This window comes from Chelon labrosus (genome assembly GCF_963514085.1).
Source record: "Chelon labrosus genome assembly, chromosome: 8".
Classification (NCBI taxonomy): domain Eukaryota; kingdom Metazoa; phylum Chordata; class Actinopteri; order Mugiliformes; family Mugilidae; genus Chelon; species Chelon labrosus.
Window position 1 is genome coordinate 6250910 of NC_140358.1, and position 72089 is coordinate 6322998.

Here is a 72089-nt window from a genome sequence, read left to right on the forward strand (position 1 = left end):
CGATGTCTATCAACAACTAATATAGTAACTAATAACCACGAGCCAAGCAAACAAATCTACCATGATTCGTCCCGTTAATGCCGGCTGAAACACGTAACAAACAAACAAATCTACCATGATTCGCTCCGTTGCTGTGAGCCGAAACACGTAACAAACAGACAAATCGCGTAACAAACAAATCGACCATGGCCTACATGCGGTCATCCTTACCTTAGCTAGTTCCCCAGCTAGCATGCTTCCTGCGTACCCATAACCAATCGATGGCTCTCTCTGCTGCCCGGGACATATTGCTAACCGCAGTCCTCTGGCTCCTTCCCCGTATGCCCAGCTCACTCAGAAGAGCAATCACCGACTTTGCCACAAATCCACGGCAACCCACTTCTACCGGGCGGACATAAGCCTTCCATCCATTCTGCTCTGCATCTGCTGCTAACTCTGCATACTTATTTCTTTTTCGCTCATTAGCCTCCTCAACTCTATCTTCCCATGGGACAGTCAGCTCTATGAAATAGTCTACTTTCTCTGGCTCAGACCACAGCAGCAGATCTGGCCGAAGACGGGTGCTAACTATCTCAGCTGGAATAACCAGTTGTCCATTTAAATCCGCTCTCATCTGCCAGGCTCCTCCTACTCTTAGCTGTCCCGTGTTATGCCTGATGCCTGCTAGTCTAGCCTTTTCTCCCTCCCGTACAAACTTAATACATCTATTCTCTCTGTTAACGGCCATGGAATTTACATTCACCCGTTCCTCAATTGCAGCTGCTAAACATTTCAGTACCTGGTTGTGACGCCAGGTACAACGTCCTTGGGAAAGACTTACAACCTGTCAGAATATGGCTAAGCGTGCACACACAAGTGCACAGTGGGCAGGCAGCATCCTCACCGGTTTAGGTTCTGGGGAGTTGGCAGCACATCGTATGTAGCCCCTAACATAAATCTAATCCTGCTAGCCTCCATGCTCCAAAGCTCTCTCCACTTCAACTTCCTTTTCTCCACACTCTCCCAGTTCACCCACTGACCCTGCTTAGCCTGCGACACTGCCTTCGAGCATCTAACTGCTTCTTCTTGCTTCTGAACTTCTTCCACTACCATCTTTCTCCTTTCTACTGCTGATGCCTTGCTCCACAGAGGTTTCCCTGCACACAGCCCTAGGCCTCCACGCCCTTGCTATACATGACCTATGATATCCCTATGTTTAAGAGCTGCCTGTGCTTGCTGCACTGCCTCTTTTGCCTTCCACTTCCTCCCTGTCTTTATAGTAGGCGCTACACTCCTAACCACTGGATCCTTCGACTGAGTAAGAGTCATTTCCAGTCTAACTTTAGCACACTTAAACTCCTCTGTTAAGCTGGTAACTGGGAGCTCCAGAATGCCTTTCCCATACAAGGCTGTGTCACTTAAGCAGCGTGGGACACCAAGCTACTTTCTGATAAATGAATTAATCATTCTTTCCAACTTTTCTACCTTTGAAAGGGCAACCTCACACACCGTCAGCGGCCACATTAGCCGAGGCAGTAAACCAAATTGCCAGCACCACAATTTTAACTTCCCTGGTAGCCCTGACCGCTCTATGCTTGAAATGCCTTGAATCATTTCCTGCCTCAACCCTTCAAACTGCACCTTATCACTAAGACTTGCATCATACCATCTTCCCAAACTCTTCACTGGCTTCTCCAGCACTGTGGGAACTACCTCATCATTTATAACAAACTTCTTATCTACTACCTTTCCTTTAACAATAGAAATACTCCTAGATTTAATAGGCTTCACTTTCATCCTAGCCCACTGCAGGTTGCTATTTAGCTTATCCAGCAATCTTCTGGTACAAGGAGCAGTTGACGTTGCTGTCGTCATGTCGTCCATGTAGGCCCTAATTGGGGGGAGGCAAAGCCCTCCCTGTAGCCTTTCTCCACCTACCACCCACTTGGAAGCCCTAATAATGACCTCCATTGCCATTGTAAAGGCTAGTGGAGAGATTGTACACCCTGCCATAATGCCTACCTCCAGCTGCTGCCATGCTGTAGAGTACTCTGCTGTGGTAAAGCAGAGTTGAATGTCTAAAAAGTGGGCTTTGACTAAGTTTTTTATACTACCTGGAACTCTAAAGACATTAATGATGGACAGATATTCAAATCAAATGATTTCTTTGTTAAAAATCCATCATGTCTCAAGCTATTACTATACCAGGACACCTTTAGGCTCTGCAAGGACGAGACACAAGGTATTAGCTGTCTATGCATCAGTCGCTAACTTGCCTCTTCATGTACGGTCAGATACAGACCACATGGTTCTTGTGTTATTATGCAGAGAGAAAGATTTCAAAGAATTTGGGCATGCAAAGGTTTTCTCTGAATTACTGACAGACTTGAAGGAATTGGAGAAGAATGGGATAGTAGTATCAGATGAAACAGTTATCAAAGGGACCTTGTATTGCATTGTGGGAGATAATTTGGGCTCACATTGTATTGGAGGCTTCTCTGAAAATTTTAGTCGCTCAGAATACTTCTGTACTGCCTAATAACACGATCTCAATTTCAGGGTGGTGATCCAAATCTGTGTGGACCCGCACGTACACCTGAGAACTACACTTCTGCTGTTGATCTCCTCCAAACTGAAGGTACTCCAGATGTGGAAGGAATAAAATTCATGTCTGTATTCAATTCTTTGGAGCACTTTAATGTCTGTCAGCCAGGGTTACCACCTTGTCCAGGACATCTTTGAGGGCATTTTGTCTTACGATGTTGCACTGTATCTCAAATATTTCATAAAGAAAAAGGCATGGTTCAATTACTCTACTTTGAATCGGCGCATTGAACAATTCAAATACTGTGACTCTGATGCCTCCACAAAGCCATGTGAGGTCAGCCCTCAAGCAGCTAAACTGTCAGGACAGGCTGTACAGAACTGGAATTTTCAAAGGCTGCTACCTCTCATAATTGGCGACAGACTAAAAGACACCACAGATGATGTCTGGCAGTTGACAATGCAGCTGAAAGACGCTGTGGAGATGGTATGTGCACAGAAAATCTCTGTGCCTCAGGTTGTTTATCTTGATGTTCTTATTCAAGAGCATTTAGAGTCAAGAAAAGCTCTCTTCCCTGAAAGTAACCTGAAACCAAAACACCATTATTTGCGTCATTACACAGCTCTCATTCTGAAATTTGGCCCTTTAATCAGGCTATGGACAACGCGCTTCGAAAGTAAGCACAGTTACTTCAAGAGATGTGCTAGAAACTTTAAACACCTCTGCCATACGCTCTCTGAAAGACATCAGATGTTGCAGGCTTATCTTTCAGCAGGAACAATGGGTCGAGCCATTATGCAAGTTAAAGATAATTCTCCATTTTTCTCGGTACTGTACAGCAAAGCCATTCAAGACGCAGTCAGACAATTTGATTTCACTGACACCAACACACAGGTCACAGTTGAAATGGTGTATAAGGGAACATCATATAAGAAAGGACAGTTCCTTATCTCAGGGAGCATTGACTCCATGGAGTTTGGAGAACTAATGCTTATTTTGATCAAAAATGACACTGTTTAGTTTTGTCGGTGTGTGTAGCAGAATTCCATCCTGAGTACCATGTGTACTCGATTAGGAAAGATAATGAAATGATGAAATGTCTGAATATTAGTGACTTAATTGATTTCTGTCCTTTGCCATCCTACAGTAAAGAAGGATACCAAATGGTTCCATTAAAACACTGTGTGCTGTCACACTAAAGGATGTCTATGTCTGCTAACATTCTGGAGCTAATTGAGCTTTGTTTGTTCTTTATACTCAGAAATGGATCATGCACATAACAGCATAATACGCAGTGCCATTACCAGAGTGCTGCCACAACTCCCAGCTTCAATTCTGGATATTTTAGAGGAAACCCTACAATCATTGGGGGTAGAGACAAATGAGGATTTTACCTTCATCCAGGAAAGTGATCTGTCAGTACTCAGAGCAGCTGAGGCAAGGAAATTGGTTGCTGCCTGGAAACAAACCAGTAAGTACATTTCGACAAAATGTACCTTTTATTATAGCCAAGTACAAAACATTATTCAGTACATTTTGTAAATTAAATTATTTTTGTTTAACAGCACAGAACACTGAAATCCAGAGATGATAAAAGTTCAAGGATTCAAGGATTCAAGGATTCTTTATTGTCATTTCAACACATGTTGGTACATGGGATGGAACGAAATTAGTTTCTCTGGTCCTGATTCAAGCCATAGCAGAAATAGAAAATAGAAAAGTATAAATATAAATAAAATTAACTAACTAAGAATCTGTACTAAATAAATAAATAAATAAATAAATAAAATATCAATATTGGCTACGGAGGTCCTCCAGCGTTCAACAGTCTCACAGCCTCCGGGAAGAAGCTGTTCCTCAGTCTGGTGGTCCTGCTCTTAATGCTCCGTAGCCTCCTGCCTGAAGGGAGAGGGACGAACAGTGTGTGTCCAGGGTGGGTGGTGTCTTTCCTGATGCAGGTGGCCCTTTTCCTGCATCTGGAGGTGTAAATGTCCGTAGAGGTGGGTAGACTGCGTCCCACAGTCTTCTGTGCAGCTTTCACCACCCTCTGCAGAGCCTTCTTCTCTGCCACAGAGCAGCTGCCGTGCCACACAGTGATGCAGGAGGACAGGACGCTCTCCACCACACACCTGTAGAAGGATGTCCGGACTGAGCTCCCCAGTCCAGCGCGCCTCAGCCTCCTGAGAAAATAAAGGCGTCCGCAAACTTCACAATCAGACAGCTCAGGTGTATCGCTGAGCAGTCGTATGTGAGCAGGGTGAACAGGAGGGGGCTCAGCACACAGCCCTGGGGGGAGCCGGTGCTGAGGGTAATGGAGGTGGAGGAGACGTCGTGGATCCTCACAGACTGCGGCCTGTCGGTTAAGAAGTCCTGGACCCAGTTGCAAAGGGTGGAGCTCAGTCCGAGTGTTGTCAGTTTATGTACCAGGGTCTGTGGTATGATGGTGTTGAAGGCTGATGTGAAATCCACAAAGAGCATGCGAACATAAGAGTCCTTGTTCTCTAAGTGGGTGAGGGCTGTGTGGACCACAGAAGATATGGCGTCCTCTGTGGATCGGTTCTTCCTGTATACATACTGGTGTGGGTCCACAGTGACGTCGATGCAGTCCTTGATGTGGGCCATGACCAGTCTCTCGAAGCACTTCATGACTATCGGGGTGAGGGCTACCGGTCGATAGTCATTCAGGCTTGTCACTGTGGACGTTTTTGGAATGGGGATTATTGTGGCGGTCTTCAGGCAGGTGGGGACCGCTGCCTGTTGGAGGGAGGTGTTGAAGATGTCTGTCAGCATCTCTGTGAGCTGGTGTGCACAGCCCCTCAGCACCCGCCCGGAGATGTTGTCAGGACCAGCAGCTTTGCGTGGGTTAATCCTCTGGAGGGTCCTCCTCACTTCTGCTGGGGTCACGCTGAGGGGCTCTTCTCCTGGTGGAGGGGTGAGTCTGGTGCTGGGGGGGGGTGTCTGGGTCCTCAAAGCAGGCGTAGAATCTGTTGAGAGCGTCGGGTAGAGAGGGGTCCCTGGGGCATTGTGCATCTCTGGTGTTATAGTCTGTGATGCACTTTATGCCCCTCCACATACTCCGTGGATCGGTGGACGTGAAGTGTCCCTCGATCCTCTGGGCGTATGCAGCCTTGGCCCTCTTCACTCCTGCAGTCAGCTGTCTTCTCAATGAAGGTCCTTAATGAACAGTTCAACTTCAGTCCTGATGAGGTGAAAAGTCTTATGAAGAGCACTTACTACACCCAACAGAAATAAATAAATAAAGGGACAGATATACAAACCCTCTTGGCAGAGTGGCCTTTCCTGTTCCAAGAGATTGGAATGGCAGTGCACGTTGAGGAGCTAAGGTAAATGTGATATGGAGCGCACTGTCATGTTTGTTTATTTGTTTTTTGTTTTTTTTTTACTTTATTTTTCAGTTTTCAGGTTCTACTTTATACTCACTAAACCAAAAACACACCCAGCAAACAAAGACCAAAAAAATACAAAACAAAACAAACCAAGAAAAAAAAGACATGATAGGGCACATACTTATACCTGGGAAAAAAAAAATGAAGCTAAATATGATATGGAATTCATTGTCCACTTTTGGATGGTAATGGCTGGTGTGCTATTGATTATTTTCTGCTTCTGTCTTCTTTGCAGGAAACTCCTGCTACGCTGCAAAGCTGTACATGCTGAGTGTTGACCAGACGGTTGTGAATTACCAAATCCCCACCTTTATGTCTGCCATTTGTTTGATGCTCGGAAGCTACTACTGCCTCAACATTCACTATCCTGTGGAACTGAGCTCCACGCTTGAATTCCTTCAGAGGTAAGAGGAAAAAGTACACGCACACACATCTTTACAACACACCACTGTATTCAGATGAGTGGTTGGTTAGAATGTCTTGTGTTCATAAAGGTGTTTCTTCAATATCAACACAAAAGTGGGCACAAAAGTGGAAAAAAGGAAAAACAAGAAGCAACTTTCAGTGAACCCTCGAGTCCTCACGCTCATTGCTGATCTTTCCAATCACGAGTGGAGAGAGGCATGTTAAAGATTGACTTGATCAACTGAACTTCTAAAGGGGAAATATTATGCTTTCTATTATGGTACATTATGTATGTGTACATATTTTCACCATTTTGGATGTTCATATTAAACATTACTGTAAGTTTTAAGTGAATGGGTTAAATTTTGAAGGCTAAGTTTCCAAAGTTCTTTTTGTGTTTGTAGCCCGAGCGGATGTCAACCCATTTTTATATATGTTCACACACACTGTACACAGCGCTGCCCCCATCTGCCTCAGTTGGCCTTGGCTCTGGCACTGCTCAGGACTTCTTTCCTAGTATCTGCATGTGATTTAGTTTGTCTCTGAGGAAGTGCTTAGGGGGTTTAGAGGCAAGCAAAGTATTTTGCCTTTACTGTCTTTTGTTTATTTGGGGGGTTGTTTGTTGTACTTTGGCTAATAATTACTTGAGAAATAAGGTCAAAGTAACAACATTTGTCATTATTAATACTGTCATTATTTTCATGTTTTTGCAGGCTGTTGTTTCTGACAGACAACTTGAGGGAGACCTGACTTTAATTTCATAATTATAAGAAATAGCAAACAGTGATTTACTGTAAGTTTACAGTTTTCCAATTTTGTTTGTTTAACTTTTTCTTAATGCCAAGAGAAGCTTTTATAGTGGAGTTGGTCATTGATTCTTTAGAATTACTCTGTTATACTGACATGGAATGTGCAGTGTTTCTTGATTATCTGTGCATTCAAGTGAATAAAACTGTCTGTGAAGAACATTTGAGCTTTTGTTCCAGTGCTATTGTGACACTTTAGTAGGCTGAATGCTGTTGACATCACTAAGATCCAGAATCTCCTTTAAGATAAGTAAACTGAACAGATATCCAATAGATCTTTTGAACGCAGTAAGAGTAAATGTTAAGAATACATCTAACAGTTCATAAAATTTAAGGTTTGGTTCATATCATGGTTTTTGGTTTGTTTTGGTCTTTGTTTTGTACAGGAGGGGAAGGAGGCATTATCAAATCTAATTGCTTTATTTGACCACAAATTAACTATTTGCCTTAAGGCAATCGGTTTCCACGCAAATTTCTAGTAATGTCAACTAATTCGGGCTAAGAGTACACCCTGTAATTACACTTACCTGTCTTGCCTTGTGTCGTTTGTCTGCATGCTCTTCCCCTCTTTGGTTTCACTAGTGTCTCATTAATCCCTCAGCCTGTGGGTTTATAAAGCCCTCTCTTTCCCCTTGTCCATTATCAAGTCGTCTGTTAAGTTTGTTTTTTTGCAGTTTGTTTTTTTACTTAATTCTGTGTACCAGTGTTTTTGCTTTCACTTTGGATTGGATTTCCCGCTTTGTTGGTCTTGTGTTTTTAAATTTAACCTGCTGATCTACACACTGCCTTTTGTTCCTTATTTACTAAGTCATCATGAAATCTACTTTGAGTTGCTCATCCTGCCTTTCTGGACTGTATATCTGACACTTGGGTCCTCTCTCCCTCACTAGACATTGTCACAGCACAGTCTCATCATCATTTGTCCAGGCCTGTCACACTTCAACATTAAACACTCACGATGCATTTTATTGATTTTCATGGTTTTCCTGCCAAAAAGCATTCTCAGAAATCAAATAAGTAATTATTATTTTGAACTTACATACCCTGATCAGTCATTGTGATCCCTCAAAGGTAAAGTGAATGGCGCTTATTAATATGTTATAATGGCACATTTAGTGGGTAGTATATACAGTATTTGGCAGCAAGTAAATATATTGGTCTCAAAGTGAAGGTCAGTAGCTATAAAAAGTGGTCCAAGGAAGGAAGTGATGAACTGGTGATAGGGTCATGGACAGCCATGGCTTATTGATGCACAGGAAGGCTTCCTGTGCATTTGCATGTGGTCCAACCCAACAGACGAACAACTGTAGCTCAAATTGCCGAAAAAGTTCATGCTGGTTCTGATAGAAACAGAAACAACTTTGTCAGAATAAATGTTTGTGTTGAAGTTAATAGCAAAATAAGTGAAATCAGCCATAACATTATGACTGCTGGAATGACTTTACTGATTATCTTGACGAGGACCATCAAAATACAAAAGTGGTCCAAGGAAGGAAACGCTGTTGAGTTCATTCATTGAGTTATTAATGTTCAGTTTTGTGGTTTCTGTGGTTATTCAAGAACAATCTGATAAACAATATAAAACAATCACAAAAACAACAGTAATAGTAATCAATAATAGTATGCAGCTTTAGTTTGAACAGCCAACTTCTGACAATTATAGCGCTATCTCTATCCTATTGCATTTCAGAGCTATTAAGAAAAAGAAAATCTGATATTCTGTCACAAGAAATGCTCATTTTTCATGGGGACAACCCTTTTACGATTTGTCTCTCATGCTGGAGTACAAACATTCCTCCTGTAACTCCCTCTTGTCCTTCCATCTTTTAGATTTTCTTGAAGCGAAATCCAGCGCGACGTAGTTTAATTCAACTTCTTCGCCATTCTGCAAAATAACAATATCAGAAATTTTAGTTACAACCAATTTTAAACTGTTTTACAGTATACTATGGAATCCAGTGTGCTATAAAATATCCAATGGTGATTTCGACTGTAACCAAATAATTGAAGTGTGGTAAAAACCACACAGAACATAACAACCATGAACTACAAACTCCTCTTCCTGTAAGCAAGTCTCAAGGCAAGGTCATTTCCATTGTAACTAAGGATGGAGCTAAGAATAAGACACATTAATCTGATCTCAAGGGAAAACAAAGCTCAGTTGTAATTTAAATGAATTTGCAAAGTTTGCAAAATTTGAATAGCTCCTTCATATGACAAAGAGAGTACGGAGGTGGGTGGGGTTTGTGAATGCGTCAAGAAAAGGTTGGACTTTCACTGGCCACCGTTCTACTTTCTTGCCTCATCCATAAGGATTTTTGTTGTTGTTCTGTAACAATATCGGCTGATTTTAACCAACCAGCAATTGTGGGCTGGATAACAGATATAGCCGATATATCCGAGGCAAGACTGATTGTGAATGCTACATTCACATTCATGGTTTGAGTGTAATGTAGAAAAACGGTATCTCTTATTAAAGGAAGTTTTGGCAGGCGAGATCTTACATCATCTTCTAGGCAGAGAGCATGTTCCGTAACTGGAGAAACATTTGAGTCTGTGCTAGCTGCAGACATGTGAACGTTGAATGTAAATCCAGCCTTTTTCCCCTCAAGTTCAGTAAAATTGGTAACAACGGATGAGTTGCAGACATTTCCCTACTGCAACAATCTTGTACCAGCACGCAACTTAAATATGTTTGGTCAAAACTGCTGAGTACAAATGAAAACCGAAAGGCTTCCAGTATGAAGAAATCTTATCTACAGATTTTGCAAATTCATACATTATGCAGACATCATTTACGGACAAACATTGGGTCGCTGACGCCCATTTTCACCAAACATGGTGTCGCAGCAGGAAACCACATCCTGTATAGACCGAAGTGAACGCAGCGCCCAAATCACCAGCTTTTACTGTAATTGCGATAACAAAGAACCCTTAACCTCAACATTTTAACCTGACCTACAATACTTTTTTTTGACCCAACCATGAAGTTTTTGCGCCGACACAAAACCGGTCGCTGGCCTCAGCCGTGTAAGAACAGAAAACACTAATTTGTATTGTTCAGGAAGGAATTAACCAACAACCTTTTTTGTAGTTTGATTTTAAGAATATTACGGATGAATATCATGTGTGATTGGTTGTAGTTTTACATCCCTCCCAGGTCAGACGTCATGTACTTAGTCTCTCCCTGCCCATATCTCACTAGAACCTCATCGTTTTATTTAGGAGATTTTCCTTTTCTCATTCAAACCGCCCACTTTGTCGATCAAAAAATCAACATTAATTTATTCACCGAAGAATTTCCATCTTTTATAATTTAAGTGTAGTTACGCATTTGATTGTATTTAACTTATATTTACCACATCACTTGGCTGACCCTCATCCTGTTCAGCATGATTGGAAGCTGTTATTTCACCTGTTAAAAAGAAAAAAAAAAGCAAACAATAAAAAAAATATTTGAGGACATCAGCAGTTTCAGAAATGTTCAAACCAGAGCCATAGAGAGAGAGAGTTGCGACACTCTTTGACGTCGCCGCTATGGCTGTCACGTGGTTCATGTAAACCCAATTAGTTCCTAAACATACGCTGGCTGTCATGTTCTTCTATGGGACAGACAGCAGCGATTGCATTATTGAACGGTAAATATAAAATACACACCCAAGTACTTTTTCAGCTGTTATTACATCATTGCATTTTTGTTAATGTCAGTTTTGCATTTGGAGAGGCAGGGTGACAACAAAAAACTTATACTACTTAGATAAGTTTTAGGCTACATTTTTGGAGGGAAAAGCTTAGTGTTCATGTTCGCATGGGTAGTAGCACTGGCTTTAGAGGCTCTAACTTAACTTTTCCATATCATTCATCGGATGGTAGACGTCTCATGATATTCATTTGAGCACAACTGGGCTGTATTAGGCTATTGATTCCCGTGATTTTGCTTATAAATTCCGATTCAGCTATTAGCCTACCTTCGTGATAACGCAAAGAGGTCTGCCATGGCGGTCCGTTCAGAATTCGCCTAGAAGCTAGCTCACTTCTTCTGATGAGTGGCCACCCCCAGGACCACAACGTGAAACATGATCATGTTAAGACTAAGAATGTATATTTTAAGAGTAAGCCATGCACATATTATCAAAACTACAACAGAATAAAAATGAATTTACGCTTTTAACTCGACACGCAGCCTTCACCAGTCAAACTCGCCAGTCCTAATTGAAATTCCCACCATTCCTAATTATAACCCTCGCTCAAATGAACACGGAGCACTACAAAAAAAATAAGTACAGCCAACACGTCACATAATGAAAAGTTAGTATATCCCAAAATTCAATTAAATAAAAGTTGCTATAAAGGTGGTAGCGATTCATTACCGAACTACCTTCACAGCAGGGGAAGTCGCGCTGGCTAATAAGCTAGCAGGCAATGCTAGAAAATTGGTTGAAACAACCAAGATAAAATATAAATAATTACTAGGGCCGGGACTTTAACGCGTTAATTAAGATTAATTAATTACACAAAAATAACGCGTTAATTTTTTTTAACGCATTTTAATCACACTTATTTTTGCACCGCGGAACGTTTCTCACTGGATGAGTTTCGGCGGACCGATTATACTGGAGCACCAACTAGCGTTCATTACCAGTGTCCTCAACAAGCAGCGGGTGCTGCCGTGAGCCCCTCTCCCGTCCCAAAGCACTCACAGGCGGTCAGTCTCACAGTAGCCCCGCGCAGCAGCGGTCAGAGCAGAGAGGGAGAACCACGCCACCGCGTCCAGACTGCAAACGAATGACGCATGCGCAAAGCTGCCGCTGATCGCGCCCTGGTTTACAGAGCGGGATGTAAATGTTTCTTCACTGCCACACTAAAATAAATAATAAAATAATAATCCATTTAGATTGTTAATTTTGTCAAGTAAAAACCGTTTGTACAAAAAATTTTAAAAATATTCTAGTTATGGCAAAAAATGCTCATGTTCTTCTGTGCCTGTGACTTGTAGGCTAGAAACTAAACCAAACTTAAGAAAACAAAAAAAAAAAAAAAAAACTTAAGTTACTGTGCCAGAGTGTCTCTTTAGAGTCATTTTGCCAATACCAAGCCCGGATAAAGGAGGCGCGTTAATAATACAGCGTCCATCACAATTACAGCCAAAAGGTAAATTATGCAAATTAGCCGATGACGTCATTTAGCGACTTCTAGCGACTTTTAGGACAGCCAATAGCTACTTTCCTTTCCTGAGGAGTTGGCAACACTGTTCATTACTTCAGACAACAACAAACCACAGTGAACATGAAAGAAGAAGCTGATGAGACCGCTTTGGTTGGCCCCGTGGATGGGAAATTTAGTCATTATTCAATGGTATACTAAAAATCCATATGAAAAAAATTACTTCTCACTGTTCTCAGGTCAAATATTTATATGCGATTAAAATGCGATTAATTTCGATTAATTAATTACAAAGCCTCTAATTAATTAGATTAATTTTTTTAATCGAGTCCCGGCCCTAATAATTACGCTTTGCATATACAAATGAAGACCAGTATAAGCATCGCAAAGGGCCTCTGATACAATATAGACAGTTGACAATTCAAAAGAGGTCGATATTTCAGCAACTTACCTCTGGAACAACTCGATGCACAGCAATGTAAGTGAATGAGGTCCAACGCCCAAATGACAGTGTTAGGAACTAATCTGATTTTCAAATCCCGGAAGTAGGCGGTTAAAAGCGCCGCCATTTTTTTACAACGAAGGTCTATGGGAGTGTCGCAACTCTCTCTCTCTATGGCTCTGGTTCAAACCAGTCCATCTGGCACCGACAATCTTTGCCGCAGTCGAAGTCACTCAGATTTTGTCCCAATTCTGATATTTGATATGAGTGCATATGTGTTGTAAATGTGATAAACCCACCTTTGCAATGTCCACAAACTGGCTTTTTCTTCCTTTTGAGAATCTGAACACTATTCACAAGCACACTGCAGCCCAGCAGTGCCCCGAGCACAATGATCAGCAGGCATCGTTGTTCTGGAAAGACAAAACATCCCACAGAGACGGTGGACATTTCTTTAGTTTTTAACTAATTTACATCAGTGATTTACATCTACAGAGCTGACTGTGAGATCCGTTCACAGATACAACACATGGACTTACTCTCCAACTGACAAATAGTTTTTTTTTTTAGCTGGATTAGTGGCACGTATCTTAACAATGAATGGATTATCATAAGCTTGAGAACAGACTTTAATGGCACCCTGATCAGCAAGTTAGTGTGACACATCGCCGTGTTGAGTACGGCAGATACCGGCTACAGAGAAGACAGAGTTTAGATACTGGCACTAAAGTAGTTAGAGGAGTAAAAGTTTTGTGGTAGTAGTAGTAGAATTAGTTGTTATCTGCATCTTGTCGGCATATATGTAGCTCAGTGGGACTAGGCAGTATTTCCCCACTATATGTTTCATTAATATATTCATGGCAATAACTTGAATTTGAATCTTTAAACTAACTCGATTGTAAGTACAGACGAATTAAAAAAATATACAGAAATACAAAAACGTGATAATATATAATCATAAATGAGGCTTACTTGATCAAATTATTTTAAAATACTTTATGCCCATTACATATTTTTAAAGCCGTTAAAATCTAGTGAAAAATTCTGTATTCTACAAGAATGTGTAGAAGATGTGTAAAATTTGTAAATTTAGTGGTGCTTTTATTTTTTTTAATGCATGAAGCACTTTCTGTTTGGACTGTACTGTGTTGTCAGCGATCATTGCTCTGCTGCTGCGACAACATTACAGCAGAAATGATCATATAAACTGTGCCAGAGGACATCGAAGCAGCAGAGAGATAGGGCCTTCAATTTAAGAAACAGAACAGTGACAGAACAAAGAGAGGAAGGGTGGCAGAGGAGGCCAGACTTCACCTGTGAAAGATCAAGTCGGCCATCATGTATCATGTAAACCTAACTGGTTTCTAAAAGCTGAAACTAAAGAATAACTTAAATCAATTTTATGAATTTAAATAATAATAAATAAATATCAGTATACATAATTTAAAAAAGACTTTAAAATACATACTTGTCTCCACTTTGGTTCCCTCACCAAGCAGGATCTCTCCACAGGTGACCACGGCACAGTAGTACGTCCCTGCATCCGAGGAGTCGCTGATAGTTTTGGACAGTTGGTAGACACATTTTCTTTGCCCTTGGTCATGACTGCTGTTACCGTGAGTGTAAATGAAGCCTGGATGTGATTCTGATCCAGTTCTGAACCAGTACACACTGTGGTCATCAGGACACTGATGTATCTTTTCTTTGCTTTTGCTGAATAGGGAACACTGCAGAGTCACCAAGTCTCCGGGCTGGACCGACTCTACATCTGGACTTTGTTTCACGTAGAGAGACTTCTGCGGATTTTTTGGATCTGCGTGATTTGCCAAAACAAAAGATCCATAACCTTTATAAATATAATGGCACCCATATAGCAAACACATTCAAATGAATATACTTTTGAGAAAATACGTAACGCCAACTCAGCTAAATAAATTCAACCCCAATAATCCCGACACGTGCTACAAATGTGGTAGAAAGGACAAATTTTATCACTGCCTATGGGACTGCCCACAAAACCAGGCTTTTTGGAGAGAAGTGATGGATATGATTTTACATGTCACAGGTAAAAAACTATTAATAGATGTCAAACAGTATCTTTGGCATTTTTCCTGTAAATCATAAGCTCAGCAAGGCAAATGAATCTATGATTACTTTCTGCATCTTACAAGCTAAATATACCATAGCCAAATCTTGGAAATCCACTATCAAACCAAGTGTTGGTGTCTGGCTTGCAGGACTGTCAGAATCTCTTGTACTGGAAAAACTCACTTTTACGTTAAAGGGTAAATATCTCGTCTTTGACAATGTGTGGAGATCTTTTATGGTGTTTTTAGAGGGGAGGAAAGCATTGGAGGCATGCTCCCCGTGTATGTCAACCATTAACAAAAATGGGTATTGCTATGTATTTAGTATACGTCTGTTTGTCTTTGCTTAGTTTTATTTGAAATGCTTTTCTCTTCAGGATAACTTCAGGATAAGTTAACTTTTGGACCACCAGTGACTCTTAAGGACGACTTATGTTTTAGACTGTGCCAGATATTGCATGCTACAGCCGTCATGTTTATGTTTATTTTATTGAAGAAGAGCCTTACTGTGACAGTTCTGTTTTGCACCTGTATTATTTGTTGTAGTGCGATTATTTTCTCTGAAAATTAATAAACACACTTGAAGAAACAAAGAAAAAAAAATAATATACTTTACCGTTCACAGCCAACAGAGTACCATTGATAAATCTCATGGTGTATGGTGATCCTGCTTGACAGAGGTATGTTCCTTCATCTTCTCTGCTGACATTTGTTATGGTAAGGGAATACGCATCACTCACTTTTGTGACTTTGAATCTCGAGTTGCTAAAAGGTTCCTTCATTGTCATTGTGTCAAAAGTTCCTACAGCAATGGTTTCAGCCACATATCCAAAACTCAGCTTATGCCAGAGAAACAACCCAGGTTCGCTCCCCATGGCGCATGTCAGAGTAAAATTATCTCCAAGTTCAGCCACAGTCAAAGAGAGCTGATTAGAAACCTCGATGGTTTTCATCAGAGCTAAAGAGAACAGACAAACATTAACAGTGTTACAACATGACAGGCCCTAACACTTCACCAAAATATTTACTGAATAAAAAATTCACATTCAGTTAAAACAAAATGTTTTGCAGTAGTTCTAATCAAAGAAGAAGCGAACTCACTCAATGTACTGAGAAGAATCAAGGTTGTCAGTCCTCCGATCATTGTCGTCTATCACCCTTCTCTTGCACAACTGATGTCTTCCCACTCAAATGGTAGATCTAGTCACAAGCTGATGAAAGTTTACAAAGTGACAATCAAAGTGATTGGTTGGAACATAGAACTTCCTGTGAGCATTCGCAAGCCAGTGACCCATTTTTAGAGAATCTGAGCTACATTTAGTTTTTCTTTGCATTAAAAATGATTTTTAAAATGTATGTTTTAGATTCTTGATGATGTTCAGTTTGAACGGTCAAGCAAAATGTTGTAGTTCCAACACAGTCCATAGAAAGATGGCTGTGCAAAAAATAAATACAGCAAAAGGAATGTTATACAGCAAGAACAGGTTCAGTCAAACTGATAATGGAGTTTGTTGTGCCTGATAGAAATACATTCAGGCATTTAGAGTACTCAGTTCCTTCAGAAAAAGCCTCTGATTTAAGCAGTAGATTTCAGTGACTAGTACTTTTTGCCTGACTGCATTTCTAACACTGATACAGTTTCATACTATTTGTCATATTTGGGTTTATGTATGAAACATTCAATGAGTTTAGAAGATTAAATATAAGAGGTTACAATTAGGCCCTTCTCGCCACAGTACATTATTAAATGTGATCTAAAATCTTAATACATTGTTCACCCCTGTTAGAAGTTAGAAGTCGTCTGGTGTGATTTTACCACTGATAAGATAATGATGATGATCTTTTTGCTTGCGGAAACTTAAGCAGGGCAGGCAGTTACATTTCCGTCACTTTTTTTTGAGCTGTGCAGAGAGATTAAACGCCCACGTCATCATTGACCAAGGTTTAACATCTTTTTGTCTTATTTTGTCTTATTAAAAAAACAGAGAAGTACATTGATTCTCATGGCGGAGACTGGCTGCTGTAACCACATGCTATGTGCAATGCAACGCGATACAAATCAAACATGAGAAACCAAATATAGTACATAGAATTACATCATATTTAAAAGTTAAAAATAAAGTGTCAAAAGTTATTTTGTAACTCATTACAAAAGCAAATAAACAAATAAACAATAATCATACCACATCAGTGAAAGTGTAGCCAAATAGACTCTGACCTCATCACATTATTTTTTTATAATGCTAGTTGCATCATTTTATAGAGAGGGATGGCTATGTTCACTTGGACAATATTTCCTTGATTTAATTCAAATCAAGCCCTGTGATAGACTGGAGACCTGTCCAGCTTGTACCCCGCCTCTCGTCCGATGACAGCTGGGATAGGCTCCAGCACCCCCCTGCGACCCTTCACAGGAACAAGCGATTACAGAAGATGAATGAATTAATTAATGAAAAATTAAAATCATTGTGTTAATTTTGTGTTTTTTTTAAAAAAAAAAATTCACTTTTTTTGCGTAATACTTGTTTTGTAACTTGTTTTTCTACCATCTTGTTTCTGGCACATCTAGAAACGTGGCATCAGCTCATGTTTACCTGTGCAAACATGCACAGAAAGAATGGATTCATCAGGCATTCTTCTTCTGACTGGCCTATTATAATAATTAGTGGAGTATTAGAGTCCAATTTAAACCTAGCCAATGTAAACCTGTAGGTCAGCTGAATAAATCTTTTCAACAACTAGCTTCAAAATTTTGTCTTCAGAGGATTAATCCATAGTACTGACATTTAATCAGTACTATGGACTATGACTATAGTCCCTCAAAATGAACCTTAAGCAGTAAGCATCTTGAACAATACTTGAACAATACTTGCTAAATAAGTTAGCACTGTCGATGTAGCATGTTAGCAGAATGACATGTGCATTCTGTAAAGGGTGAGAATAGATCGGAATCCGGAGTCTGCTGCCATGAGGAGGTTGTTGTAATCATGAAAATAAGGAAAAAACATTAAATGAGAGGTTGTGTCCAAACTTTTGACTGATAGTGTAAGTAGCACTATGCCTAATTATAGCCTCACTGAGATATTACCATGGCTGTGTTATGCTGCATTTGCACAGATACTACATCAGAGTAGGAAGCAGTTTTTGGCCCATCACAAACCTGTAGTTCGGTGTAGCAAGCACAGGACAGTGGCTTTCTGACTTAGCCATGATACTACACACGAGGAACATGTTCATTCATTGCTGCTCATACTGCTTCCCAACTGAAGTAACTCAGAACAGCAATGATGCCAATTTGCCAAGACTGAGATTGCAATATGGACTCCTCCAGATTAGCAGAGTAGCAGCTCTGTGATTCTTGAAAATGAGTGTAAGCAGTGATTGTCTGGACCCTAGTTGTGTCCGATTAATACACATGTCAGATAGAGGGTGGGTGGCTAAAATAATACCCTACTACATCAATGAGGAGAATGTTGCATAGTCACCAACTATTGTAATACTGCTCATGGAATAATGACCTACACTGAATAGGAGTCTCTGTCGCAGTGGGTACGTTTTTTTAGTTTTTATTTTTTTAATTTCTGGCCTTTTATCTTTATTATTTCAACACGAGCCAACATGAGAGTAAGTTTGATCTTGGGTGTTCTCTTGCAACATAATATCTCAGTGGGACTTTTGTGAAAGTCATCACTATACAGACATTTCCGTTGCCGGCTCAGCTCAAAAGCTGCATCACATACTGTCTTGGCCAGAGAAGAGAAATGTTTCTGTAAAGGATTCCTTTTGAAAGAATAGAAATTGACTCATAGCCGTGTGATAACATTTCTACCTAAAAGCACATCAGGTAGCAACCGTGTTCTTTGATGGTAAAAGCTCCTTGTAAGCAAATCCGTTGGTGGGCATTACCACTTCAGAGCAGATATGTCAACTTCTCATCTCAGCAACTAACTGAGAGACAAAACACTGGCCTTATGTTGCACAAAAAGTACTTTTGTACTGATGTACTGAGAAGTGAATTATTAGCAGTGGTGGAGTCTGGTTGTACAATAAGTCAGCCATAGCTAAGGGAGGCTGTCTGGGCTTGTTTGTGTGGGGGTGAAAGGTGCCAGAGGCTATTTTCTAAACTATTTCCATTAACCCAAAGTTCACTAGGCTGTAATCAGAAAAGATCTTTTAAATAACAATTATATTTCCAGTTGGAAGACAGAGATGAAATGACGTTGGGTATATCAGTAAAAAATCAGTGCGGCAGCTGGCTTTATTGGTGCATTAGACAAGCCTGAAAATTAAGTAGTTCACATGTACTTTTGTTGGAACCAACAATGTATTTTACTTTCAAAGCACTGTGGTGTTTGTACGTGTCTGTGAAAACAAATTGCAAAACCACAAGTGTCAACTGAGCTGCGAGATGTTCGCTGTGACTGGCCATTTCTGACGCTTCTGACAGACCGCTGAGCATGTTTACTCAGAATGTGCATGACTTTGGCATCAACAGGATATGTTGCTAGTTCACAAGAAGCCTCCGTGAGCTAAATTTAGCAGTGACTGTTAAACTGTTGTGGCTTACTGAATTTTGACTTGTTTAAAACAAATGAATGTACAAAAATATGATTTTATGGTTTTAACCACACCACCGCAATTATATGATGTGTTGCATTTAATGTTTGTGTGATCAGAGTTGTGAACTGCTCGTCAAATTTCTGCACCAGGTTACTTGAGGGAGGGGACAAGACCAACACTACTGCCTGCTAGGGTGAATGTTGGTTGGGTCCCCTGAGGTGGGTGTGGGGTATTAAAACCCAATCTTCAAACCATTCAACCACACATTTGGTTAAACCTAAGAATATTTGACTTTTATAGACACAGTCTTAAAGTTAAGTCAGTCGTATTTGTACAGTCCAGTATCACAATTTTGCCTCAAGAGTCTGCACAGTCTGTACCACATCCTCTAACCTCAATTCTGACAAACACTAAAGACCCTTTAAAGGTGCCATGTGTAAGAATTGAGGTAAAAATATCCAAGTGTCGTAATACCAGTTTCGGCCATGGGAGGCGGTATGCGGGCGACATAACCGCCAGCCAAACTACTGATTCTCATGGGACCTATAATGATCTTTTATGTATATCAAGTTTGAGTTTCATTAGCAATACCTCTTCTAGCAATTAAGTAAGTTATCATTAGTCACCAAAAACATTCGGTCTCATTACACCTTGCAATGTTTTCCGTTAAGTTTCGTGCGTCCATTTGGGGTTCATTATCATCGAAGACATTTCAAGCTTCTTAGTTAATGTTACATTTTAGCATCAGCTTGGTAGATAGCCTTACAGGTGAAAACCGGATCGGATCTGTGGGTAGAGCTAATTATCAAACGCTAACAGCTACGGTTAGCCATCGCTAACATTATCACGTTTACCGAACAGCCTTCGAAACATTTTTATGTTATAACTTCCCGAAAAACTAACAGCATCTTACTTACCAATCCAAAAGAAATGTTGCAAGTTCGGAGTCGAACCTCATTTCTTTCATGTCCATCAGTTGTCTCCAGCGATGGAAAGCAGTGCCAATATTCACTCGGGTTCTGTTCCTTTTTTTATCCGATTTTATTTGTGCTTCCGAGCGCATTTTTTTCCCTGCAGCGGGTGGTTGTGGTGGTGGTAAGGGTCTCTTGCCAAGGGCTTCAGCCATTCTTCCGCTCTCTTCCCTGAACTGAAATGTAGGCCTTTAGTGGGCTGTACTTTCCACACGATTGACATCAGGTTCAAGTACGCCCAGAGAATGTCTAATGGAAGAGAAGTGGCACTCTCTGGTTACTTCCGGTTTCTGGAGTGGCTGCAGTTACACGTCTCTGTCCATGCGGGGGCGCTCGCAGGCGAGTGCAGAATGAATTGGAGCCTATGGGGTTTCACCCCCAGAATCCACTTTTCTCAGGATATAATTTTTTATCAAGTAATTTGAAAGTTGGATTCAAAAGGGTGGGCTAAGATAATACACTCATCTGAAAATTGCATTTTTAATTTCATTTATCTGTTCTAAAAATCCGTTAAAAAAATGTGATGATGTCACATATTTTCATACTGCCAGAGGTGCTGCTTTACGGCAATTTCACCCGTGTACTTTTTACAACACATATAACGATATGAAAATAAAAGTGCCCGCAGGAAAACATAAATACAGCACACAAAAATTAACTTCGACAGAAAGTCCTCCTTAAGTAAATGTTTCTGATTCTGCTTTAGCTTCAGGTGCCATCAAACGAGGTCTCTGGTCATAATCAGTCGCAAGTCCGTCACTAACCAATCAGCATTCATTAGCAGAATGCTAGCGTGTTCCGGCCAACAACGGCCCAACCTGTAAGAAATTGAAAAGACATATTCGACTTTTGGACTATAATCTATATTGAACTTGCGGAATCAACAATAAAATCTACGTTGATTGAACGACAAGCAGGAGAAAGAGATACATTTAGCCGTCTAGCTCCATAGAGTCCCATTCAGTCTGCACTCGCCCGCGAGCGCCTCCAGTGGAATTCTAATGGAACTGCAATCAAGATCGATACAATGGGGCTAATAGGAAGTGCCAAGCTAGGCTCTTCGTAGACGGGCTCTGGTACGCCCACAAGCCGTGCGAGTTATTCGTGTATTGCAGTTTGGCTGGCGGTTATGTTGCCCGCATACCGCCTCCCATGGCCGAAACTGGTATTACGACACCTGTCGGGCTGTAGCTAGTAATTTAGCATGCTAATTCAGGTTGATATCTCTGCAGCACTATACCTTGTCATTTTTTTAATGGCGTCATCGCCCTTATTTCTTCTCATTCTTTTGATGCGTGTAGCTCATTTTTTGGATATTTTTACCTCAATTCTTACACACCTTTAATAAGGACAGGATACACAAATAGTGATCAAGACTTTTAGTAAACAGGTGCCTGCAAGCATAGTTTTAGGACAGATGTGTTGTGTTGCAAAGTGAAAGTGTCTGTCTTCAGACTATAATACATTCATTAATAAAGGTTTAAACAACATCATTTTATTGTCTCTTATTCTCCAAATGTTTGTGTTTTTAAATATTAAAACAGATTGTGAGTGGATTGAAACATCTGTCTGTCTCGAGACAAGGATTTCTCTCAGTTTAACCACTGCAAGTCTGACTGGAGATGAAAAGCTGTTAGACAGCTGAAAACAAACTTGAAAACAGAGGTCTATTAAGCTCTGTTCTCAGCTATCAACTTTTACACAGTTGCATATAGGTGAGGAGGATAGTGAAACTATAAACCCTTGGTCTCAACATGAGGGGGTCCTTGCCATTCTGAAATGTGTTGTGAAAAGTGAATCTGACTTTTGTAAGTTATTTGCACAAGTAAACACAAAACAAGCTGTATTGAAAATATACACCCTGTACTGAAATCCTGCATCTGCTAAAGGGTACGATAAACGTGTAGCGTAGATTTATGTAGTGTAGTATGAAAATGCTTAAAATCAGAACAAAAGAACAGAGAGCCAGAAACATAGAAAAGCAGAGAGGGGAGGAGGTCTGAATCCCTGCTCCATCGTAAAAGAAACAGGCCTGAGGTCTATACAGGTGCCAGCTTATCTCAAGGACAGACAGACAGGGGCCTACTCATGACTGTGTGTAGTGAAGACAGTGGGTGAAGGGCTGTGTGTTTTGACACAGATAGAAACTGGCCAATAAGCGTAGGTGAAACTAAAAAAGGGCTGAATGTGGGGGAAACCCAGCCCAAAGGGAGGAACTTTTTGTGGTATGAAAGATGTAACACAAAGAAGAATCTGTTGCGATCCAGAGGCAACTCAGGTTTATCGATGTATAACTTGTTATACTGACATAAACTCTATTCTTCTTGTCTGAACCTCACATACGAGTCCTCTCTTCAGAAGAAACGTCTCTGATCCTGTTATTTATACTGTATATGTTTTACCTAACAAATGTTACATGAGGAAACTTTTGTAGATGAAATACTGAAATTGGCTAACTATTGGCCCAGTTGTCCACAGTGACCCACACAGTGTTCTCCACACAGAAGTTAATGTGGTTGGTGATGCAGGTGGTCAGACTGTCTATGTCCTCCACATCATGTGCTCCACACAGCACCTCTCAGTCAGTGGATTCAAAGCAGTCCCTCAGGCTTCTCGCTGGCCTCCTCTGTCCATCTCCTCACGGTCCTTGTAGCTGGGGGTTGTTGTTTCACTACAGGTTGGACAGGCATGAGGTGGACCAGGTCATGATCAGAGCGACCAAGTGGGGTAGGGGGGGTTGAGCTGTAGTGTTTACCTTTATCAGCATTGTGTGAACTTGAATTGGACCTACCTGTTTTGTTTCTGAAGTGTTTGTATGTTATAACAGTCCAAAAAAGAAAAAAGAAAAAAAAAAAAGGGAAGTGTAGTTTGAAGCCTTCTGACTCTTATCACATACTCACACAGCACCACCACAGCTTGAAGTAGTCCTGTGCTCAGAGTTATTCTGGTGCTAGAGGCCACGTCGTTCGGCTCATGTTTTGGGTTAAAACATGGAGCTGTCCATGTATTTTGAGAAACAGATAGTGTTTTAGCCTAGGCTGAAGATGACTTTTTGTTTTGAAGGTAATCAGAACAGAAGACCAGTTGTGTTGCTCAGGATCTGTTCGTGTTTGGTTTCATAGACTAAACTCAGCCACCTCATGTCAGACAAGTAGCATCCCCAGACATTCTTATTTTGAACACACATATATTAAAAAATGTACAAAAGAAATACAAAAAGAAGTGTTTAATTATTTAGATTTACTTTATTTGAATAACAACAGCAAGCATAAAACAACAAGCGTACAGTATGTATAAACTCATAATGATATCCTTGTAAAATATTGAAAGTACAGAGTAGTGACTTTGGCTCTTACTATAAAACTACTACTACCACTATGAAACAGGTGGCTACCATCACAGGTTGGTAGTTTATTTAGGTGAGCACCAGCACCGAAGTCTCCAGTCGTGATTAAGAGGACCGATGTTTTGTTTTTCATAGACTGAACTCAGTAATGTGTGAAGCAGCAACACTTAACATTTACAAACTTTTTTACTCATTCATTCATTCATCTGGGGGGCTGGTGCCTATCCCAGCTGTCATTGGGCAGGAGGTGGGGTGCACACTTGACAGGTCTCCAGTCTATCTCAGGGCTACCACAGAGAGACAGACAACCATTCACATTCACATTCACACCTACGGCCAGTTTAGAATCACTAGTTAACCTAATGAGAATGTCTTTGGACTGTCTGAGTAGCTTTTATTTATTTTCATATTTTTTTCAGACGATTAGACATCAAATAGAGAATTACTATTTCAAACTTCTATAGGGCAAATATGAAAAAGTACGGAAGAAATACGACACAAAGATTTTCTTTAAATGAAACATAAAAACAAGCTTAAAATAAAACTAAGCGTATATACAAACTCATAATGTTATCCTGAAAGTATGGAACTGTGTCTGACTTTTATGCTAACCATCCCTTTCTTGCTAAAAAATAAAGTAAAATAAAAAAATAATAACAACCCACAACATTTTTTTATTTTTCACACAAAGGGGCCAGCGCTACAAACCAGACCACAGAAACACAAACTTAATATCATATTCACATATCCAGGGACAGAAACATTTCCGTCACTCTTGATCTTTTTCTTCTTCATTTGTCTCGTAGCTTTCCCTCCACAGATATAGAACTTGTGACGAGGTGCTTTCCATTCCTAATGATGAACAAAACAGAAATACTGACTATTCAGAAGGATTTAGTAGATTATTTACCAACTTAAAGTTTATAAACTGTCTTGTATAAGTAAACTTTATTTACTAGAATATTAAAATATATAATTCCATAAACAAAACTGACCTTCATATTGGCCACATACTGCTCTTGGAGTCTGGCAACAGATGAAAACAAAATGTACAACCACAGATATGGCCAAACAGATTGTTGATATCACCAGCGCAGCAAATTCAGGACCTGTTGCGTGAGCTAGAAAACAAAGAAAAAGATACCAGAGCTTATTTTAAATTAGTCAGGATGTCATTATCACATTTTAAGTAATACTTAATTTATTAAACACAAAATCCTACCAGTTTCCAATTTAAATTAATAAAGTGATCATTGCTCTGCTGCTGCGACAACGTTACAGCAGAAATGATCATATAAACTGTGCCAGAAGACATCGAAGCAGCAGAGAGATGGGGCCTTCAATTTAAGAAACAGAACAGTGACAGAACAAAGAGAGGAAGGGTGGCAGAGGAGGCCAGACTTCACCGGTGAAAGATCAAGTCCGACATCATGTATCTTGTAAACCTAACTGGTTTTTAAAAACTGAAACTAAAGAATAACTTAAATCAATTTTATGAATTTAAATAATAATAAATAAATAATATATCAGTAAACATAATTTAAAAAAGACTTTAAAATACATACTTGTCTCCACTTTAGTTCCCTCACCAAGCAGGATCTCTCCACAGGTGACCACGGCACAGTAGTACGTCCCTGCATCCGAGGAGTCGCTGATAGTTTTGGACAGTTGGTAGACACATTTTCTTTGCCCATGGTCATGACTGCTGTTACCGTGAGTGTAAATGAAGCCTGAATGTGATTCTGATCCAGTTCTGAACCAGTACACACTGCGGTCGTCAGGACACTGATGTATCTTTTCTTTGCTTTTGCCGAATAGGGAACACTGCAGAGTCACCAAGTCTCCGGGCTGGACCGACTCTACATCTGAACTTTGTTTCACGTAGAGAGACTTCTGCGGATTTTTTGGATCTGCGTGATTTGCCAAAACAAAAGCTCTATAACCTTTATAAATATAATGGCACACATATAGCAAATACAAATGAATATACTTTTGAGAGCATAACACCAACTCAGCTAAATAAATTCAACCTCAATAATCCCGACACGTGCTGCAAATGTGGTAGAAAGGACACATTTTATCACTGCCTATGGGACTGCCCACAAAACCAGGCTTTTTGGAGAGAAGTGATGGATATGATTTTACATGTCACAGGTAAAAAAAAACTATTAATAGACGCCAAACTGTGTATCTTTGGCATTTTTCCTGTAAATCATAATCTCAGCAAGGCAAATTAATCTATGATTACTTTCTGCATCTTACAAGCTAAATATACCATAGCCAAATCTTGGAAATCCACTATCAAACCAAGTGTTGGTGTCTGGCTTGCAGGACTGTCAGACCCTCTTGTACTGGAAAAACTCACTTTTACGTTAAAGGGTAAATATCTCGTCTTTGACAATGTGTGGAGATCTTTTATGGTGTTCTTAGAGGGGAGGAAAGCATTGGAGGCATGCTCCTCGTTTATGTCAACCATTAACAAATGAGTATTGCTATGTATTTCGTATACATTTGTTTGTCTTTGCTTAGTTTTATTTGAAGTGCTTTTCTTTTTGGGATAACTTCAGGATAAGTTAACTTTTGGACCACCAGTGACTCTTAAGGATGACTTATGTTTTAGACTGTGCCAGATATTGCATGCTACAGCCGTCATGTTTATGTTTATTTTATTGAAGAAGAGCCTTACTGTGACAGTTCTGTTTTGCACCTGTATTATTTGTTGTAGTGTGATTATTTTCTCTGAAAATTAATAAACACACTTGTTGAAGAAAAAAAAAAAAAAAAATGAATATACTTTACCGTTCACAGCCAACAGAGTACCATTGATAAATCTCATGGTGTATGGTGATCCTGCTTGACAGAGGTATGTTCCTTCATCCTCTCTGCTGACATTTGTTATGGTAAGGGAATACGCATCACTCACTTTTGTGACTTTGAATCTCGAGTTGCTAAAAGGTTCCTTCATTATTATTTTGTCAAAACTTCCTAAAGCAATGGTTTCAACCACATATCCAAAACTCTGCTTATGCCAGAGAAGCAACCCAGGTTCGCTCCCCATTGTGCATGTCAGAGTAAAATTATCTCCAAGTTCAGCCACAGTCAAAGAGATCTGATTAGAAACCTCGATGGTTTTCATCAGAGCTGAAGAAAACAGACAAACATTAACAGTGTTACAACATGACAGGCCCTAACACTTCACAAAAGTATTTACTGAATAAAAAATTCACATTCAGTTAAAACAAAATGTTTTGCAGTAGTTCTAATCAAAGAAGAAGCAAACTCACTCAATGTACTGAGAAGAATCAAGGTTGTCAGTCCTCCGATCATTGTCGTCTATCACCCTTCTCTTGCACAACTGATGTCTTCCCACTCAAATGGTAGATCTAGTCACAAGCTTATGAAAGTTTACAAAGTGACAATCAAAGTGATTGGTTGGAACATAAAACTTCCTGTGAGCATTCGCAAGCCAGTGACCCATTTTTAGAGAATCTGAGCTACATTTAGTTTTTCTTTGACTGAAAATAACTGCATTAAAAATGATTTTTAAAATGTATGTTTTAGATTCTTGATGATGTTCAGTTTGAACGGTCAAGCCAAATGTTGTAGCCCTAACACAGTTCATAGAAAGCTGTGCAAAAAATAAATACAGCAAAAGAAATGTTGTACAGCAAGAACAGGTTCAGTCAAACTGATAATGGAGTTTGTTGTACCTGATAGAAATACATTCAGGCATTTAGAGTACTCAGTTCCTTCAGAAAAAGCCTCTGATTTAAGCAGTAGATTTCATTGACTAGTACTTTTTGCCCGACTGCATTTCTAACACTGATACAGTTTCATACTATTTGTCATATTTTGGTTTATGTATGAAACATTCAATGAGTTTAGAAGCTTAAATATGAAAGGTTACAATTAGGCCCTTCTCGCCACAGTACATTATTAAATGTGATCTAAAATCTTAATACATTGTTCACCCCTGTTAGAAGTTAGAAGTCGTCTGGTGTGATTTTACCACTGATAAGATAATGATGATGATCTTTTTGCTTGCGGAAACTTAAGCAGGGCAGGCAGTTACATTTCCGTCACTTTTGAGCTGTGCAGAGAGATTAAACGCCCGCGTCATCACTGACCAAGGTTTAACATCTTTTTGTCTTATGCGACACAATTGGCAAGCAGTTACAGTAATGAAGAAGCCACAATATACAATTCTCTAAAAGGTGAAAAAAAAAACAGAGAAGTACATTGATTCTCATGGCGGAGACTGGCTGCTGTAACCACATGCTATGTGCAATGCAACGCGATACAAATCAAACACGAGAAACCAAATATAGTACATAGAATTACATCATATTTAAAAGTTAAAAATAAAGTGTCAAAAGTTATTTTGTAACTCATTACAAAAGCAAATAAACAAGTAATAAACAATAATCATACCACATCAGTGAAAGTGTAGCCAAATAGACTCTGACCTCATCACATTATTTTTTTATAATGCTAGTTGCATCATTTTATGGAGAGGGATGGCTATGTTCACTTGCACAATATTTCATTGATTTAATTAAAATCAAGCCCTGTGATAGACTGGAGACCTGTCCAGCTTGTACCCCGCCTCTCGCCCGATGACAGCTGGGATAGGCTCCAGCAGACCCCAGTGACCCTTAACAACAGGACTAAACGGGTATAGAAGATGAATGACTGAATGAATGAATGTTTCTGGCACATCTAGAAACATGTGCCATCAGCTCATGTTTACTTGTGCAAACATGCACAGAAAGAATGGATTCATGAGGCATTCTTCTTCTGATTGGCCTATTATAGTAATTAGTGGAGTACTAGAGTCCAATTTAAACCTAGCCAATGTAAACCTGTAGGTCAGCTGGTCCACTATTTTGGTCCAGAATAAATCTTTTCAACAAAAAGTTTTAAAATTTTGTCGCCAGAGGATTAAATACATTTAATGTCATTTAATCAGTACTATGGACTGTGACTGTGGTCCCTCAAAATGAACCTTTAGCAGTAAGCATCTTGAACAATACTTGAACAATACTTGCTAATTAAGTTAGCACTGTCAATGTAGCATGTTAGCAGACTGACATGTGCTTTTAGGTACACCACCAGTCAAAAGTTTGGACACACCCTCTCATTTAATGTTTTTTCTTTATTTTCATGACTATTTACGTTGAAAACGTCAAAATTGCAAAAACTTTGAATGTGTCTCCAAGTGCAGTTGTAAAAACCATCAAACGCTACAATGAAACTGGCTCACATGAGGACCTCCCCAGGAACGGAAGACCAAGAGTCACCTCTGCTGCTGAGGATAAGTTCATCCAAGTCACCACCCTCAGAAATCACAGGTTAACAGCACCTCAGATTAGAGCTCAGATCAGTGCCACACAGAGTTCTAGTTGCAGACACATCTCTACATCAACTGGTCAGAGGAGACTGCACCAATCAGGCCTTAAAGGTCAAATAGCTCCTAGAAAACTACTACTAAGGAAAAACAACAAGCAGAAGAGATTTGTTTGGTCCACGAAACACAAGAAGTGGACATTAGACCAGTGAAAATCTGTGCTTTGGTCTGATGAGTCCAAATTTGAGATCTTTGGTTCCAACCACCATGTCTTTGTGCGAAGTAGGAAAGGTGAACGGATGGTCTCTACATTCATGGTTCCAAAGCCGTGATGGTGTGGGGGTGCTTTGCTGGTGACACTGTTGGGAATTTATTCAAAATTGAAGGCACAGCATGTCTCCCACAGCATCATGTAGCAACATCCTATGGCATCCGGATTGTGTTTAGTTGGATCATCATTTATTTCTGAAGGCTGCTGCGGGCAGGAGGGATGGTGAGGCTTAGATGTGATAGGAGATGGCTGGGATGCAAAAGTTTTTAATTGAATGAATTGAATTCAGCCAGTGAGATAGGAGTGGAACCAGTCCAGAGGTGTGCCACATGGTCCAGTGGATGCCAGTCAATGGAGAAGGATGGAGTGGGAGATAGTATCGAAAGCTGTAGTCAGGTCAAGGAGGATGAGAATATATAGGAATCCGGAGTCTGCTGCCATGAGGAGGTAGTTGTAATCATGAAAATAACAGGCTTAACAGGCTATTCCAGTACCCTTCTGGAATTACAGTCCATAATTAATTAGATTTCACAAAGACACGGTCCTCTAAGAGCTGTCATTCTAGTGATATAATAAATACCCCTCTGCCCTATATCCCATATTCCATAATGCAATACACTGTCAAGCAAAGGGGAAGGCTATTGACTATTTCCAAGTGAAGAATGAATCTGTCTGTGTTGTACCGGAAGTCTGAAGTGTAGATGGAGAAGAGGAATGGGAATAGTACTGTCCCTTGTGGAGCTCCTGTGCTGCAAAACACCTCATCAGAAACACAGCCGTGAAGCCTCACATACTGTGGTCTGTTTGTGAGGTAGTCAATGGTTCATGCAGTCAGCTGGCTGTTTACCCCTGCTCCCTCTAGCTTCCCCTTGAGCAGCGAGGGTTGTATCATGTTAAAGGCACTGGAGAAGTCAAACAAACATGACTCTCACAGTACCTCTGGGCTCCTCAAGGTGCAAGAGGGATCTGTGCAACAGGTAGATGACAGCTTCATCCACCCCAATACTCGGTTTATAGGCAAACTGCAGTGGATCCAGTTTCGGGGGCTCACCAGGGGTCGGAGGTGGTTCAGAATCAGACTCTCCACAGTGACCCACACAGTTGTCCACACAGAAGTTAATGTGGTTGGTGATGCAGGTGGTCAGACTGTCTATGTCCTCCACATCATGTGCTCCACACAGCACCTCTCAGTCAGTGGATTCAAAGCAGTCCCTCAGGCTTCGCGCTGGCCTCCTCTGTCCATCTCCTCACAGTCCTTGTAGCTGGGGGTTGTTGTTTCACCACAGGTTGGACAGGCATGAGGTGGACCAGGTCGTGATCAGAGCGACCAAGTGGGGTAGGGGGGTGAGCTGTAGTGTTTACCTTTATCAGCAGTGTGTGAACTCAAATTGGACCTACATGTTTTGTTTCTGAAGTGTTTGCATGTTATAAGGTATCACTCCCTCAGGAAATACACGGAACCAGGGTTGTCAATTACTGATGGATTTAATCGCAGCTTCAATTATCGTCCATGAAATCCACCATCGAACTACATGAAATACAATCGCACACAGAAAATACTTATTACACACACTGTAACGTTCAGACAGACACGCATCCGCTAATTAGCTTAACGAGCAATTAAACATAAACAAAATGCGCAACAATATTCAGACATTAAACTCATATACCTCGCTGGCTGCAATTCACCATGAGGGAATGAGAAGCAAAACGGAAGGAATGGGCAACTTTTTCTTCAACTTCGTCTAATCAAGGTGTAACAACTCCTGCCATTCATCAACTTGGGGAAGACTGCACATGTCAGTGAATAACAAACTTCCTGGTTGCTACTACTTAAAGTGTCCCCGTGCAACACAGAAATACATAAAATAAAAGTTCCTCTCATATACATAATTCCATCAAAATTGGTCAGTATGCATTAAACAAGAAACAAAAAATAAATAAACATAAATAACATAAATAATATTTATGGCAGTTAAATAAGAGTCCAAAAAAAAAAAGGGAAGTGTAGTTTGAAGCCTTCTGACTCACACAGCATCACCACAGCTTGAAGCAGTCCTGTGCTCAGAGTTATTCTGGTGCTAGAGGCCACATCGTTCGGCTCTTGTTTTGGGTTAAAACATGGAGCTGTCCATGTATTTTGAGAAACAGATAGTGTTTTAGCCTAGGCTGAAGATGACTTTTTGTTTTGAAGGTAATCAGAACATTTAAGTATCTAGTCATGACTAAGAAGACCAGTTGTGTTGCTCAGGATCTGTTCGTGTTTTGTTCCATAGACTAAGCTCTGCCACCTCATGTCAGACAAAAAGCATCCCTAGACATTCTTATTTTGAACACACATATATTAAAAAATGTACAAAAGAAATACAAAAAGAAGTGTTTAATTATTTAGATTTGCTTTATTTGAACAATACCAGCAGGCTGGAGCCTATCCCAGCTGTCATTGGGCAGGAGGTGGGGTACACCCTTGACAGGTCTCCAGTCTATCTCAGGGCTAACACAGAGAGACAGACAACTATTCACACTCACATTCACACCTACGGCCAGTTTAGAATCACTAGTTAACCTAATGAGCATGTCTTTGGACTGTCTGAGTAGCTTTTTATTTATTTTCATATTTTTTTCAGACGATTAGACATCAAATAGAGAATTACTATTTCAAACTTCTATAGGGCAAATATGAAAAAGTACGGAAGAAATATGACACAAGGATTTTCTTTAAATGAAACATAAAAACAAGCTTAAAATAAAACTAAGCGTATATACAAACTCATAATGTTATCCTGAAAGTATGGAACTGTGTCTGACTTTTATGCTAACCATCCTTTTCTTGCTAAAAAATAAAGTAAAATAAAATAATAATAACAACCCACAACATTTTTTATTCTTCACACAAAGGGGCCAGCGCTACAAACCAGCCCACAGAAACACAAACTCAGTATCATTTCGCTGTAGTCGTTAGTGACAATAAAGTTCATTCATTCATTCAAATCCAGGGACAGAAACATTTCCGTCACCCTTGATTTTTTTCTTCTTCATTTGTCTCGTAGCTTTCCCTCCAGAGATATAGAACTTGTGACGAGGTGCTTTCCATTCCTAATGATGAACAAAACAGAAATACTGACTATTCAGAAGGATTTAGTAGATTATTTACCAACTTAAAGTTGGTAAACTGTCTTGTGTAAGTAAACTTTATTTACTAGAATATTAAAATATATAATTCCATAAACAAAACTGACCTTCATATTGTCCACATACTGCTCTTGGAGTTTGGCAACAGATGAAAACAAAATGTACAACCAAAGATATAGCCAAGCAGATTATTGATACCACCAACGCAGCAAATTCAGAACCTGTTGCGTGAGCTAGAAAACAAAGAAAAAGATACCAGAGCTTATTTTAAATTAGTCAGGATGTCATTAAAACATTTTAAGTAATAGTTAATTTATTAAACACAAAATCCTACCAGTTTCCAGTTTAAATTAATAAAGCGATCCTTGCTCTGCTGCTGCGACAACGTTACAGCAGAAATGATCATATAAACTGTGCCAGAAGACATCGAAGCAGCAGAGAGATAGGGCCTTCAATTTAAGAAACAGAACAGTGACAGAACAAAGAGAGGAAGGGTGGCAGAGGAGGCCGGACTTCACCGGTGAAAGATCAAGTCCGCCATCATGTATCATGTAAACCTAACTGGTTTTTAAAAACTGAAACTAAAGAATAACTTAAATCAGTTTTATGAATTTAAATAATAATAAATAAATAATATATCAGTAAACATAATTTAAAAAGACTTTAAAATACATACTTGTCTCCACTTTAGTTCCCTCACCAAGCAGGATCTCTCCACAGGTGACCACAGCACAGTACGTCCCTGCATCCGAGGAGTCGCTAATAGTTTTGGACAGGTGGTAGACACATTTTCTTTGCCCTTGGTCATGACTGCTGTTACCATGAGTGTAAATGAAGCCTGGATGTGATTCTGATCCAGTTCTGAACCAGTACACACTGCGTTCGTCAGGACACTGATGTATCTTTTCTTTGCTTTTGTCGACAAGGGAACACTGCAGAGTCACCAAGTCTCCGGGCTGGACCGACTCTACATCTGGACTTTGTTTCACGTAGAGAGACTTCTGCGGATTTTTTGGATCTGCGTGATTTGCCAAAACAAAAGATCCATAACCTTTATAAATATAATGGCACACGTATAGCAAACACAAATGAATATACTTTTGAGAACATATGTAACACCAACTCAGCTAAATAAATTCAACCCCAATAATCCCGACACATGCTGCAAATGTGGTAGAAAGGACACATTTTATCACTGCCTATGGGACTGCCCAAAAACCAGGCTTTTTGGAGAGAAGTGATGGATATGATTTTACATGTCACAGGTATAAAACTATTAATAGACGCCAAACTGTGTATCTTTGGCATTTTTCCTGTAAATCATAATCTCAGCAAGGCAAATGAATCCATGATTACTTTCTGCATCTTACAAGCTAAATATACCATAGCCAAATCTTGGAAATCCACTATCAAACCAAGTGTTGGTGTCTGGCTTGCAGGACTGTCAGAATCTCTTGTACTGGAAAAACTCTCTTTTACGTTAAAGGGTAAATATCTCGTCTTTGACAATGTGTGGAGATCTTTTATGGTGTTTTTAGAGGGGAGGAAAACATTGGAGGCATGCTCTCTGTGTATGTCAACCATTAACAAATGAGTATTGCTATGTATTTAGTATACGTTTGTTTGTCTTTGCTTAGTTTTATTTGAAGTGCTTTTCTCTTCGGGATAACTTCAGGATAAGTTAACTTTTGGACCACCAGTGACTCTTAAGGACAACTTATGTTTTAGACTGACGTTGCATGCTACAGCCGTCATGTTTATGTTTATTTTATTGAAGAAGAGCCTTACTGTGACAGTTCTGTTTTGCACCTGTATTATTTGTTGTAGTGTGATTATTTTCTCTGAAAATTAATAAACAAACTTGTTGAAGAAACAAAGAAAAAAAAATGAATATACTTTACCGTTCACAGCCAACAGAGTGCCATTGATAAATCTCATGGTGTATGGTGATCCTACTTGACAGAAGTATTTTCCTTCATCTTCTCTGCTGACATTTGTTATGGTAAGGGAATACGCATCACTCACTTTTGTGACTTTGAATCTCGAGTTGTTAAAAGGTTCCTTCATTGTTATTTTACCAAAACTTCCTAAAGCAATGGTTTCAGCCACATATCCAAAACTCAGCTTATGCCAGAAAAGCAACTCAGGTTCGCTCCCAATTGTGCATGTCAGAGTCAAATTATCTCCAAGTTCAGCCACAGTCAAAGAGATCTGATTTGAAACCTCGATGGTTTTCATCAGAGCTAAAGAAAACAGACAAACATTAACAGTGTTACAACATGACACTTCACAAAAGTATTTACTGAATAAAAAATTCACATTCGGTTAACACAAAATGTTTTGCAGTAGTTCTTATCAAAGAAGTGAACTCACTCAATGTACTGAGAAGAATCAAGGTTGTCAGTCCTCCGATCATTGTCGTCTATCACCCTTCTCTTGCACAACTGATGTCTTCCCACTCAAATGGTAGATCTAGTCACAAGCTGATGGAAGTTTACAAAGTGACAATCAAAGTGATTGGTTGGAACATAGAACTTCCTGTGAGCATTCGCAAGCCAGTGACCCATTTTTAAAGAATCTGAGCTACATTTAGTTTTTCTTTGACTGAAAATAACTGCATTAAAAATGATTTTTAAAATGTATGTTTTAGATTCTTGATGATGTTCAGTTTGAACGGTCAAGCCAAATGTTGTAGCCCTAACACAGTTCATAGAAAGCTGTGCAAAAAATAAATACAGCAAAAGAAATGTTGTACAGCAAGAACAGGTTCAGTCAAACTGATAATGGAGTTTGTTGTACCTGATAGAAATACATTCAGACATTTAGAGTACTCAGTTCCTTCAGAAAAAGCCTCTGATTTAAGCAGTAGATTTCAGTGACTAGTACTTTTTGCCCGACTGCATTTCTAACACTGATACAGTTTCATACTATTTGTCATATTTGGGTTTATGTATGAAACATTCAATGAGTTTAGAAGATTAAATATAAGAGGTTACAATAAGGCCCTTCTCGCCACAGTACATTATTAAATGTGATCTAAAATCTTAATACATTGTTCACCCCTGTTAGAAGTTAGAAGTCGTCTGGTGTGATTTTACCACTGATAAGATAATGATGATGATCTTTTTGCTTGCGGAAACTTAAGCAGGGCAGGCAGTTACATTTCCGTCACTTTTTTTTTGAGCTGTGCAGAGAGATTAAACGCCCACGTCATCATTGACCAAGGTTTAACATCTTTTTGTCTTATTTTGTCTTATTAAAAAAACAGAGAAGTACATTGATTCTCATGGTGGAGACTGGCTGCTGTAAACACATGCTATGTGCAATGCAACGCGATACAAATCAAACACGAGAAACCAAATATAGTACATAGAATTACATCATATTTAAAAGTTAAAAATAAAGTGTCAAAAGTTATTTTGTAACTCATTACAAAAGCAAAGCAAAAGCAAATAAACAATAATCATACCACATCAGTGAAAGTGTAGCCAAATAGACTCTGACCTCATCACATTATTTTTTTATAATGCTAGTTGCATCATTTTATGGAGAGGGATGGCTATGTTCACTTGGACAATATTTCCTTGATTTAATTAAAATCAAGCCCTGTGATAGACTGGAGACCTGTCCAGCTTGTACCCCGCCTCTCGTCCGATGACAGCTGGGATAGGCTCCAGCACCCCCCTGCAACCCTTCACAGGAACAAGCGATTACAGAAGATGAATTAATTAATTAATGAAAAATTAAAATCATTGTGTTAATTTTGTGGGGTTTTTTTTTAAAAATTTCACTTTTTTTGCGTAATACTTGTTTTATAACTTGTTTTTCTACCATCTTGTTTCTGGCACATCTAGAAACATGGCATCAGCTCATGTTTACCTGTGCAAACATGCACAGAAAGAATGGATTCATCAGGCATTCTTCTTCTGATTGGCCTATTATAATAATTAGTGGAGTACTAGAGTCCAATTTAAACCTAGCCAATGTAAACCTGTAGGTCAGCTGGTCCACTATTTTGGTCCAGAATAAATCTTTTCAACAAAAAGTTTTAAAATTTTGTCGCCAGAGGATTAAATACATTTAATGTCATTTAATCAGTACTATGGACTGTGACTGTGGTCCCTCAAAATGAACCTTTAGCAGTAAGCATCTTGAACAATACTTGAACAATACTTGCTAATTAATTGATTAATTGATTGGCCTATTATAATAATTAGTGGAGTACTAGAGTCCAATTTAAACCTAGCCATTTTAAACCTAGCCATTGTAAACCAGCTGTCATCGGGCGAGGTACACCCTGGACAGGTCGCCAGTCCATCGCAGGGCCACACTCACATGCACACCTACGGCCAATTTAGAATCACCAATTAACCTAATGAGCATGTCTTTGGATGGTGGGAGGAAGCCGGAGTACCCGGAGAGAACCCACGCAGACACAGGGAGAACATGCAAACTCCACACAGAAAGGCCAGCCGGCCCACGGATTCGAACTGGTGACCTTCTTGCTGTGAGGCATCAGTGCTAACCACCTCGCCACTGTGCCGCCCCAATACTTGAACAATGCTTGCTAAATAAGTTAGCACTGTCAATGTAGCATGTTAGCAGACTGACATGTGCTTTTCGCTACACCACCAGTCAAAAGTTTGGACACACCCTCTCATTTAATGGTTTTTCTTTATTTTCATGACTATTTACGCTGAAACGTCAAAACTGCAAAAACTTTGAATGTGTCCCCAAGTGCAGTTGTAAAAACCATCAAATGCTACAACGAAACTGGCTGACATGAGAACCGCCCCAGGAACAGAAGACCAAGAGTCACCTCTGCTGCTGAGGATAAGTTCATCCAAGTCACCACCCTCAGAAATCACAGGTTAACAGCACCTCCTGTTCAGAGGAGACTGCACCAATCAGGCCTTAAGGGTCAAATAGCTACTAGAAGGAAAAACAACAAGCAGAAGAGATTTGTTTGGTCCACGAAACACAAGAAATGGACATTAGACCAGTGGAAATCTGTGATTTGGTCTGATGAGTCCAAATTTGAGATCTTTGGTTCCAACCACCATGTCTTTGTGCGAAGTAGGAAAGGTGAACGGATGGTCTCTACATTCATGGTTCCAAAGGTGTGATGGTGTGGGGGTGCTTTGCTGGTGACACTGTTGGGGATTTATTCAAAATTGAAGGCACAGCATGTCTCCCACAGCATCATGCAGTGACATCCTATGACATCCGGTTTGTTGGACCATCATTTATTTTTCAACAGGACAGTGACCCCAAACACACCTCCAGGCTGTGTCAGGGCTATATGACCAAGAAGGAGAGTGATGGAGTGCTACGCCAGATGACCTGGCCTCCGCTGTCACCTGACCTAAACCCAGTTGAGATGGTTTGGATGAGATGGACTGCAGAGTGAAGGCAAAAGGCTCAGCATCTCTGGGGGGGGGGGGGGGGGGGGGGCTGAAGGCTCTGGACACCATTGTGGTACACCAGCGGAGATAGGAGATGGCTGGGGTGCAAAAGTTTTTAATTGAATGAATTGAATTCGGCCAGTGAGATAGGAGTGGAACTAGTCCAGAGGTGTGCCAGATAGTCCAGTGGATGCCAGTCTATGGAGAAGGATGGAGTGGGAGATAGTATCGATAGCTGTAGTCAGGTCAAGGAGGATGAGAATAGATAGGAATCCGGAGTCTGCTGCCAGGAGGAGGTTAGACTTAGACTTAGACTTTGACAAACTTTATTCATCCACAAGGGAAATTGCTTGGTCACAGTAGCTTAGTTGTACATAAAAAACACTCTTAAGAACCTCAGATAAAAGAAGATTAAATAAAATAGAAATAAGTAAAATAAAATCTAGTAAAATAAAATAAAATAAAAATAGTATAAGCAAAAATGTACAAACTACCATATTAGCATATGTACAAGAAATAGGTATGGAAGAATATATATTATATATACAGGATAAGGTGTAAGGTGCAATAGTGTCCATTAACATTAATAACATTGAGTTATCTGTTACAGAAAGGTGAGTTGTTGTAGAGCTGGACAGAGAATGGTATGAAAGTAGTCCTGTAGCGTTCAGTGTGGAAGCGGAGCTGGATCAGTCTGTTGGAGAATGAACTCCGCTGCCCCTCTATAGTCTGGTGTAGTGGATGTGACGGATTGTCCATGATGGAGAGCAGTTTGTCCAGTGTCCTCCTGTCCCTCACTGAGACAAACGTCTCCAACTCACTGCCAATCACATGACCAGCCTTTCGGATCAATTTGTCGATCCTACTTATGTCCTTTTTGCTGGTGCTGCTCCCCCAACAAACCACAGCAAAGTACAGGGCATTCGCAACAACAGACTGGTAGAAAATCTCCAGCAACTTGCTGCATACGTCAAAAGACCTAAGCTTCCTCAGGAAGTAGAGTCTACTCAGGGGCCGTCCACACGGAAATGCGTTTTGGTCTAAACGCAGATGTTTTGCATCGTTTTGGCCGATCGTCCACATGAATCCTGTAAACGCATAGCCCTAAAACCCACTTTTCTGAAACCGGGTCCCAGGGTGGAAAAATTCGCAAACGCACCTCTTGCGTTTTTGTGTGGACGCCGAAAGCGGAGAAAATTATGATGTCATCGCCACACCCCTCGAGCAGCCTTCCACCTCTTATATCCCGCGAGACGTCTCATAAAAACATCAACAACAATGGCGGACTACATGCTCGTGTTCCTGCTGGAGAAGTTATTGAGCCTATTAGGGTTACCAGGGCAAAATATCATTTCTCCTTGAGTTTGGTTTCTTCTAAAGCCGATTTGTAAACAGCGCTCAAGCTTTATGCGCATGCTCCGCCTCTTCCTCTCCGTTTTTGGTGAATTTCTGAAACCGAAACAGCGCCACTTATAGGCCTGGAATATGAGGTAGCGTTTTCAGTCGTGTTGAAACGGATCTGTGTGGACGCGGATATTCTTGAAACGATGCCAGGGAAAACGGAGGGGGGAAAAGATCGTTTTCGTACGTGTGGACGTGGCCTCAGTCCCTTCTTGTACACAGCATCACTGTTGTCCCTCCAGTCCAGTCTGCTGTTCATGTGGACGCCCAGGTACTTATATTGGTCCACTACTTCCACATCCAGGCCCTGGATGGTGATGGGCACTGCTGGTGTCCTCTTCCTCCTGAAGTCAATGACCAGCTCCTTGGTCTTGTCCACATTCAGGAGTAGGTGGTTTGCCTGGGACCACTCTACAAAGTCTCCGATCAGTGTCCTGTACTCCTCCTCATGTCCATCACTAATACACCCAACCACTGCAGAGTCATCAGAGAACTTCTGCAGGTGGCAGGACCCAGAGCTGTACTGGAAATCAGAGGTGTAAAGAGTGAACAGAAATGGAGACAGGACAGTCCCCTGTGGTGCCCCCACATTACTGACAACAGTATCAGACAGGGAGCCCCCCAGCCGCACAAACTGGGGCCTGTCAGACAAGTAATCAGTAATCCAGGAGACAATGGAGGAGCCGACACCCATCCTGAGCAGCTTCTCACTCACCAGAAAGGGCTGAATGGTGTTAAAAGCACTGGAGAAATCAAAGAACATGATCCTCACAGAGCCCTTCCCACCATCCAGGTGAGAGTGAGCACGGTGCAGCAGGTAGATGACAGCATCATCCACACCAACATGAGGCTGATACGCAAACTGAAGAAGGTCCAAGACAGGGGTCACCAGGGGTCTCAGCTGAGCCAGGACGAGTCTCTCCAGGACCTTCATGACATGTGACGTCAGTGCAACCGGTCTGAAGTCGTTGAGGCCAGATGGGATGGGCTTCTTGGGCACCGGCACTACGCAGGATGTTTTCCACAGCACCGCTATCCTTTCCAGCTTTAGACTCAGGTTGAAGATGAAGTGCAGGATGCCAGACAGCTGTGAAGCACAAGTCCTCAGGACTCGGGGGTTGACACGATCCGGGCCTGCTGTCTTGCCTTGCTTGACTCTTTCCAGCTGTCTTCTCACCTGGCCAGGCGTCACAGTCACAGTCATCGGGCTGGTATTCTCGGTGGGGGTGGGAGTAGGGGGGAGAGCAGATAGTGTAAGTAGCACTATGCCTAATTATAGCCTCACTGAGATATTACCATGGCTGTGTTATGCTGCATTTGCACAGATACTACATCAGAGTAGGAAGCAGTTTTTGGCCCATCACAAACCTGTAGTTCGGTGTAGCAAGCACAGGACAGTGGCTTTCTGACTTAGCCATGATACTACACACGAGGAACATGTTCATTCATTGCTGCTCATACTGCTTCCCAACTGAAGTAACTCAGAACAGCAATGATGCCAATTTGCCAAGACGGAGATTGCAATATGGACTCCTCCAGATTAGCAGAGTAGCAGCTCTGTGATTCTTGAAAATGAGTGTAAGCAGTGATCGTCTGGACCCCAGTTGTGTCCGATTAATACACATGTCAGACAGGCTGGTCAGGCTGGGTCGGATTTACAGCGAATAGAAGGTGGGTGGCTAAAATAACACCCTACTACATCAATGAGGAGAATGTTGCATAGTCACCAACTATTGTAATACTGCTCATGGAATAATGACCTACACTGAATAGGAGTCTCTGTCGCAGTGGGTACATTTTTTTATTTTTTGTTTTTTTAATTTCTGGCCTTTTATCTTTATTATTTCAACACGAGCCAACATGAGAGTAAGTTTGATCTTGGGTGTTCTCTTGCAACATAATATCTCAGTGGGACTTTTGTGAAAGTCATCACTATCACTTGCCGGCTCAGCTCAAAAGCTGCATCACATACTGTATTGGCCAGAGAAGAGAAAAGTTTCTGTAAAGGATTTCTTTTGAAAGAATAGAAATTGACTCATAGCCGTGTGATGCCATTTCTACCTAAAAGCACATCAGGTAGCAACCGTGTTCTTTGATGGTAAAAGCTCCTTGTAAGCAAATCCGTTGGTGGGCATTACCACTTCAGAGCAGATATGTCAACTTCTCATCTCAGCATCTAACTGAGAGACGAAACACTGGCCTTATGTTGCACAAAAAGTACTTTTGTACTGATGTACTGAGAAGTGAATTATCAGCAGTGGTGGAGTCTGGTTACATGATAAGTCAGCCACAGCTAAGGGAGGCTGTCTGGGCTTGTTTGTGTGGGGGTGAAAGGTGCCAGAGGCGAATTTTCTAAACTGTTTCCATTAACCCATAGTTCACTATACTGTAATCAGAAAAGATCTTTTAAATAACAATTATATTTCCAGTTGGAAGACAGAGATGAAATGACGTTGGGTATATCAGTAAAAATCAGTGCGGCAGCTGACTTTATTGGTGCATTAGACAAGCCTGAAAATTAAGTAGTAGTACTTTTGTTTGAACCAACAAGGTATTTTACTTTCAAAGCACTGTGATGTTTGTACGTGCCTGTGAAAACAAATTGCAAAACCACAAGTGTCAACTGAGCTGCGAGATGTTCGCTGTGACTGGCCATTTCTGACGCTTCTGACAGACCGCTGAGCATGTTTACTCAGAATGTGCATGACTTTGGCATCAACAGGATATGTTGCTAGTTCACAAGAAGCCTCCGTGAGCTAAATTCAGCAGTGACTGTTAAACTGTTGTGGCTTACTGAATTTTGACTTGTTTAAAACAAATGAATGTACAAAAATATGATTTTATGATTTTAACCACACCACCGCAATTATATGATGTGTTGCATTTAATGTTTGTGTGATCAGAGTTGTGAACTGCTCGTCAAATTTCTGCACCAGGTTACTTGAGGGAGGGGACAAGACCAACACTACTGCCTGCTAGGGTGAATGTTGGTTGGGTCCCCTGAGGTGGGTGTGGGGTATTAAAACCCAATCTTCAAACCATTCAACCACACATTTGGTTAAACCTAAGAATATTTGACTTTTATAGACACAGTCTTAAAGTTAAGTCAGTCGTATTTGTACAGTCCAGTATCACAATTTTGCTTCAAGAGTCTGCACAGTCTGTACCACATCCTTTAACCTCAATTCTGACAAACAAGAAGCTCCACTAAAGACCCTTTAAGCTCAACATGAACACATATGAAAGTAACCACAGTGCGAAGACTAGGTTCAGTGAAAAAGCTGAGAGGTTCCCACTGTTTAGAGTCCTTTTTTCTAAAACTCGACTGTCACAAATCTATCCCAGTGTCACGGACTGTTGCGACAAATGTCATGCCTCACCCTGTAATTTAACCCATATGTTCTACTCCTGCTCGCTACTTTTTCGCTTCTGGCAGAATTATTTTGATACCATGTCAAAAATACTTTCAGTAGACATAAAAGTTTCCCCCCCATGCCGCCATATTTGGGCTTCCAGAAGACTGTTACCGGTTTACCACTAAACAATTAGATATTTTAGCTTTTACTTCTTTACTGGCAAGACGCCATCTCCTTCTTCAATGGAAGTCAACCAAAGCTCCTTCTAGCACTCAATGGCTCAATGACACCATGTCTTTTCTAAAGCTGGAGAAGATCAGATATTCACTGAAAGGTAACTCTGATACATTTTATAACAAGTGGCTTTCCTTTTTAACATTCTTTCACTCTCTTCAGTCTCTGCCCCCTGATTGATGGACCCCCACCCCTTTTATTTATTTATTTTATTTTAATTTTTATTTTATTTTATTATTATTATTATTATTATTATTATTATTATTATTATTATTATCATTATTATTATTATTATTATTTTAAAAACTATCTATTTATTTATCTCTCTTCTGTCTTTTGGTTATTTATTCATTTATTATTCTTTTTCAAATGGTGTATTGTTTCTTGTTTCGCCCGAATAGGTTCCTGAGGGCCGCAAGATTTAAAAAAAACGTCCTAGGAGGTAGATTATATGCCTTGCTCTTCATTCGTCAGGATGCACAATATTTCTCTCTATTCTGGGGGGCGACTCTCGGCCGCCCCCCAGAACTCTTGGCCCTTCCTGTCCCGGCCCTTCTTGTTCCAGCCCCAGAACTCTCGCCCCTGTCTGCCTGGCCCCCCGGAAACTCTCGCCCCTGTCTGCCCGGCCTCCCCCCAGAACTCTCGCCCCTGTTAGGGACGTCTGGGATCCGTCCCTTGAGGAGGGGGTACTGTCATGGTTGTTTTTTTGATTCCTGTGTCCAGGTTTTGAGTTTCGTTCATGTTTCATGTTTCCCAGTTTCCTGTTTTATTTTAAGTTCTTGGTTTCCTGTCTTGTGTCTCTTCCCGCCTTTGTGATTGTCTTCCCCGTCTTGATTAGTTTCACCTGTTTCTCGACACCTTCCTGTCCTGTGATTTCCCACCTCTGTAATTGTCTGCCCCGCCCTGATTGTTTTCACCTGTGTCTCCTCTGCCCTTGTGTGTGTGAGTGTGTGTGTATATAGTCCTGCTTTTCTCTTTGTCCTCTGTCTTTTTTTTTTTTTTTGTTATAACCGTTTCTGTGTTTCCAGTGTTCTTGATTTCAAGTCTTGTGATGTTTTTTTTTTGTTGTTTTGATTTTTGTTTTTGGAATACCTGCTGCCTCAGCAGGACCCTTGCAGGTCAGTTTCAACAAAAAGATAAGATCATTTGCAGGATGCTTCCAAGTTCAGTGAAGCAGAGCCATCTTCAAAAAATAAAATGTAATTTACTGTAAAAGACCTGAAGGGGACCTGATGTGGGCTGCAAGGAGAGCAGTAGACACAGAGCAAACAAGGAACACAAAAAAGCAGCAAAAAAGATTTTTTATAATGAATATTCAAGGAGGGCGGCACAGTAGCGAGGTGGTTAGCACTGATGCCTCACAGCAAGAAGGTCACCGGTTCGAATCCATGGCCCGGCTGGCCTTTCTGTGTGGAGTTTGCATGTTCTCCCTGTGTCTGCGTGGGTTCTCTCCGGGTACTCCAGCTTCCTCCCACCATCCAAAGACATGCTGGTTAGGTTCATTGGTGATTCTAAATTGGCCGTAGGTGTGCGTGTGAGTGTGAATGGTTGTCTGTCTCTGTGTGTGGCCCTGTGATGGACTGGCGACCTGTCCAGGGTGTACCCCTGCCTCTCGCCCGATGATAGGCTCCAGCAGACCCCCGTGACCCTTAACAGTGTAGGGTAGTCTACACCTTTTAAATGTCTCGTTAGGGCACCACCTCCTGTTATCGTAGGAAGAACACGGTTTAAATCAATTTATCAGTCTCAGTTCAATAATTTGCATATCTGAAGGAGTGAATCCTTTACTACAGTTTGTACCAGTCATTCTCTGCCGTAAAATAACATCACAAACAACTTCTTAAGTGTGAACAAATATTTATTTAATAAAGTGACAACTATGAATAAATGAGGGACTAATAGAATATAGGAGTGTAATCAAATAAAACGAATATGATAAGGTATGAAATAATTAATTTCTGGAGCGATGGTGAGAGATGGAGATGTTTTAAGTCCTAAACTAAAGGGAATAGATTTGATATCTAATCTAATCAATCTTATCTAAAAGATGTTAGTAGGGAGTTTCAAAGTAGTGACACCAACTCTTTGTCTTAAGCGGTAGGAACGATTCAAGCCTACTTTTCCGTAGAGTCTTCTCGGCGTCGGTGATGGCGGAGCGTCGGTGTGACGAGATGGTGACGAAACGGCACAGCTGATGCAGGTCTCTCTGGGACCGGTAGACAGGACTTGTTGCTTGGTCTGCAACTCCAACACCCAGCTTTGCTTGAGAGCGCTGTAGGTGTTCAGTCAAAGGCAGTAGATGACACTTGGCAATGTCTTTGTGTTTGAAGAAAGAAGTCGGATCGTCACGTCTTCTTGATGTCGTTGCTATGGCAACAGCTTCTTGATTTCTTGATCCGTCGAAGAGATTGGGTCTTTCTCTGATATCCCAGCTGACTACGCTGGCTAACTTATAAACGATGATGATTAGTACTTCGGTTCGTAGAGTATAAAAATGAATAAAGCTAGAAAAATATTTAAGTCACTATAAAAATCGTACGTCGGGAAAAACATCCGACGAGAAACAAACAGAGCTTGAAAAGGACCGGATTGTCAATATTCAAGTTGTTCTTAAAGTTACTAAGTATAAACGTGACTAAGTACGTAAAGAAGAATACTAAAATAAAAGTAAAACGTGAATGAAAAGTGGAGAGTAGAAAGTGCGGCGAAAGTATAAAAGTCCTAAAAGTGCGGCGAAAGAGCGGAGAAATGGGTGCGTCTCTCTGGTTTTATGAGTTAATTATTCAGGGCGTGTTTTGGATCGGGTTTCCAGAATCTTCGCGCGGAAAGAGAAGAGAACGCCTTCTCCTTTGTTTCGAGATGTCTTATTGCCTGATCTTTTTAACCTATTTTATATTACTAAATTTAATCATCCCATCACTCATCATGACTCGTTAGCAATGTTTTTCGTATGCGACAACACTCAACATTACAACATGACAAGATGACGTATCAGAATGACTACATCAAAGTAACTCAAAAACATCAATAAATTAATAAACTCAAGTTCTCTTTACATTGACATTTTGCTAATAACAAAGGGTCGGGGGTTTCTAAAATAACAATTTCAACAGTTATGATTTAAACTAATAGCTACTATTAGTATAAGAACATACCTAAGTTTCAACATTCTTTAACTTCAATGATTAAAAGAGAGAAAATACTTTTAAAGATAGCCACTTGATGGCAATGTTGATCCATCCTTACCGTGACAAATTATGTGAATTTGGGCTAGCATTATCGTACAATGATCGTAAGCACTTCCTGAACAATAATATATAACTTACCAGGTTATTACATTTTCGATAGTCATATTATAAAACTTAGGTGCTTTTCAGAGGAAAATGCATATCAGAGTCTGGTTCTGGGGAAAGAAAGTTATTTACGACCGGCTTATCAGTGTTTCGCTCTCTTGGTCATTCCAAGAGAGGGGGGACAAAACCTGTTAAAATGGTATGTTTGCATTCGTCTCTGAAAAAGAAAATTAGTACATCACAAGTTTAAAACATAATTGAACATCACATTAAGGCTTCTAGACTTTGTCCTTCGAATCCAAAAGGAGTCAATTCATTCTTTGTAGTTCCTGATATCATGTTGATGTTCTTTCGATTCAGGACTAATTAGTCAAGAAACAAGAGTGGGAAATTCCACAAGAAGTGTAAATCTGTCTCTTTTGGCTCAGATGACGTCCAGAGCATCAGGGAGGTCCGATAGCGTGGGCCTGTCCCGCGTTCAGACATGGCACCTTTATGGCTAAGGTGAAAAAGGTTGATCTGTTAGGAGAGTTCTTCTGCAAAACAACTCCGTAAATTTAAATTCCAGAGAGGGGGAGAGCTGAGAGGACGACTGGTTCCCCTACAACAGGACTAAACGGGTATAGAAGATTAATGAATGAATGAATGAATGAATATTCAAGGATAAAGACTGCATGTGCTCATAGAAAAAGATGGGAAGCGTTTGTGTCCTTGGATTTATGTATGTGGTATAGGAAGGTTTTTAGGACAAGACAAGCATGTACGTTGTAGGAGTGTTTTGCTGCTGAATGAACCAGTAAATTTAACAGTGTGACTCAGATTCTTAAATACCAGGAAGACAAATGGAATCAAACTCTTCTTCTGTGACCGCTTGTCCTGTGAAGGGTGCGGGGTACGCCCTGGACAGGTCGCCACAGGGCTAATTATTCGAACTCTTAAGAACTATTGAACTTTCTTCAGCCATTGACCAATGCTTTTGTTATGTTTCCTTTAGTAGAAAGTCGTTTTTAGCACCACTGTATACCTGTGTGGGACTACAGCTGTGAATCCAACCTTTAGAAATCTACTTGCATGACATACGTGAAAATTATTAGACACCTAGTCAAGTTTAAAAATGCAAAGTAAGTGTCTTTTTTTTTTTTTTTTTAACAGATTATCTTAAACAAGGGCTGTGGCAGCGACAACATTTGCCAAAGTAACCTTCAGTAACCTCAAGCCAAACTCATCTCATCATATCTCTAGAGAGGACGGTGTTGCAGTCATAACTCCTTCCAAAAAAGACATAGCTTTGGAGATCACTGTGACTACGATGGGGATGATGCACACCAGAGTGGCTCAGTCATTATGCTCCCAGATACACTGCACTACATGTCCATTGTTCACAGCAGGGCAGCAGTGAGTGCAGAAGAACACTGCTGTGAAGGAGCATCAGCTTGATATTGTCCTGGTGGAGAAAGCGGAGATGTTGTCATATGAATATAGCAAAATAAAAATATGCCATTTGGATACATGCGTGTTTGTGTGTGTGTGTGTGTGTGTTTGCATCTACAGGAAACACAAGTGAGTTGTACAGCCACTGACAAAGGAAGACTAATAGACTGTGAACTTGGAAACCCCCTACAAAGAGACAGTGAAGTGAGTGGCAGTGCAACAGTTTTCTCCACGTAGGCGTCACTATTTATATCACACGATGGTTGTTTTGTTCCCTTCAGGTTACATTTATCGTGCTCACAACGTCCAGCATCTCACTGAGCACAAAACATTTTAACGTCACCACCATGCAGCCGGCTGAGGCATTTGCCTCAATGATGGTGTTTGAGCTGGGGTTGTAAGTACATGTGTAGGTACTGATTATTTTTATTTTTCATGTTTTACTTGTCAATAAAACATAACAGTCAGACTGACCTTAAAAATGTATAAAAGGCTCTGGGTTGATGGATGAAAACGACTTATAAAGTAAGATAATGAGTCTGTTTCCTCATCTAGATTGACCAGGGCTTCCCAAGTGTCACTCAGTTAAAACCTGAAGGGGGAAAGTTCCATCAAAACATTTCAATATGAATCTAGGGTAAGGTTTAATTTGTTTGCTCTTTTATTTGTTTCTATTTTTTTCTTGCACAAACGAGTCAACCATATTTTGACAGATAATATATTTGGGAAGACCTATGAAATCTTTTGCAAATGCATCACTGAACATCTTTTGGCCGAAGGAGAACTCTGCAGGGGAATGGATTCTGTATTTGACTCCCATCAGCAGTAAAGGTGTGCAGTCTGTCCCATGCTCACCTGTAAATGAGGTCAATCCACTTAAACATGTAAAGGTATTAAATAACTATTTTTTAAACAGTGTTCAAAATGTAGACAAAGCCTATACTAAATACCTGTATCTTGAAAATGTCTCTTGTGAAGGGTCCATCAAAGACAAAACGTGCAGCTGAACATGAAGCTCTCACTGACGCCCTCCAATTTCTGTCCACACCAAGAAAATACAAAACACTGGTGATCAGTTATTCTGATTATTATTATAAGCACATTTTTATTAGTATGGATATATCAGTAAAGTGGAGCCTCTAATATGTGACAATATGTCAGATGTCAAGCCTGTTCTGTCTTCCAGACCTGCTCAGAGGGACTAAAGTGTGTGGAGATACACTGCCCCCTGCTGGGTGTGGACAGTACAGCACAACTTGTCCTTCATTCATGCCTTTGGAACACAATTTTGGCAGAGGTGTATGGGGTGCCGAATGTAAAATTTCGGTTACAATTTTTTAGCTGATACATTTTCAACATTTAGCTCACTTTCCCAACATTTAGCGCATTTTCCTCACATTTGAGACAGATATTATATATATATATATGTATATCTAAATGTTAAATGTTAAATCTAAATGTTATATCTAAATATAAATGTTAAATCTAAATATAAATGTTAAATCTAAATCTAAATATTAAATCTAAATATAAATGTTAAATCTAAATATAAATGTTAAATCTAAATCTAAATCTAAATAGGTCGCCGAGTGTAAAGCTAAATATTTAGAAAATATGCAAATATACCACGCCCCTTCTCAAACCACGCCGATACCACTGGTGAAAGAGGGCTTCGGGGATGGTGAGGACCCAAGCATGGCCGTTTCCCTGCGTGTGGAGGAAATTGAACGGGCGGTTTTGGCGGATGTGTGGGCTGACCTTTAAGGGGTAGTTTAACCGGCACCGTCACCGTCATTAACGGTAAGTTAAGTCGTTTTAATATTACCGTTAACTCATTTATTATTCATCGCTAGATACCTAGCTAACGTGACTCGGATGCTACCTAGCAAACAGTCAGCTAGCTTTGGAGAGCGTTTCAGTTAAGAGGATACTCTACTTGGAATACAGCACATGAGCAGGATGGAGACATTTTGACATTTAACGTTGTAATATTAAAATTATCAGTATGGGATGTTGTTTCAGGTCTCCGCACCACAGAGTAATCCACAGGCATTTCCAGCGGCGACCACCGGCACGTCCAGCTTTGCCACCACGGTCGCATCACTGAGATCAGTAAGTTTAGTTGAGATATGAAATGTTAGCTAGAAAAAGTTTTTGTTACCCTAAATTGTCCTTGAAATACATACATTTCCTTTCATCACATCCGTTTTTCCAGGTGTAAGGGGCACATTTGAAAATGCAGTTCTTGAAATGTCATTGAATTAGATGTCATCTCCTAATTTCATCTTTTTATTTTACATTGCCTTCAAATTGTTCTACAACTGTACTGCTCAGTAGAACACTCCCAGTACATGGATTACAATGTTTTTATTGTCTGTTGTTTTTTTACCTTTGTAGAGAAAGCGGTTGGGGAACGTCTTCATAATAGGAACCTAACTGAGGCAGAAAAGGCATTCACCCTGACACTGAGTCCTGGACACATCCTTGCCTTTGCAACAGGAAGCACCAAAGTACCTGCAATTGGATTTTTTCCCAGTCCAAAACTAACTTTCATCCATGATGACACGAAACACCTTCCCATCCCTCATACATGCGCTAATGAGCTTCAGATCTTTGTTAACAGAAAGAACCTGACAGATGATGATGAGTTTGATTACCATTTTCTTGTGGCTCTCATGAATGGAGCCATTTTTAGTGCAGTGTATTCAACAAAAGAACAACACAATGCTGTGCACATAGATGTAAAATGAATAAACTGGTGGGTGGCTTTTATGATTTTATTTTTGCTTTCTGTTAAGACATTTCATGACTGTTCAGTCTTTCTAAAGTCAAAGTATGTAGTAGTTGACAGGCTATACTCGCAGTTGGTCTTCAGACGATTCTGTGATAAATGAAATTTTTCCAACAAGGCCATTCTACGCTAACCTGGTCCACTAACGAAGACAGATGCCTCTGGTGAAAAAGGTAAACATACAATATCCTTTGTGTATGTTTTGACGTGCCTTCGGTTGATGGAGTGTGATCGGGCCCCATAATGTCAAGGGATGGAGGGCAGGGAGGCCTATAAAAAAGCAGACCAAGAGATTTTCCTTAATGGGGTACACAGCAATCCTGTGAAAAGTAAAGCTATAATGAACTGCATATACAGCAAGGCCTCTAGGTTGACATATAGTGTTACGGCAGCAATTTGTCATACACAGAATGTAGATGAAATTAGGAGATGACATCTAATTCAATGACATTTCAAGAACTGCATTTTCAAATGTGCCCCTTACACCTGGAAAAACGGATGTGATGAAAGGAAATGTATGTATTTCAAGGACAATTTAGGGTAACAAAAACTTTTTCTAGCTAACATTTCATATCTCAACTAAACTTACTGATCTCAGTGATGCGACCGTGGTGGCAAAGCTGGACGTGCCGGTGGTCGCCGCTGGAAATGCCTGTGGATTACTCTGTGGTGCGGAGACCTGAAACAACATCCCATACTGATAATTTTAATATTACAACGTTAAATGTCAAAATGTCTCCATCCTGCTCATGTGCTGTATTCCAAGTAGAGTATCCTCTTAACTGAAACGCTCTCCAAAGCTAGCTGACTGTTTGCTAGGTAGCATCCGAGTCACGTTAGCTAGGTATCTAGCGATGAATAATAAATGAGTTAACGGTAATATTAAAACGACTTAACTTACCGTTAATGACGGTGACGGTGCCGGTTAAACTACCCCTTAAAGGTCAGCCCACACATCCGCCAAAACCGCCCGTTCAATTTCCTCCACACGCAGGGAAACGGCCATGCTTGGGTCCTCACCATCCCCGAAGCCCTCTTTCACCAGTGGTATCGGCGTGGTTTGAGAAGGGGCGTGGTATATGTAATATTCCATGATGTTCCATGCTATGCTTTTATTCTGAAACTCCAGTACCGGAGTAGAATGTTACAAATGTATGTCCATGGTTACTGTTGCCGGAGTGATGAAAGAAATAAAGAGTAGCGGAGCTACAGACAGCTACAAAGTTACGGTGCTGGTATCCGGTTTGTCGTACAGGATAGATTATTAACAGTGTGAGTAGTCTATCGCAACATGGTGTCAGAGACTAGTCGCTAGACTACGGACCCGCCGCGTAAAAAAAAAAAAAAAAAAAAAAGTGTGTCGCTGAAAAGAAAAAAACAACGGTAAGAAGAAATGGAAGCCTTCGGTGTTCCTACCCCCAAAATGGATTGGGACTCGACCAATTTACCGGATGGATGGCGGAGATTTCGACAACACGTCGAGCTCATGTTTACCGGACCACTTAAGGCAAAGTCAGAAGAGGAGAAATGCAGCTTTCTTCTGCTGTGGATCGGTGATAAAGGACGCGACATCAGCAACACTTGGACACTAACGGCTGACGAGGCGAAGACGTTAAAGACGTACTACGACAGATTCACGGAGTACCTCACCCCTAAAGCAAACCCCATCTTTGCCAGGTACAAGTTCCATGAGAAGACACAAGGAAGCAGTGAGTCTTTTGAACATTTTGTGACTGAACTGAAGTTGCTTGTGAAGGACTGTTGCTACGCAAACAGTGATGAAATGGTCAGGGACCGTATAGTGTTCGCCACCAACTCACCTAGAGTGCGAGAGAAGTTGCTTAGCAACGGACCGGAGCTGACGCTGGAGAAAGCAATAGACATAGCGCGCTCCCATGAACTATCACAAGCACAGTTAAAGGCTATGGCAAATGAATGTCAAGTGCATGCAGTCCACCACAAGATGGTAAAGCCAGGGGCCAGGAGAGGTGCTAGTAACAAGGCAAATGACTACCAGAAAACTCAGGAGAAAGCCTGTAGTATGTGCGGAGGAAACCACAACTACACAGCAGAGTGCCCTGCAAAAGGCAAGCAGTGTATGAAGTGCAAGAAGTTCAACCACTATGCAAGAGTGTGTAAAACAAAGCCTCAGACTCAGAATAGAGGAAGATACAAGAACGTTCACACTGTTGAAGAGGTCGATGAGGACTACGATTCTGAGCTGTATGTGGACACTGTTACTGCAGAGGAAGAGGATGAGGAAAGTGCATATACAGACATCGGACTGGGACCACAGAACCGACAGCTGAAGTTCAAGCTGGACACTGGAGCTCAAGCCAGCATAATCCCAGCCGCTGTCTTTGCCACGCTCATGCCCAAAACACAGTTAAAAGCCCCAGATCATAGGTTAACAGGCTATGGGGGACACTCACTTGAAGTGAAAGGCTACTGCAACATAGAAGGGAGGTATAAAGAGAGGTCAACCATCCAGAAGTTCTATGTAGTGAACTGTAATGGCCCCCCTATCCTAGGCTTCAGAGCATGTAAAGCGCTAGGGCTAATTAAAGTAATATATGCAGTGAGCAGTGACAAAGAGAGAACCACTCAGTCAGACAACATTTTTAGTGAGTATGCAGATGTTTTTAAAGGCATCGGCACATTCCCAGGTGAATGTAGTTTCACTATTGACCCAGAGGTAGCACCAGTGGTTTGTCCACCACGCAGAGTACCATTTGCACTAAAAGATCGTCTAAAAACAGAGTTAGACAACATGGAGAGAGAAGGCATAATCTGTAAAGTAACTGAGCCTACACAGTGGGTTAATGCCTTAGTAGTGTGTGAGAAACCAAAGACAGGCAAGCTTAGAATATGCCTGGACCCAAGACCCTTAAATAAGGCAATAATGAGGCCACACTACCCCCTACCCACACTTGAGGATGTAACATCCAAGTTAGCAGGGGCAAAGTTTTTCAGCATCTTAGATGCGAGATCAGGCTATTGGGCTATTAAGTTAAGCGAGGAGTCATCGCTACTCACCACATTTAACACTACATGCGGTAGATATCGCTTTCTCAGGCTACCCTTTGGCATTGTATCAGCCCAAGATGAGTTTCAGAGGCGAGTAGATGAGACATATGAAGGCCTTAGGGGCGTGGCTGGGATAGTTGATGACATCGTTGTTTTTGGAAAAACAAAGGAGGAACACGACCGCAACCTCAGAGCAATGCTCAGCAGGACCAGAGAGCGAGGAATGAGACTGAATCCCGAGAAGTGTCGCATCTGCGTTCCTGAAGTGAGCTACTTTGGACATAGGCTGACAGCAGACGGCCTAAGACCAGACCCACTTAAAGTGAAAGCAATCAGAGAGATGTCACCGCCCAAAAGTGAGGCAGAGTTGGACACTGTTCTTGGTATGGTGACTTACTTAGCTAGGTTTGCTCCCAATCTATCTGAGGTAACAGCACCACTAAGACAGCTACTGAAGGAGGACACAGAGTTCAAGTGGAACAATACACACGAGAGTGCATTCCAGCAGATGAAGGAGATCATCACAGCGGAGCCAGGGCCGGTGTTGGCCTACTTCGATCCTGAAAAAGAAGTGACACTGCAAGTAGATGCATCAAAAAATGGCCTGGGTGCAACCATCATGCAGGAAGGCAGGCCAGTTACATATGCATCAAAGCTGCTTAATAAGACAGAGCAGAATTACGCCCAAATAGAGAAGGAACTGTATGCAGTTTTATTTGGGTGTAGGAGGTTTCACGAGTACCTCTATGGGCGAAATGTAACTGTGGAGTCAGACCACAAACCACTGGAGTCCATACTCCGAAAACCACTAGCCCTTGCACCACCACGTTTACAGCGCATGATGCTGGCACTGCAGAAATACAGCATCACTCTCATCCACAAGCCGGGCAAGGAAATCCCGGTGGCCGACACATTGTCCAGGAAGTCCATGGATGATGAGGACAGCTCACTATCTGAAGCTATGGAGACTCAGATACACACAGTCATCAGTGCAGCACCTGTAAGCGCAGACAGGATGAACGACATCAGAACAGCAACTGCTCAAGACGAGCAACTGTCCACTCTCAAGCAGGTCATCTGGTCAGGCTGGCCGGAGACAAGAAAAAAGTGCCACCCACATGTCAGTGAGTATTGGAACCACCGTGATGAAATCACTGAGGCTGAGGGCATCCTTCTAAAAGGTGAGAAGATCATCATTCCACACAGCCTCAGACCTCACATGTTACGCTGCATACACACTGGACACTTTGGAGTGGAGAAAAGCAAGCACAGAGCACGGGACGTTATGTTTTGGCCAGGCATGAGTCAGCAGATAGAAGAAATGGTTAAACAATGTGACATCTGCCAAACACACCGCAGCGCCAACACAAAGGAGCCCATGCTCTCACATGAGATTCCAGAGAACCCGTGGGAGACTGTAGGAACAGACCTATTCTCATGGAACTCAGAGAACTATATAGTGATCTGTGACTACCTCAGCAGGTACTTTGAGGTAGAACGCCTAACACACATCACCACCAATGCTGTCATTCACAGAATGAAAGCAGTATTTGCAAGGCATGGCATCCCAAAAAAAGTGATTAGTGACAACGGGCCATGCTACCGCTCACATGAGTTTAAACAATTTGCAGACTCATGGGGATTCCAGCATGTCACCTCAAGCCCACATCATCCGCAGAGCAACGGCCTTGCAGAAAAGACTGTTCAGACTGCAAAGCGGATCTTCACCAAGGCCAAGGAGGACAAGAGAGACCCGTACCTCAGCCTGCTGGAGTATAGAAACACTCCAGTTGATGGACTCAAATCACCAGCTCAAATCCTGATGAGTCGCAGGCTACGCTCCATCCTGCCCAACACAACTCAACAACTACGACCTCAGGTAACCCCCCAGGACACTGTACGAGCAAGGAGAGAGAGCTGCCAACAGCGCCAAAAAGAGCACTACAGCAGATCTACAAAACCCTTATCACCACTACATGCCGGGGCACCCATCCGTTTCCAGCAAGGAGATGGCACATGGAAACCAGCAACAGTCATCCAACCAGCTGAAACACCACGTAGCTACCACATCAGAACTGGCGATGGACAGACTTTCAGGCGCAACCGACGTCATCTGATCAACAACAACACACCTGTCATACAGCAGCCAGAGATCAGTGAGGACGACGCTGGACGAGACACGGAAAATGAACAGCAACAACCTGTGTCTGTGAGTGAGCCAGATCACTCGGGGCCTTATCGTACCAGATACGGCCGTGTGATTAAGCCAAGGAAAGCCTTTGACTTATAAACTAACTTATTTGAAAAAAAAAAAAAAATGTATGTCATGTTGCTGTGAAATTGAATATTGCATTTTGAATGAAAATTGAATTTGAATATGCATTTAAACGAAAATGAATGAATTTTTAACTTGTGTTTTGAAAAAAAATAAAAATAAAAAAAATGTCCTTGAAAGAATAAGACACATTTATTTACAAATGTTCTATTGTGATGTTTAGGAACATTTACGTACTAAATAAACAGGAGAGTTTTAATCATTTTAAACTTAACTTATTAAACTTAAAAAAAAAAAATAAAAAAATGTTTGCACTATGGAACACTTGAGATAGCAGCATAGGCTACTGTGTTATTTGATGTAGTCAAAGTATTTATTATATTTGTTATTTGTGACTTGCATATGCACAGCTTATTTTTTTTGTTGAAGGGAGATGTAATATTCCATGATGTTCCATGCTATGCTTTTATTCTGAAACTCCAGTACCGGAGTAGAATGTTACAAATGTATGTCCATGGTTACTGTTGCCGGAGTGATGAAAGAAATAAAGAGTAGCGGAGCTACAGACAGCTACAAAGTTACGGTGCTGGTATCCGGTTTGTCGTACAGGATAGATTATTAACAGTGTGAGTAGTCTATCGCAACAGTATATTTGCATATTTTCTAAATATTTAGCTTTACACTCGGCGACCTATTTAGATTTAGATTTAGATTTAACATTTAGATTTAGATGCAACATTTAGATATAGATTTAACATTTAGATTTAGATTTAATATTTAGATATAGATTTAACATTTATATTTAGATATAACATTTAGATTTAGATTTAACATTTAGATTTAGATTTAATATTTAGATTTAGATTTAACATTTATATTTAGATATAACATTTAGATTTAACATTTAACATTTAGATATAGTATATACATATATATATAATATCTGTCTCAAATGTGAGGAAAATGTGCTAAATGTTAGGAAAGTGAGCTAAATGTTGAAAATGTATCAGCTAAAAAATTGTAACCGAAATTTTACATTCGGCACCCCATAGTGGTGTGCATCCTTTATGTAACGTTTTTTTTTTTTTCTCATGTGAATGCCAAGGGCACTGGAAGAAGATTTTGTGTGTTGCATTTATTAATTGCCTTTGAGGCTGCAACACCATATGTTTTTATATTAAAGCACAATGACAAGGTTAACACTTTATGTTCAGTGACCAATCATACAAATCCTCCTCATCTTTATAACATTTTTTTTTAGCAAATTTGAGCTTATTGTTTGATGTTCAGGTGGTTGTAATGCACCAATAAACAACTCCACACCAGCAAATGCAGTAAAACATTATTGCAGGTTCTATAAAGAACATCTATATGTGGATGTGTTTATTGAGGAAGGAAATGCATACATCTCATTTGTTAGACACCACAGATAACCTTTAGAATATAATGCAAGAACCAGTTACTGCTGATAAAAAAATCCTGTTTTACATTTTTAAACTTTGTGCATTAATCCAGTTAGTCCATCAATATTGGCTAATGCAGCCAAACGCTCATTTCATTTTCCCTCTCTAATTTAGGATTACAGCTCTCTGAACTACCTCGGCATTGTTGTGGATGTCACTCTGAGTCTGACCAACTCTCCAGAGAATATTGGACTCAAACTAGAGAAACCTGGGACAAAGGTAAAGAGACCTTTAATTACTCAGACAAGCGTTTGATAAACTGCTGTCCTTTTTACGTTAAGACAATGATTTCTATTTAGGGTACAATTATTATGTAACTTGAACAGATATTTCCAAACTGTTGCAGTCTATACATAAAATAAATAAAATATATATTGGTGATTTTGCATCTATACATACAATTTAATCTCCACAGGTTAAACTGTCAGTTTTCCTTAAGAGAAAGACTGAATTCTTGACCTAGGTTGCATGGTGGATAATTTTCCTGACAACCATTGCACTGCTGCTGCTGTTGGCGTTTCTTGTCTTCTGTTTGTGGAAGGTAACAGCAAATAAATTAAGCTGTAACAGGGTTGTATAACTGAACTGTGGCCAACCCACTTAGGGAAAATCATTTCTAATATAATGCTGCTATATCATGTACAGTATAGAGATTGTCATATCAAGTTTGTCCATTCTGTTGGACAATTTACATCTACAATTTAAACATCCATGCTTAAGCCTTATTTAGTCTTGACATTACAAGGCACAAAATAACCACATCCATCTCTAAGTTGATAGGGTCAATAGTTTCAATGAAATCTCTTAAAGTACTCAATTTGTATAAACTAGATGTTTCTGATTTGAAATCTTTTTCTTTAACATTATCAGCAAGATACAATTTACTAGATTTTGAATAAGATTTTGAATAAATTTGTCATAAATTTACTATTTAGGAACTCTTTTATGTCTATTTCATCTTTTAATATTGTACTGACTCTCTTTAACCTTTTGTTTTTGTCAGCATAGATGCATGCACCGTCTTGCTCACATCAAGAAGTCCTCACATGATGGACATCCAAACAATGAGGCGGCTCCGCTTAAAGCCTAAAAAGGAGCATCCAAGGACACCCTGGTGAGGCCTCTGAACACAGCACACAGTACTACACTTGTTTAACATTGATGCAGAATTAACCCCAATTAAGCTGTAGACTACATGACTAAGATGTCAGCTTTTCTTTTTAGTGCTTTCTGTCAAAAGAAAAGAAACATCAACATATTTTCATTCAGTTTTTTAATGAAGCAGAAAATACCACTTGTTTGATATCAAAAAACTGTTACAACAACATGAAAAAGGTTGTGCTATACTTTCACCATGAAGGAATGTGTGAGTAGTGGGAACGGATGAGAGGTCGGACCACAGAACCTCTTTCCTGAAATTCAATGGAAATACTGAAGCCAGCTTTAATCTGACTGCTGATCATCGAAAGCACAGATTGCTTCTGAAATAGTGTGATGCTCTTTTTTTTCTTTGTGCGTTTGTGCAAAATAACACTGTGTGTGGTGCACAGCAAATGCTGCGGAGTTAAAATTCTGGTGTTGGCGAAATTTTAGCAAGTGTAGTGTTAATTCTACTCTTTGTAGAGTTAAATGTATTATATATAACTCTCTGAGGACAAATAGTTGGTGTTAAAATAGAGTGTCAGAATGGAGTGTTTGTGATTTAACTCTGTAAGTGTCAATGCAACACATTTAACTCTCTTAATTTTTACGACCAGCTCTGAAGCTGGATATAACACCTAAGGTGTTAATTTATAAACTCCGCCCATTTATTATACCCGCACCTGGACAGTCATCCCGACAACTACCGAAGATTATCACTGATGAAAAAACGTTGTTTGGTGAGTAAATGTGCTTCACTTTGTGTATAATGTTGTGTTCGACGTAAATATTGACTCTTAATCTTGCATGCAGCATCATGCCCTGTACTCCGCTGTGTCCGAACAACAAGCTAACGCTAACGCTAACGCTAACATTCGAGTTTACACGTATGCTACAGTCAGTAAATGCTAATTCATGTTCAATTACAAGGTTAACATAAGTAGACTGTTTCAGTTGTTACAGAAGACCAAGTAGACAAAGACTGTATAACTGCGGTGGTGTTAACATGCGTGTCGGTTAGCATTAAGTTTGACGCTAGCTAAACCATGTTAGTTTAGCGGGACCATCACATGAAGTCCAAAAACTCTGTATTAGTCATTTGACTATATTTCTCTTTTAATTCAACTTTTTTTTGTGTTTGTTTGTGTTTGTATTTCTTTAACCAGGAGCTCTACTACACTGTAAAATGCAATATTAATGCTGACTTGCATTTAATTGTTCACTTAACTATTTGGCGAAAGTATTTACATCTTAATGTTTTTTTTCAAGTAACACTTAATTGCAGGGTGAAGAAAGAAATTTACTTCATAATTCCAAGGTAAGGTCACTTACAAGAACCAGGTAAAGGAAGCAAGACATTACGACACCAGTTGGAGGCGGCAATGAGCATGTTCGTGCACGAAGCAGAAAAAGAAGAAGAGTGCTAATCATGTAAATAACCTACAGACAGTTCACAACTTGGTTGGTACTGGAGAGACGCTGCATTATTTCGACTAGACAAGGAAATATTTGATTATCTTCCCGGAAATCGCTGTGGTAAGCTATTAAGCAAAATCTTCTCTTGATTTGAGCAGAAAGTTTGGTATGTTTTTCTGTAACCATCTTCCAAACCTCACTTTGGCTGTTGTACTTTTTGATTTGGTGTTTGTTTGTTTCTTAGGTTGTGAGCGCAAAGAGTATGGCTAAAAAAGAAAATTATAATTTGGCTCGTTGGCCCAATCCAAATAAGGAGATGTTTGAGAACTGAAACTAACGGACCTGGGCAGAGGCATATCTGATAGACCAGTTTACAACTAGACTTGGCTTCTATGATGTGTAGGCAATAGGCAGTATTAAATGTCTTTACATGTTTTTTTTTTATTATTATTTACAAAGTACTGACTTTTGTACATATGTCATGTCATGTTTTAGACATTTGAGATGTCCTGCTTGTGATTTTGTCAGTGGTATTTTTTTGTTTTTTTTTACACTAATGAATCCAAATGTTTTGGAAAAGATGGTTCTGTATGTAACAAAACAGATTTTGTTTCATACACTGTATTGTGTGTTTAATATGGGTCAGTTTATGGAAATGCTCAGGTCAGTTTAAGACAGAATTCTTAATATAATTTCTGCGGTCACATTCATGTCAATATTTGAAATTTAACTGGTAAATTTGAGTTTTTTTCTGCCTTTCAAGCAGGAATAAAGAAGTGCTGAACTTTGAACTACTGTATATCATTGTGTTGAAATCTTATGTAACTGTAAATGTGATTTTAAAATAGAGCGTGGTTTTCATTTATTTGAAGTATACAAGCAACACTTACTTATTTGAAGGCAATCGTTTTGCGTTGAAGTTAAGATCAATTACTGTTCAAGTAAATATAACTGAGATTGTAAGTTTCAGGAACTTCAATGCATGTGTTGTGTTTTAATAAACACACAGTATACTTGACTTGTGATGACCATGTTAGGTGAAATAGGAATTCTCAGTAGTGTAAGTGCACTACACTAAGTAAGCATTTGTTTGGCCAACTTCAATGCATGTGTTGTGCTTAATAAACACACAGTATACTTTACTCATAATTACCTAGTTAGTTGAAAAAGGGATTATCAGCAGTGTCAGTGCACTACACTAAGTAAGCATTTGTTAGGCCAACTTCAATACATGTTTTGTGTTTAATCAACACACATTATACTTTACTTGTAATTGCCTAGTTAGGTAAAACACTGTAAGTGAACTACACTAAGTAAGCATTTGTTTGCACAACTTGCAATTCCTAGTCCAGATTAGTCTGTAATTTCAAGGCAATCAGTTTGCATGTTTTTTTTAAGTAATGTTTACTTATTAGATTTTGCAGTGTATGACCCTGAGACAGTACAACACCTGCTGTAGGAGCTACAGGACTAATTCTCTCCTTCACCCTGATGTCTGGGAACAAAGTATCTGTAAAGTTTTATGTGGCATTTAATGTGTTGTTACATGCATTTTAAAATAAATGTTTTAAGCTTAATATGGCCTCTTTATTTCACCATAGTTAATTTTACACATAATATGTAACAGAAAACAATATTTACACCATACAGTGTAAATATGGAGGTGGAACACTTGTAGTAGTTAACAACTGACACTATGAGATAGTTGATATCTAACACTATACACTGGTGTTGAGAGAAACTAACACTGGTTAGTGTTGAGAAGTGTTAAATTTTAACTCTAAGAAGAGTCAATAATAACACTTTGGGAGTGTTAACATACCAACACTTCAAAAAGTGTCAAATTAACACTTTGTGGTGTGGACCCATATAGACACTTTAAAAGTGTTGAGATTAACTCTGTTGATTTGGGTATGCTGAATTTGCTGTGTGAAGTCTTGCAGAGTGTTGCTGCTCTTTTTGAAGGCTTTTATTACTGACATTTTTACTAAGCCTTTCCTTAAAAATGGCAAACATTTTGGCAGTAAAATGAATATGTTTTAGAATGAAATCCTTCTCTTGCATTACTTTATATTGTACAGGTATAATCACGCATTTAACTAGCAGTGTAATTCTGTTACAACCAAATGGGATTTCACAGCTCCTCATTCAACAGAAGCGTTAAGTTGTCCCAGGAGCTAGCAGCTGATTAGCTTAACTTAGCATAAAATCTGGAACTGGATAAACAACTAGTCTGGTTTTGCTAAGAAGTAACAACATGGACCAACCAGTCCCAACAAAATACAAGTGCTAACATGCTACTTATATTCACACAGCACAGCAACTGTTGCCGAGATGTGTTATGAAGGCCGAGACCAGTTTAAAGTGGTTAGAGGGCAACGGCTGCCAACCAAGAAATAAAAATACATATATATCAGGATATTTTCTACTTTTTAAATGAGAAAATTAATTCATTTAATTCCTGTCTTTATGCTAGGCCAAGCTAATCAGCTGCTGGATGATTCAATCCTCTCATCAAACTCTCTGCAAGTAAATAAGCATATCTTCCAAAATATCACACTGATCCTTTCAAACTCCGCTTTGATCTTCTTCTTGAATATTTTAGATCTCTTCTTCATTAAAACACATTCAGCAAATTAAAATTAAGAGCCACCTTCTCCAAGTTCTTGACATCATTTGTCTTTGCTGTCTGTTGCTTTAAGGAAAAATAAGTAGAAAAACTCACTATTAAAAATGTCCCAACGCCGTCTCAACATGAAGCGTAACTTCAAACATATAACAAACAATATAAAATCTTGATACAGAGACACGCACACACATGATGCTCCTTAGCGATCTCTGGTTAAAACTACACCTGATAAAAAGTGTTAATGAACATAACTTTCCTTTCTTTTTTTAACCAGAGACAGCTAAAGACAGACTTCTTTTAGAAGATAAAACACACAACCTTTGCCTTAAAAATGTAGGAAAGACAATACATAACATTACAAATAAATTAGAAAATATCAATATATTACATTAATATAACCAACCCAAATTATATTGAGCTTTTTACATTCAAAACAGCTCTTTGTTTGGCATCCAGAGTCACGCTTTTGCCATTCTTTTTTTTTTTTTTTTTTTTAAGTTCTCAGACAAAACGCTAAAGGCTAATCCAGTGAGTAAATGAAATCATTACATGAAAAATGAACAAAATGAACCGTGGCTAGACTGAAAACAAATCGAATGAATAAAAGGAATTCAATCAGAACGGCAGCAAACAAATACATTCAGATCAAATCAGCTGCTGCTCACCGCAGCTACACAGAAATGAACTGTACGACTAATCTCTAGCTCACCGACCACCAGACCATCAGCTCAATCACCCAAACAAGCTGCTAATTTACTTGATGTTACAAAACATTTGTTCCTTTTGTCCTCCAAAGACTTCCAGCAAAGCCCACCATTCAGAATCGAACACTAATAGGTCAAACATCTCACAAATGGCACTAAAAAATGGCAGTACTCATTAGGTTTTGTTTGTGATTATCAATGTGTCATAATGTGTCTTTTTTGTTGCTTAGGGAGTAGGAAAAAATATTCAGTTTAACCTATTTATTTAGTGCTGTAAACAGGTTTTTGATTATTGCTAAATTAGCCTGTTTTATCTTTTTTTTTCTGCTGGTGTAACCAAATGGAATGACTTTTGTTTTTCTTCGTAATGTGCTTAAGACTCCAGCATAACAGAGAAATTCACCTCCAGACTGTAATAACCAGCTATCTCCACATGGAGGCAACAGCGAGCATAAAAAGCAAAGACAACAAAGGAACCAGGGAGAAGGAGAGCAGACTGGCTGCAGACCCATTTTTGTCTCTGCTTCGAGGAGGCTTTGCAGGGTTGGAGGCGGTGTTACGTGGAGGTTTGCTATAGGGTGGCGAGTAAGGCCCATAACCTGGCCCATCATCATTGTACCTTTCACCCTGTTCTCCACCCCCTGATCCACTGCCCTCCTCACCTGAAACAAGGAAGAAGATTACATATTAAGTTACATATTATTTATTATATTTATTAACGATGATCACATTATCAATAACTGCTTTTCGGATCAATGCATAATTAGGTCAATTTTGTCAATCAGAAACACTCACTGTCCACAAAGTCCATGTCCTGTCTGCTCTGAGCGTGCCGCAGTTTGTTGGTCGCCACCCTCAGCTCCATGATCAGCTGTCTGGTCCTCACATCTGGACGGGCAATGTCTACCTCCACTTCAGGGTTGTTGATCTGGCTGACCAGTCCGTCTCCTGTCACATCTGGAAGGTACCTGAACAAGTACACAAGGGGGCATTTACATATGTAGCATAGTTTTACCATTAACTATCCATGTTTATAAGTAGGAGAAACATAATATCTGCAGATGAATCACTGCAATATGAGAAAAGAAGGTGAAAGGGTTTTTAAATATCAAGGGACAAACTGTAATAATCTATGTTTTGAATTGTATCCAGTTATCTGACTGCGACGATTTTCTGACAATCCAGTGTTCTGCTGGGAAACTTTTGGACCTGGCATTCATATGGACCTCCCAACTAGTAAGTGCACAATGAACAAGAAACACAATGTGCTTGTATTTTCCATTGCCATCACAATTTCTCTCTCTGTATGCACAATAAGAGATGAGGAACCAGGCAAATTGAGTAAATGTATAAAGGAGAGCTCTGGGCCAGTATCAGTGGACCGTCAGCCTAGGTTTGCCCCACACAATATGAACTGCAAGACATCAGATCCCGTGCATTGTTCTGCACCACCCACATGAACCTGCTCTGATGGAGAACAGATGTCTGTGAGACCACAACAAAAGCAGGAATTGTACAGGGCACATGCCGCCCTGACAGTTGATGTACACTGTTGCCATCCTATTGTAATGCAACACATCTGTTCATCAGCTGCAAAGCAAGGGGTTTCACAGCACATTCAGGACCATGGACAGCTCCAGGCAGCTGTTGAGAAGAACACTGGTATGTGTGCCAAACTCTGCAAAAAGGAACACATGGGTTCTTCCAATCAGCCAGATTCTCCAAATGTCCTTGTATGAAAGAGTCACAGGGAGATGACCACACAACATTAAGACATCATGTCCAGCAACTGCATCTCAGTAAGTAGTTCACCCTGCCACACACCACAGAGCAGCAGAGTTTAGTGCCTCCAGCCTGGGTGAGGACAGCTTTGCTCTCATAGCAGTGGAGTACATGTCCACTTGTACACTCAAACTGATAATCTCCCAAGAGTCCATGATGATCAGTTCATGAGCTAAAACAGCTTCTTGTTCCACTACTTATGTAATGACTCTAATTCCATTTACACATGTTTTGATGAAGGACTTGAGATGGAAATCTAAATAGCCATACTAGGAATGTTTAGCACCTTGTCTCTTTATTGTTTCCTACTGCATCACACTTTCAGAACTATTGACATTTGGATTTGTCATAGCATGAAACGAAGCCAAAGTCTGAAGTATGTTCTCCTGATCTCACCGCACACTGTAGAGGCCTTTTGCATGTCTGTCACAAGAACAACAAGCTAAACCACATTCACCAGCTACACAGACAAGAGCTGTGGTGAGCTGTTTCTCTGCCCTTTGACTGAAGCTGTTTACTCAGAACAGACCTAACTATGAGCTTAGGCTGGATTTAAAGAGAGAGCTCATTTTATTTATTGATTTATTCACCCTTAATTTGGAAAGACTGCCAGTCAGCCACTGGACTAAATGATAACTGTTCACATATTACTACTACTACTACTACTACTATTACTACTAATAACAATAATAATAATAATAATAATAATAATAATATAGTGCTGTATACTTGCATTTTAAAACAGATAAAACCGTGGTGCATGACCAGCTTCCTGAGCTTAAAGCAGAGACTGAGACAGGAAGTACAGGCCCTTTGTATTCACGCCCCTGTTTGAAAGGCCAACCACAGCAATGTCAACCAGTTGTATTTATGTGTGTCTTTCTATGTTTAACACAAAGAAAACCTGTACATACAAAGAAGGACACAAAGTAGAAGAAACTATTTTTTGTCAGTGTTTTGGTTTAAATAACATTTTATCATTGCTCATACTCTTCTGTGTGTTTAATTATGTGTGTATGTGTATCAGTGCAAGACCAGGGACACTGCAGACCTATATCCCTTTGCTCATGATCAATAATGATCAAATAAATTGAACCTAACGAAAACCACAAACAAAGATGCTCCAGTCTGACAAATATTGATGCCGTTTTAATCCTTTGAGTTGTTTTTTCTTAGTTTAACCAGAAGGTTAGCGGTTCAGTCCCTGGTACATGAATTAAATGAATGAAGCCCCAGACTCTGTATGCTGTGCTCTTCCTGCTGATGTGACTGATGTTCAGAGTGGGTGGGTCATCACTGATGACATGGAGCTTCTGGATTGGTTGATTCACACAATACTAAAATGACTCCTTTCTTTTAAGACATTGTGCTTCATTGCAAACTCCACCGAAACGAGCAACATTGTTTATTTAAGTGCATCGAAACTGGTTGCAAACATACATTCAACAGATATGGAGCGTTTAAGGCTCATTTTTACCGCAAGCATAATATATCGACAAACCGTAATGTTAACGTTACAGTTGGGACTGCTATTGACAGTAATGTTAATGTTAGCGCTTTCAGATGCGTGATGGCTTTGTGTGAACGTCAGTGTCAAGACAGGAAAGCTGTAATAGCTCATCTGAAGGATCATATTGCGGAAGGGCATGCTGTAAGTTGTCCGATGACAGGATGTACAAATGTTTTCAAAGTAAAATCTACATTTACTGCCCATATGTCACGAAAAAACTGAGATTTTGCAGACAGCTGTATCAGTGCTCCATACAGAAATTCAGCTTCCCAGTCATCATCTGCTCCAACTGATTCGGTTGACTTTGGCCCTCAAGTGCATGAGGCGGGTGCGGAGACAAGCGTGGATGAAAGTGATATAAATATGGATATGTCACAAGATTTTTATGACCTTTTTCTACGAAACGTCTCTTTATTCTATTTGAAATTGCAGGGGCAGTTTCTACTGCCTGCTTCGACTATTCAAATCATTATAGAGGAATTGCAGAACATACACGAGTTGGGTCAGACATACAGTTTGAGTAAACTGACATCACTGCTAAATCATCTTTGGAGCACTTTAATGTCTGTCAGCCAGGGTTACCACCTTGTCTAGGACATGACATCTTTGAGGGCATTTTGTCCTACGATGTTGCACTGTATCTCAAATATTTCATAAAGAAAAAAGCATGGTTCAATTACTCTACTTTGAATCGGCGCATTGAACAATTCAAATACTGTGACTCTGATGCCCCCACAAAGCCATGTGAGGTCAGCCCTCAAGCAGCTAAACTGTCAGGACAGGCTGTACAGAACTGGAATTTTCTAAGGCTGCTACCTCTCATAATTGGCGACAGAGCAAAAGACACCACAGATGATGTCTGGCAGTTGACAATGCAGCTGAAAGACGCTGTGGAGATGGTATGTGCACAGAAAATCTCTGTGCCTCAGGTTGTTTATCTTGATGTTCTTATTCAAGAATATTTAGAGTCACGAAAAGCTCTCTTCCCTGAAAGTAACCTGAAACCAAAACACCATTATTTGCGTCATTACACAGCTCTCATTCTGAAATTTGGCCCTTTAATCAGGCTATGGACAATGCGCTTCGAAAGTAAGCACAGTTACTTCAAGAGATGCGCTAAAAATTTAAAAAAACTTTAAAAACCTCTGCCATACGCTCTCTGAAAGACATCAGATGTTGCAGGCTTATCTTTCAGCAGGAACAATGGGTCGAGCCATTATGCAAGTTAAAGATAATTCTCCATTTTTCTCGGTACTGTACAGCAAAGCCATTCAAGATGCAGTCAGACAATTTGATTTCACTGACACCAACTCAAAGGTCACGGTTGAAATGGTGTATAAGGGAACATCGTATAAGAAAGGACAGTTCCTTATCTCAGGGAGCATTGACTCCATGGAGTTTGGAGAACTAATGCTTATTTTGATCAAAAATGACACTGTTTATTTTCTGGTGTCGGTGTGTGTAGCAGAATTCCGTCCCGAGTACCATGTGTACTCGATTAGGAAAGATAATGAAATGATGAAATGTCTGAATATCAGTGACTTAATTGATTTCTGTCCTTTGCCATCCTACAGTAAAGAAGGATACCAAATGGTTCCATTAAAACACTGTGTGCTGTCACACTAAAGGATGTCTATGTCTGCTAACATTCTGGAGCTAATTGAGCTTTATTCTTTTTTATACTCAGAAATGGATGATGCACATAACAGCATCATACGCAGTGACATTACCAGAGTGCTGCCACAACTCCCAGCTTCAATTCTGGATATTTTAGAGGAAACCCTACAATCACTGGGGGTAGAGACAAATGAGGATTTTACCTTCATCCGGGAAAGTGATCTGTCAGTACTCAGAGCAGTTGAGGCAAGAAAATTGGTTGCTGCCTGGAAACAAACCAGTAAGTTTGACTTATCATTGCACCTTACCATTATGCTGCCCGCTGATTACTAGCGTCACGTGAGTAAGCGTATTGCGTCATTTTCTGCTTCTGCACTGTGTGGTATTGCTGTTTACAGAGTGTTAGCGTCGCTCAACTTCCAAAAAACGTTCTGTTTATTGCGGGGAATTCTTACGTATCTTCAACCACCTGTCCTCTATAGCTACTTTTTGAACCACACACTCTCGCTCTCTCTTCTAATCAACTTTGTCTGCTAACGTTAGCGAATTAACATGGCTTCTCCCTCTGCTTCCTCTTCTCTCTCCTTTAGTGGTAATGGTATGTGTAACAAATGTAGTTTATTCGTAGCACTGGAGGCGAGGCTTTCCGAATTGGAAGCACGGTTCCGCACCATTGAAAAACAACCAGCAGCTAGCCAGGGCCCTGTAGCCGGTGCGGACCGACCAAGAGTAGCTCCTGTTAGCATAGCTCCAGTTAGCTGTCCCCCGACAGCTCCCGAGCAGCCGGGAAACCAGGGCGGCTGGGTGACGGTTCGAAGGAAGCATAGTCCCACAAGGCCCGTGGATCACCACCAACCCCTTCACGTCTCCAACCGATTTTCCCCACTCAGCGACACACCCGCTGAGAAACCAACTCTGGTGATTGGCGACTCTATTTTGCGGAACGTGAAGATAGAGAAACCAGCGACCATAGTTAGATGCATTCCAGGGGCCAGAGCGGGCGACACTAAATCTTACCTCAAACTGCTGGCTAAGGCTAAGGTTAAATACAGTAAAATTGTTATTCACGTCGGCAGTAATGACACCCGGTTACGTCAGTCGGAGGTCACAAAACTTAATGTGGAATCGGTGTGTAAGTTTGCTAAAACTATGTCGGACTCCGTAGTTTTCTCTGGTCCCCTGCCCAACCTGACCAATGATGACATGTTTAGTCGCACGTCGTCATTCCATCGCTGGTTATCTAGGTGGTGTCCAGAAAACAACGTGGCCTTCATTGACAATTGGCACACTTTCTGGGGAAAGCCTGGTCTGATTAGGCGAGATGGCATCCACCCAACTTTAGCGGGTGCTGCTCTCATCTCTAGGAATATGGCCGATTTTATTAACCCCCCGAAACCATGACAACCCAGAGTTCAGACCAGGAGGCGGAGTCGTAGTCTTACACACTTCTCTGCCGCTTCTCAAGGACTGTCTCACACCCTAAACTCTATAAACTCTATAGATGTTCTGTCTGCTCCCAGATTATTTAAACCAATAAATAACAAAAGAGGAGTTTCTCATAGGAACCTTATTCAAATCAGTACAAGTTCATTGGTAGAACACAAGAATAGGAAAATTAAATGTGGTCTTTTAAATGTCAGATCTCTCTCATCTAAATCTCTTTTAGTGAATGATCTGATAACTGATCATCAGATTGATCTTTTTAGTTTGACTGAAACATGGCTACAGGATGATGAATATGTTAGTTTAAATGAGTCTACTCCACCCAGTCATAGTAATTATCATATTCCTAGAAGCACAGGTAGAGGAGGAGGAGTGGCAGCAATCTTCCACTCTGATTTATCTATTAATCCTAGACCTAAGGAGAGCTTTAATTCATTTGAAAGTCTTACTCTTAGTCTTCCCCATCCAGAACAGAAAATACAAAAACCAATTCTTTTTGTTGTGGTGTATCGCCCACCTGCTCCTTATTCTGAATTTTTAGCTGAATTCTCTGAGTTTTTATGTGATTTAGTTCTTAGAACAGATAAAGTCATTATAGTAGGTGACTTTAACATCCATGTTGATGTTGTCAGTGACAGCCTTAGCTCCTCATTTACATCATTATTAGATTCAATCGGCTTTTCTCAGAATGTAAACGGATCAACTCACAGTTTTAATCACACCTTAGATCTTGTCCTAACATATGGCATAGAAACTGAAGGTTTAACAGTATTTACTCATAACCCTCCTTTGTCTGATCATTTCCTCATAACCTTTGAATTTACAATAATGGATTACACAGGAACTGAAAAGACATTTCATTACAGTAGATGTTTGTCTGACAATGCTGTAACTAGATATAAAGAATTAATTCCTTCTTTATTTACCTCAGTGCCATGTACCAATGTTGTGGACGACAGCAACCACAATTTAACCCCTGCACTAATAGATTATTTTGTCGATGGCACTGCAGCATCGCTTAGTTCAACTTTAAACTTAGTTGCTCCTCTGAAAAAGAAGGTCATAAATAGGAGGAGGCTAGCTCCATGGTATAATTCACAGTTGCGCTGTTTAAAACAGGCAGTCCGAAAGCTAGAAAGAATTTGGCATTCCACTAATTCTGAAGAAGCTCGCATAGCCTGGAAAGATAGTTTAACAACTTATAAAAAAGCTCTCAGTAGTATTAGAACAGCATATTATTCATCATTAATAGAAGAAAACAAGAACAACCCCAGATTTCTTTTCAGCACTGTAGCCAGGCTGACAAAGAGCCACAGCTCTGTTGAGCCATCTATTCCTTTAGCCCTCAGTAGTAATGACTTCATGAGCTTCTTTACTAATAAAATTGTCGGCATTAGAGAAAATATTCAAGGCATCCTTCCAACAGCTGTTAAAGATGCAAGTACAGCGACATTAGAAACTTTTGTACGACCTTATCAATATCTGGAATCCTTCTCCCCAGTAGATCTTCTTGAGCTCTCTTCAACAATTACAGCATCTAAACCATCAACCTGTCTTCTAGATCCAATCCCAACTAAATTGCTCAAAGAAGTTTTTCCATTAATTAACACCTCCATATTGAACCAGATAAATTTATCTTTATTAACAGGATATGTGCCTCAGTCTTTTAAGATTGCTGTAATTAAGCCCTTACTTAAGAAAGCCACTTTAGATCCAGATGTTTTAGCCAACTATAGACCAATCTCCAACCTTCCCTTTATTTCCAAAATTCTAGAAAAAGTTGTTGCCAATCAGTTGTGTGACCACTTAAACAAGAATGGTCTGTTTGAAGAGTTTCAGTCAGGTTTTAGAGTTCATCATAGTACAGAAACAGCTCTGGTTAAAGTTACCAATGATCTCCTCATGGCTTCAGACAGTGGACTTGTCTCTATACTTGTTCTGCTAGATCTTAGTGCTGCATTTGACACTATTGATCATAATATTTTACTACAGAGACTTGAAAGTGAGGTCAAGATTAAAGGAACTGCATTAGACTGGTTTGAATCCTATCTATCTGAAAGATTCCAGTTTGTTCATGTCAATAATGATTCCTCTACTTATACAAAAGTAAGTTATGGAGTTCCTCAGGGTTCTGTGCTAGGACCAATACTCTTCACGTTATACATGTTGCCATTAGGCAAGATTATTAGAAAACATGGCATAAACTTTCATTGCTATGCAGACGACACCCAGCTATATTTATCTATGAAACCAGATGAAACTAATCAGTTGGTTAAACTCCAAGCATGCCTTAAAGACATAAAGGCTTGGATGACCTGTAATTTCCTACTCTTAAACTCAGACAAAACAGAAGTTATTGTATTCGGTCCTAAGCATCTCAGAGATTCATTATCTAATCACATGGTGTCTTTGGATGGCATTACCTTGGCCTCCAGTACTACTGTAAAAAACCTTGGTGTTATATTTGATGAGGATATGTCCTTTAAATGTCACATAAAGCAAGTGACCAGGACTGCCTTCTTTCACCTGCGTAATATCGTCAAAATTAGGAACATCCTGTCTCAGAGTGATGCTGAAAAACTAGTTCATGCATTTGTGTCGTCCAGACTGGATTATTGTAATTCATTACTGTCTGGCTGTCCAAATAGCTCTTTAAAAAGCCTCCAGTTGATTCAAAATGCCGCAGCAAGAGCATTGACAGGAATTAGCAA

General features: G+C 40.2%; 3 protein-coding genes across 4 annotated transcripts; all 3 read right to left on the reverse strand.

Moving 5' to 3' along the window:
• Positions 1-8192: 8192 nt before the first annotated feature.
• Positions 8193-16299, reverse strand: LOC311491776 (signal-regulatory protein beta-2-like). 2 transcript variants are annotated; one of them, XM_084549801.1, is made up of 6 exons: positions 15936-16299; positions 15451-15792; positions 14216-14560; positions 13047-13160; positions 10502-10557; positions 8193-9027 (listed from the first exon to the last, which is right to left on the reverse strand). In XM_084549801.1, the coding sequence occupies exons 1-6, from the start codon at positions 15976-15978 to the stop codon at positions 8902-8904; spliced, it is 1026 nt and encodes a 341-aa protein (XP_084405927.1). In that variant the 5' UTR covers positions 15979-16299; the 3' UTR covers positions 8193-8901. The 2 variants fall into 2 exon arrangements, with proteins under 2 accessions (XP_084405927.1, XP_084405928.1); XM_084549802.1 differs by lacking the exons at positions 8193-9027; positions 10502-10557 and adding an exon at positions 11399-12003.
• Positions 16300-23681: 7382 nt separating this feature from the next.
• On the reverse strand, positions 23682-27058 carry LOC311491777 (uncharacterized protein). The gene is made up of 5 exons (XM_084549803.1): positions 26996-27058; positions 26511-26852; positions 25277-25621; positions 24707-24832; positions 23682-24563 (listed from the first exon to the last, which is right to left on the reverse strand). Exons 1-5 carry the CDS (start codon positions 27036-27038, stop codon positions 24481-24483), a joined length of 939 nt encoding a protein of 312 aa, XP_084405929.1. The 5' UTR covers positions 27039-27058; the 3' UTR covers positions 23682-24480.
• A 4785-nt stretch (positions 27059-31843) lies between these two features.
• LOC311491778 (uncharacterized protein) lies at positions 31844-35070 on the reverse strand. The gene is made up of 5 exons (XM_084549804.1): positions 34835-35070; positions 34363-34704; positions 33138-33479; positions 32569-32694; positions 31844-32425 (listed from the first exon to the last, which is right to left on the reverse strand). The coding sequence occupies exons 1-5, from the start codon at positions 34875-34877 to the stop codon at positions 32343-32345; spliced, it is 936 nt and encodes a 311-aa protein (XP_084405930.1). The 5' UTR covers positions 34878-35070; the 3' UTR covers positions 31844-32342.
• Between the last annotated feature and the right edge of the window lie 37019 nt (positions 35071-72089).

What these genes read in the sequence shown, in the direction of transcription:
- LOC311491777 (XM_084549803.1), bottom strand. Translation starts at nt 27,038, where the DNA reads ATGATCGGAGGACTGACAACCTTGATTCTTCTCAGTACATTGA. An exon ending in GGGAACTAAAGTGGAGACAA is followed by an intron (nt 24,833 to 25,276) that starts GTATGTATTTTA and finishes TTTGTTTTCTAG; the next exon opens with CTCACGCAACAGGTCCTGAA. An exon ending in AGTATGTGGCCAATATGAAG is followed by an intron (nt 24,564 to 24,706) that starts GTCAGTTTTGTT and finishes GTTCATCATTAG; the next exon opens with GAATGGAAAGCACCTCGTCA.
- LOC311491778 (XM_084549804.1), bottom strand. Translation starts at nt 34,877, where the DNA reads ATGATCGGAGGACTGACAACCTTGATTCTTCTCAGTACATTGA. An exon ending in GATTCTTCTCAGTACATTGA is followed by an intron (nt 34,705 to 34,834) that starts GTGAGTTCACTT and finishes TGTTTTCTTTAG; the next exon opens with CTCTGATGAAAACCATCGAG. An exon ending in AGTATGTGGACAATATGAAG is followed by an intron (nt 32,426 to 32,568) that starts GTCAGTTTTGTT and finishes GTTCATCATTAG; the next exon opens with GAATGGAAAGCACCTCGTCA.
- LOC311491776 (XM_084549801.1), bottom strand. Translation starts at nt 15,978, where the DNA reads ATGATCGGAGGACTGACAACCTTGATTCTTCTCAGTACATTGA. An exon ending in TACTCTGTTGGCTGTGAACG is followed by an intron (nt 14,561 to 15,450) that starts GTAAAGTATATT and finishes CAAATCACGCAG; the next exon opens with ATCCAAAAAATCCGCAGAAG. An exon ending in AGGGTCAGCCAAGTGATGTG is followed by an intron (nt 9,028 to 10,501) that starts GTAAATATAAGT and finishes GTTATTTTGCAG; the next exon opens with AATGGCGAAGAAGTTGAATT.